The 68,264-nt window shown below is 32.6% G+C and overlaps 4 protein-coding genes across 4 annotated transcripts; all 4 read right to left on the reverse strand.

Moving 5' to 3' along the window:
* Positions 1-17,907: 17,907 nt before the first annotated feature.
* Positions 17,908-19,070, reverse strand: LOC131049432 (probable pectate lyase 20). The gene is made up of 2 exons (XM_059217677.1): positions 18,904-19,070; positions 17,908-18,472 (listed from the first exon to the last, which is right to left on the reverse strand). Exons 1-2 carry the CDS (start codon positions 19,068-19,070, stop codon positions 17,908-17,910), a joined length of 732 nt encoding a protein of 243 aa, XP_059073660.1.
* An 11,386-nt stretch (positions 19,071-30,456) lies between these two features.
* LOC131049433 (probable pectate lyase 18) lies at positions 30,457-32,527 on the reverse strand. The gene is made up of 5 exons (XM_057983487.2): positions 32,361-32,527; positions 31,299-31,929; positions 30,995-31,098; positions 30,746-30,884; positions 30,457-30,663 (listed from the first exon to the last, which is right to left on the reverse strand). Exons 1-5 carry the CDS (start codon positions 32,525-32,527, stop codon positions 30,457-30,459), a joined length of 1,248 nt encoding a protein of 415 aa, XP_057839470.2.
* An 11,099-nt stretch (positions 32,528-43,626) lies between these two features.
* LOC131049438 (probable pectate lyase 18) lies at positions 43,627-45,698 on the reverse strand. Its single transcript, XM_057983491.2, has 5 exons — positions 45,532-45,698; positions 44,470-45,100; positions 44,163-44,269; positions 43,916-44,054; positions 43,627-43,833 (listed from the first exon to the last, which is right to left on the reverse strand). Exons 1-5 carry the CDS (start codon positions 45,696-45,698, stop codon positions 43,627-43,629), a joined length of 1,251 nt encoding a protein of 416 aa, XP_057839474.1.
* An 11,085-nt stretch (positions 45,699-56,783) lies between these two features.
* Positions 56,784-58,855, reverse strand: LOC131049434 (probable pectate lyase 18). Its single transcript, XM_059217678.1, has 5 exons — positions 58,689-58,855; positions 57,627-58,257; positions 57,320-57,426; positions 57,073-57,211; positions 56,784-56,990 (listed from the first exon to the last, which is right to left on the reverse strand). Exons 1-5 carry the CDS (start codon positions 58,853-58,855, stop codon positions 56,784-56,786), a joined length of 1,251 nt encoding a protein of 416 aa, XP_059073661.1.
* Between the last annotated feature and the right edge of the window lie 9,409 nt (positions 58,856-68,264).

Genomic DNA, 68,264 nt, shown 5'->3' on the forward strand with positions numbered 1-68,264 from the left:
TCTACTAATTATTTTAGGAAGGACAATCCTAAACTTGATGGAACCAACTATGGGATATGGAAGATCAGAATGGAGACACATCTGAATTGCATTGGTAAAGACATCTCGGAAGTTACAAAGAAAGGTTATGCTGCTGGTGTAGCTAGTTAGCCTAGTCCAACTACCTTAGCTAAAGATGAGGAGAATGATTGCAAAGCAAGAGAAGCACTTTTGAGCGCATTATCAAATCAACAAATCATGGGATTATCAGATAGGTCTACTGCTAAAGCTATTTGGGATCATTTGGAAACACTAAATGAAGGATATTCCATAGTCAAGATTACAAAACTTGAAAGCTTCCAAGTCAGGTATGAACATCTAAAAATGGAAGAAGATGAAAGGATTTCTGCTTTTGTGGAAAGAGTAAATGAAATTACTTTGGGTATTAAATATTGTGGAGGAACCTTGAGTGAGGATGAAATTGTTTCAAAAATTTTAAGAGGATTGCCACCGGCATATAAAATGAAGGTTACTACTATAAATGAGTTGAGAACAATGCCTAATACATCAGTAACTAGGGATACATTGATTGGAAAACTTTCAGCTTTTGAAATTGAGGAATTTGATCCTGTTGCTACTATAAAGATAGATTCGGCCTTTAAAGCATCAACATCATCTGCTCCATCATTTGACAAATCAGATTGGAAAGCCTTTTATGCAAGAGAACTTGAAGAAACTAGGAAGGATAATTAAGAACTTGAAGAACTTGAAGCACTATTTGCAAGGAAAATGCCTAAAGGTCCAGTTGGAAGTAAGTATGAAGGCAAAGCACCCTTTAAATGTTTTAACTGCAATAAGATTGGTCATATGGCTTTGAGATGCCCTAATAGACATGCTAGACTAAGAGAAGAAGCTCGAAAAACATACAAGCCTAATCCTGAATATCTGATATACAAATTTAAGAAGAACAAAGACAAATCTTGTTACATTGCTGATGAAGGTGTGAATGATGATTCTAATGATGATCTAGTAGATAATGGATGGGTTTTTGTTGCTATAACAGAAGATCAACTGGCACCTACTGCTCAACAGGTAGAACAAGCCCTAGCAGCTAAAGTTGAAGTAAAGGATGAATGGATCATTGACTCAGGATGCTCACATCATATGACAGGAGATAAAGGTAAATTCTTGAACTTTCAAGAATACAATGGAGGTTTAGTAAGATTTGGAGATGACAAAGCCTGTTCAATCAAAGGTAAGGGTACAATATCTCTTGATGGTAAGCATAACACTGACAATGTCTACTATGTTGAAGGATTAAAGCATAATCTTCAGAGTGTTGGTCAATTGGTTGAGAAATGATTTCAGTTACAATTTAAGAATGGAAAATGCAAAATCATGAATAGAACTGGTTTAGAAATTGCAACGGTAATCAGACTAGAGGTAATATCTTTCATTTGAATAACAGTGAAAAGGCATGCTTGATTGCACATATAGATGAAAGTTGGTTATGGCATAAGAGACTCTGTCATGTAAACTTTGATTACATGGTAAAGATCAGTACTTCTAAGGCAGTTAGAGATCTACCTAAAATTATCAAACCTCAAAATACAATTTGTAAGGAATGTCTATTTGGAAAACAAGTTAGAGGTAGTTTCAAAAGTATTCCAGAAAAATCCAATAATGCTCTTGATTTGATTCACACTGATTTATGTGGTCCAGCTAGAACTAAAATCTTACAAGGTGATAGATATTTCATGCTAATTATTGATGATTATTCTAGAATGTGTTGGGTTACTTTTCTCAGAGAAAAATCAGAAGCACTTGGAAAGTTCAAACTGTTCAAAGCAATGGTTGAAAATGAAACCAGCAAGAAAATCAAATGTTTAAGATCAAATCAAGGAGGTGAATTCACATCTAAAGACTTTAATACATTTTGTGAAGTGAATGGAATTAGAAGACAACTATCAGTACCTCAAACACCACAACAGAATGGAGTTGTTGAAAGGAAAAATAGAACTATCTTGGATGCAGTAAGAAGTATGTTATCTGAAGCAAATTTACCACATGTATATTGGAGAGAAGCAGTTAGCACAACGGTCTATACATTCAACAAAGTTCACATCAAAGGTGGAACCGGTAAGACCCCTCATGAACTATGGTTTGGTAACACTCCTACTCTTAAGTATTTTAGAATTTTTGGAAGTAAATGTTATATTAGAAGAGATGAGTATATTGGCAAATTTGATCCTAGAAGTGATGAAGGAATATTTCTTGGTTATTCATCTAAAAAGCAAGGCATATAGATGTTTTAACAAGAGATTGCAGAAAATTGTTGAGAGTACAAATGTAAAAATTGATGAACAATTCAGACGAACTTCAAGGTATATATACTCTGAACTGGCAACAGAAATTGTGACAAATGAACCTACACTAAATCCACCAGTACAGAATGAAGATCTAGTTACCCCGGTACCATCTGAGGATTCCACAATAATTAAAGAACAACAACAAACTAAGACACCCCGGTATGTAAGATTGAATCATTCTGAAGATCAGATAATTGGAAACAAATTTAAAGGAGTTGTGAAAAGAGGAAGATTGGCAAATGAAGAGGTATGTCTTATTTCTCAAATTGAACCATCATTTGTTAATGAGGTATGTGAAGATAAATTTTGGATTAAAGCTATGGAAGAAGAATTAGAACAAATTGAGAAAAATAATACTTGGACATTAGTTCCCCGACCTAAAGATAAAAATGTAATTGGAACAAAATGGGTATTTAGAAACAAACTTAATGAAGATGGTAAGGTTGTCAGAAATAAAGCAAGACTAGTGTGTAAGGGATATTCTTAGAAAGAAGGAGTTGATTACAATGAAACCTTTGCACCGGTAGGTATAATTGAAGCAGTCAGATTACTCTTGGCTTTTGCAGCACACAAGAACTACAAAGCTTATCAAATGCATATTAAATGTGCATTTTTTAATGGAGATATTGAAGAGGAAGTATACATTGAACAACCTGATGGATTTTCTTTGACAGATGACAATGATATGGTTTGCAAGCTAAGAAAAGCTCTGTATGGACTGAAACAAGCCCCAAGAGCTTGGTATGCAAGATTGGATAAGTATCTTTTAAAGATTGGTTTTACTAAAGGAAATGTAGACAACAATTTATATTACAAAATAACTAATGATGACATCTTGATTATAGAAGTATTCATTGATGATATAATCTTTCGAGGAGAAGATGGATTATGTAAGGAATTTTCTATTAAAATGCAGCAAGAATTTGAAATGTCTATGATTGGAGAAATATAATTCTTTTTAGGATTACAAATTTTATAGATTGACAAAGGTATATTTTTCTGTTAATCCAAGTACTTAAAAGAGTTACAAAAGAAATTTGGGATGGAGAACTCTAAACCGGTAAGCACACCTATGACTACAAATGACAAATTATCTCAAAGGGATGAATCTACACCTGTTAATCCAACTAGATACAAATATATGATAGGAGGTTTATTGTATTTGACACAAACCAGACCTGATATTATGAATGCAGTATTTATTGTTTCTAGATTTCAAAGTAATCCTAGAGAAAATCATGAATCAGCAGTAAAAAGGATTTTCCGGTACTTACAAGGCACTGCAAATCTTGGATTATGGTATCCTAGAGATGAAAATTTTGATCTATGTGCATACACAGATGCAAATTGGACAGGAGATGTGGATGATAGAAAAAGCACCACCGGTGGAGCATTCTTCCTTGGAAAGAGATTAGTTTCTTGGCTGAGTAAGAAACATAGTTGTACATCTTTATCAACAACAGAATAAGAATATGTTGCAGCAACAACTAACTATACACAGGTACTATGGCTTAAGCAAATGTTGATAGACATAAAGGTAAAATGCAAGGAACCTATTACTATATATTGTGGTAACACTGCAGCAATTAATATATCTAAGAATCCGGTATTACATTCTAAAACAAAACATGTTTCTATCAAACTGAATTTTCTAAGGGAAAAAGTTGAAGAAAAAGAGATAAAACTAGTTTATGTGAATACTAAAGAACAGTTTGCAGATATTTTCACAAAAATTTTGCCTAAGGAGACCTTTGAATATCTCAAAGATCAGCTTGGAGTCATACCACCACCGGTAGAGACTTAGACAATTGATGATTGTCATCAACCGACAGAATTTACAGAGAAATCTTTTACTCCGGTCTTTGATGAGGAAGCTACTTCTCAGGGGGAGTAGTTGGTATATTGAATTGATTGGTATTTTGTTTATGAACTTGATTTTATTATTGTAACTTTGGCATTTGATGTCAAAGGGGGAGAGATATCTATGAAAAATACATTATCTTTTAAGAGAACTTTGGATAACACATGTTGCTTCCAGGGGGAGAGATTGTTGTTTGGGGGAGACTATTACTCTCTGTATTTTGGTTATGATCTTTTTGGAGATTGTTGGTTTTTGGCATTTCTATTTTGGCACTTTGATGGTTTTTCCATCTTGTGTTGCCATCAATGCCAAAGGGGGATATTGTTGGTATTTTGGTATGGTTTTGTCATTGATGTCAATGCCTAATAAAATTCTAGCACTTTGGAGATCCAGCAGCATTTACCGGCAAGCAAGTAACTACTGCATAGTTACTGGTATATGGTTCACCGACAGGATATAATGATCACTGGCACTTGGATTGATATGAAAAACACTTGGTAATGTCGAAGACATCATGTGGATAATTTATTTTGAAGAATTAATCATTGGTATATTCATATTTGCATATTTTCTTTTACTGGCAAATAGGTCCAGGGTTACCTAGGGTTACACCAGTAGGTTTATCATTTCCAAATCAGCATGGCATGCTATGGAGATGATTAATTATTGTTGTAAACGCTTTAAGATGACATGTTTAATCGGTTATTGCATAGGATATTATATTGTTTTGTAAAATGTTTTATTGTAATATCTTGTAGAGCCGACCTACTAAAAATGGTCTTAGGTTATGGTATAAATGTAAGATCTTATTTGTAAGATCGAGTGTGGAATGCGAAAAAGAATTGTGAGAAGGTATATGTGAGATTAAGCAGAGCTATACATGAAGATATCATTTGAAGGTGAAGCTAGGTTTTTGTGGAAGCATATCAGCATTACACCGGTACTGAATCCAACATATGAAGATGCTATTTTGTGCAGTACATTCTTATTGGATTTAACCATCCAACTGTAGTCAGTGTGACTCCCTTTTTGTGATTGAGCAATGAGCTCTAGGCTGTTGGCCTTTCTGCATGTGCAGACCCCATTTATGTACACTTAATATCTACAATAGTATCATATGATTGTGGGTAAGGTTTCCCACTGTGGTTTTTCCCCTTACAAGGTTTCCACGTATAAATATTGGTGTTATGTGTTGTGGATGACTTTGTGTTTATGTTTCATGCATTAATCTTTACCACTATAGCAATTAATTGTTAACACTGTCTACCAACATACTTAACTGGTTTACCGGTATTGAGCATTAAGCTGGGTAAGTTGTTTTTGGTTTGAATTTATATGACAACTGATTCACCGCCCCCCCCCTCTCAGTTGTCTCTGGGACCTAACACATCCATCTTTTCCCTTAACTCTTTAAATATTTGTGGATGTTGCTTTGGCCTAATTTCCTTAACACGCACCCTTGTTTGTCTTCCTTTATCTCTTGCTCTCTTCTTGATTGGTAATGGTTAGAATTTGAAAACTTTATTCCAAGAAGAAACCCCAACACAACCTAACCAATTTCCTAGCAATGAAACTAATAGTAGCAGGAAATCTAAAGGAGATAGGCTAGAGTTTTTTTCTCAAAGGGTTTAGACTATAATTCTAGTCTAATAACCCCAAACTTAGTTCTATAGAAGTAATTTTGAAATTTATTTTGGATCTATTTTAGCTACTTAAATAGAAAGAAAACATAATACACAATATTGGGCTTGATAGCCAAGTATCCTATATTTATATCTTAATGCATTAATTGCAATCCATTATAACTCCTTATACTTTGTATCTTCTATTTATCCTTCCCATAACTCTTCTCTCCTTATAGAATGTATTAGGTTATGAATATTTATCTTGTAGCTACTTTAGCTCTTCAAAATTATATAATCATTATTATAATCATATATAGCTATTTAGATTGTCCTATGGGTTATAAGTACATATCAAAGTTAGCTTGGATGTCATCCAGGACATAAGTAAGGTGCATATAGGAGGTCTAGGTTAGTTATTATCATCATGTGAAGTAGTATGTTCTTGTTAAACCCTGTTGGAGCTATCCAAATCCAAGTTGTTTTAGGTGGTTGTCCCCTTATAAAGGAATATTGTTATAAAATATTTTCACCATAATTAATATTTTAATTTCTTTAATCTCTTTATACTAGCATTCTCATAAATTACATCCAAACCTTTTGTTTCACCTTCAAGCGTAATTATCTTGGCCTTTGGTTATCATTGCATTGTAGAATTTACACTCCCATCTAGTTTCTCAACTATAGAAGAATACCCAATCTCTCTCAAGGTCATATTCTAGCTATATAATAAATTTCACATTATGTCAATCATAACTTGTATTATTTTATCTTTACCATAACTAAAAACAAATACACTTTACTACTTTATATTACAATTTTGACCTCTTCTTTATGAGCACACAAGTGCATATGCATCGCAACCAAATAATAAAGGATATTTAATTATTCTCTTTCTTCTTATCCAAACCTCAATGTTGGTTTCATCAATAATTACTAATGAATGGGACGCACTGATTGAGTAACATGTAGTAATAATCACCTCTCCCTATTCCAAACTAGCCCCCACTAAACATACTTATCATCCTTTCCCTTAGCAAATTATTCATATCCTCTGCAACTCTATTTTTTTAGAAGTCTATGGAGTTGTAATATTACATTTAATATCACATTTAATATCAATCCTTTTTATTGAATCTATCAAATTTTACTTATAAATAAATTATTTACCATTATTTATTTTCAACGGTTTGATCGTTTTACTTGCCTAATTTTCTAAAAGATCCTTACACTCTTCAAATTTAATGAAGACCTTGGATAGATTCTTTATATAATAGACCCACATCTTGATTGAGATATCATCAATTAAAGTAAAATAATACATGGTCTTTTCCAATGAAGCATGTCTACAAGACTTGACACATCACTATGAATAACATTAAAAATCACACTAGACTTATGTAACTTGAATAAAGTTGAACATTATTTTTTTTCAATAAATTTGATATTCACAATAGTTTGAATCAAGAAAATAATTAGTTAACTCTTATACAAGATTTGTGTTTTAATTCTTAAGACCCTTTACACCAATGTGACCCATGTGGCCATGCTACAACATAGTGCTCTTAGCTAGTAGCTTGGTTTCTAAGGTGAGAACATGTGAACCCATGCAACATTCAACATTACCACAGGTCTTTGACATGTGTGCCTTTACTACAATTCCTAAATTCCCTTTCTAAAATTATTGATCTTGTAAGCATATATTAAGAGGTATCACTAAACTAATATGGGTGCTAACATAAAGGTGGAAAAGAGTTCTAAACCAAAGTCCATTTGCCAACAACATCACTCAATGAACACTAATTACACACTCACATCATTTATATTACTACTACCTAATACGTCTTGTGCCAAACTTGGAATGTGCAAAGCTCCCAAAATAAATTGTATCCTCCTATCAAAAGATCTAATATTGACTCAACTATGCACAACAATACTTAGAAACGATTTGACATTGAGAAAGATCTTTCTACCATCAAATTTCTCATAGTTATAAAATCACTCATTGGGAGAAGTCATGTAGAAAGAAGCACACAAAAAAAATCTTCCATTCATCCTCACATGCATGTGTAAGAAAATCTATACCACATTTTTAATTCAGCCTAAAAGGATTTAAAATATAATTCCCCATTTAAATCATTCTTTCATTTCTAGTTCTACTTGCATTCCTTCTTGATTCCAGCTTTCTTACAACATCTCCAACATATTTCCTTTTATTTTCTAGGAGACTCGGATCTCCCTTGAGACTTAGATCTAGTCTTGTTTTCTTATCCTTCTTTTCTTTTCCTTAGACCATCCGATTTAGAATCCTTCCAACTTACATCATTTGGGACAAGAGAGTTGACTACCTTATCATGCAAACAAAAGAGAAAAAAATTGATTTAGTGCATCAAATGGCCATTGCTAGATTGTCTCATAAGTCTACCAATAAAAACCATAACAGGACCATGCTTATATCTTCTTCCTCCATCTTTACATGAAAAATTATACCTAGTATACAATAGTATTAAATGCATTGTTCAATAACATAATCCTTATCACCTACCCTAAAAAAATACTACTTCCATAGAAGATGCTTGTTCACCAACGATTTGGTCTGGTACAACTTTCCAATCATTTCTCGAAAGGCTGGTAGAAGATTAATCTACAACATTCAGGAGCACTAAATTTCCCAAGCAAAACCAAACAAGACTACTAAATTTCCTATCTAACACAACCCAATATTCGTCCTACATACATAATTTTTTACTTTTAAGGAATGCTTTCCATAAATCTCTAACCAACTATGCCAAACTGCATAGAGGTTCCATTCCCATAACCAATCCGGAAATAACTGAAAAGCCGGTTACGTTTGCAAAGCCAATTGAAAGACAATCTCCCTCTCCTAGGTACCCCAAGAACTGCATGGATATCATGCCTCTCAAATAGATAAGCAGTCCCATTACTACCACTGGGCTCGAGATTCTGCCAAGCATCACTAGCTCAACTACAACCTGCGTGAACTATAATGCATCAACTAAATTAATTTCAAGTCTAATCTATATTCTATTGAATTGGATAAACTACAAATAAATTCAATACCGAACTCCCGACGTTGTGGCTAACAATCCAATTCATCGTAATTAGGATGGGCATGAGACACCATTCATCTATGTCAATCTTAAACTAAAGTTGATTCTCGACTATATGTGAGCACCTAAAGATTATATGCACGATTTTCATAAATATGCAACAAATTTCTCTCTCGTGTAGAAAAAATGCACATGGATTTTCCAACGATCTCTCCTTATGCTAATTTTTCCTATATTATCTGACGATACAAGATCAGATCGAAATTCATATAGCACATGGGGTGGCCAGCAGATTTTGACAAGAACCCACCCGCGAGCTTTGATGTCTATGTAGTGTAGCTCTTGACTTATTTTAGAAATCATGGCTCTTTGTGGGATGTTGGATCCACTTTTCCTTATAGTTGGTGGCCTCCTGATCCATTCCTAATAAACTAAAATTATTTTTTGCATCTCAAATCTAAATATAGGTTTTAAATAAAAACCAACAAAAGGTTTTGCAGCCAAACAAATATACATAGGGCCATTACATCATTTGTAAGCTGAAAGGCTACTACGACATTATTTTCAAAACAAGATAAAATACTAACCAAAGTATGCGAGAAGAAAGGAGTAAAAATAATAGTCAAATGCACGCCGAGTATCGAAAAATCTAGCCCGTGATATCTCATGAGTAAATTCATGCACACCCTCCAATCTGCGTATAGTTGTTAGCTCTTTTGTGGGGATGGAAGGCGAGCGTGCACAATGAAATAATCAAGATGCCCAAGTTTGTCAAATTTTGATTGTTGCTACTCGCTTATTTGGTAAAAGTTTGAAATTAGGGACCAGTTTGAAGGCCATTGAAGTTAATATACCCTCTATGCAAAGCGATTGGCATAATTAGACATGTATAATATAAAATTAATCTAAAATCACATAATTAACTTAAGTTCAATTAATATTTTGTATACAATCTTTGACAATGAAAGTTTTCAAATCATCTATTTTTGATATAGAAGTGAGTGGACTATACACTGCATCAATATTATCTTCAACATTAGCGTAATAAGTAAATATCCATACCCTTAGGTTTCTTTAAAAAAAACAATTTACACCCTTTATTTTTGTCAACTTTCAATCTGTTTAATCTAAATTAATATATTAAAAATTAATTATATTTACTTTTTAATTAACCTAAATGGAAAGGGGACTCTACTCTAAAATATCTCACTTTCTATGAGTTAAGTATACTCTATTTTATATTAAATAAAATACTAATAGAGAAATGAAACTCGAAAGGTCAATACAAGTCCCGTTAGAGTGAATTTATTTAGTTGTGTCATGTGCAATTATACAAGGCATGTTAATAGTTAAAAAATAAACTCACACAAATTAGTTTTCTGAAATATTGGTATAGACATAAATTCAAATATTCTTGTCTATATACCGCAGTCCTTGTGAAGCATAGCTTAAATATTCTTTTTGGTGGCAATCAAAATAATAAAAACCATATTGACTTAACAGTCCACCACTATACTTCAAATTTGAGAATAAGATTACTAATATATTCCGCTTTAGTAATTAATGACCGGAGTGTAGGTGAGAACACCTGAATTTGTAGTTATAGAGCCCACAATAGAGGAAGGTCTTGCTTCCATACTCGAAGCTTTGGCATAGTTTGAGGATGCTCAAACCCCTAATGTTGTGAAGAATGCCCCATTCAAAATTAGATCTCCCACTGATCTCCAATTACCTTCTGTTGAATCTTTGGGCTTTGCCACCTGCACATTACCCATACCATAACTACTCTACATCCCTTGAATACCAAATATATAAGAGACATGAGTTGTAAGGATATTTTACCTCCTTTTGGAATAGATTACGAGGAGCAAGGAATCTATTGCCTTGGTTGTTAATGGTGGGGTTTGCACTTCCTCCGATTGCATAGATTTCCCCGTGGGTGTAATCATTGTTCACCAAATGGAAGTATCCATGTCGGCATTTGCATCTGCATCAAAACATTCATTTCTTAAACTTAAATAAATAAACGTCAGCAAGTTGTATCGTGTTCTTCGTAAAAGGAATACATAGTAGTTATAAAATTTTATTCAAACCTAGGCATTAGCTGAACAAGCCCTTCTCCAAAGTGGTTGAATGCAACTATTACTTGCATTTTGACATCTTGGGTATAGGAATCATTGTGTCCAAGAAGAATCACCTACAAAAATAATATATATAGCTAACTTGAGAAATAGCACTCTATCGACAAGTTTATTAATACTAATATTTGTTTATGTTTCTGTCTAATAATTGCCTTTTAGTACCCTACTCTAAGATCCATGTGATAAAAGTATAATAGTGAAACCTTTTATAAATAAAGTAAATTTATGGCAGACCAAACAAGCAGTTTAAAGCACCTTGTCATGGTGAGTGAAAAAATTGTTTGAAATGGTTATAACAGTGGGACCCATTATGGCGTCAATCAATCCATCTGCACAGCTTGACAACAAATAGTGATCTACCCAAATTGCACTTCCTCCAAAGATAGAAATTCCATCTCTGTCACTCCTGGTTTTGTACCCATAATGATTCAGGGAGCTCCTCACATTTGTATTTCCTGCAGGCTTACAGTCATGGATATGGATGCCATGTATGATGATATTGGTCACATATTGTATTATAATGCAAGGTCCATTCGCTATATGAACATTGGTGCCTCTACCATCAATTGTCTTGTAATTGTTAATGATAAGCTCCTCCTTGAGCTAAATAACCATATCTCTCTGGAAAATAATCCAGCGAGGCTCGGTTTGAATAACAGCGTGTCGCAGAGTGCTAGGTCGAGGATTGACCGAGTCATCGTCATTTGGATCTGTAACTATATAAAATCTCCCATTCTTACCTCTGATGGCATTTTTTGTCGAATCTGGTAGCACAGTTAGCTAGTCTCTTTCTGTTATTAACCCAATATGGATCACAATGCCAACAATCATCAATGGGGTTCCCCGTTCTGCACGAACTCAGTAGTTCTTGAAATTTGTAAATAATCTCAAGTGTCTGGAACATATGCTAGCTATAAAAAAATGCTAGAACTTTGAAGTTTTATTAATTGAACTGACTTAAATATATTTTCTTTCATGAATTTATCTTATATTGAATCTATCTCAACAACGTCAATTATTAACTATCCAATGACATGACGATATGGCGAAAATAAATTTTGTCTATAATAGCTACGTGCCAAGTACAGATAAATGAATAATAGTATAGAACATATAGTAAATAAAATTTCAAGCAACAACATAAGAATGAATAGAACATATTATAATAAACTTTTTTGATTTAGCATTTCATATTAATGTACTAAATGGAGTAAGACATCACATTTCATTTCCATACCACCTTTAATAAATTATCTAAAGCATCTGAAACGCAACATGCTTACCATTCTAAAATCTCAGCTACAAGCTCCGGTTTCTTTTAGTAGTCTTGTATCTTTCTTGAGGAATGAAGAGATCAATGTATCCTTTATCTGGTCATATCTTTTGAGCTCCTTACAGGCTTATCATGAAACTTTTTTGTTGTTGCATCGATTTGTCTATCTTCTTCATGCTACCAATAGTTACATTTGTAATCTTTTCATGCACCTCTTTATTGTTTCTTCCCTTTGGTTTGAACATTACATCTAAAATAGTCAAAGGTCCCATTTTTTACTTCGAGTTTTTTGTTAAGCACCTTAATTTTATTTCTTACCTCTTCTACTCATCAAAATCCTTCCTAGTCCCAACATATATTAGCCAAAATTTCTCAACATGTGCCAACATTTTTTTAAATCTTAATTTCACTAATTCTATGACCATGTTAGATTTAGATATCTTTTAACTCCATGCTTTGTTGTTTTTCTCTTTCTCTAAGCTTCACAGTCTCTTTTTTCAAATGAATTTTTTCTATAGAGACTTCTAAGAGTGTTCTCTAGAATAAATGGATGCATCAACTGATGGCAATGGGAGAGGCCTTGAAGAAGATCCCAACTTATCCTTTAGCTACATATTTTCTTCTCTCAAGTATTAATTATTTACCTTGCACCATGTGTTTTACTTTATTAATTTTTCCACATGAGCTTTAGTAAAATTTGTTGCATTAATTATCAAGTTATCCGCATCCACTAGATTTGTGTCCTTAATTATTTGGACAAGAAGTTGTCCATAAATATTACTTGGATCATATATTGTTAGTGGCCTTTTTCCTATTTGGTATAATGCCCAAACAAATAGAGATTAATCATCAATATTAAATCTTGATCTAGTCTAAATTTAATAAGCAACATATGCATTTAGTTTGACCTAGATATTCCAATTGGATCTCAAATTATCAAATACTATGGCTGCATTAGTTATCCATCCAGGTAAAATTGAAACCCCTTCCTCTTGCAGCAATCTTCTTCTCTTATCAAGGTTGATGTCTTTCATCTCTTAATCCATCTTTTCCCTTAACTATTTAAATATTTGTGGATGTTGCTTTGACGTAATTTTCTTAACATGCAGCCTTGTTTGTCTTCCTTTCTCTCTTGGTCTCTTCTTGATTGGTAATGGTTAGAATTTGAAAACTTTATTCCTAGAAGAAACCCCAACACAACCTAACAATTTTCCTAGAAATGAAACTAATAGTAGCAGAAAATCTAAAGAAGACAGGCTAGAGTTTTTTTCTCAAAGGGTTTAGACTACAATTCTAGTCTAATAACCCCAAACTTAGTTCTATAGAAGTAATTTTAAAATTTATTTTGGATCTATTTTAGGTACTTAAATAGAAAGAAAACATAATACACAATATTGGGCTTGATAACCAACGACCCTATATTTATATCTCAATGCATTAATTGCAGTCCATTATAACTCCTTATACTTTGTATCTTCTATTTATCCTTCCCATAACTCTTCTCTCCTTATAACATGTATTAGGTTATGAATATTTATCTTGTAGCTACTTTAGCTCTTCAAAATTATATAATCGTTATTATAATCATATATAGCTATTTAGATTGTCCTATGGGTTATAAGTACATATCAAAGTTAGCTTGGATGTCATCCAAGACGTAAGTAAGGTGCATATAGGGGGTCTAGGTTAGTTATTATCATCATGTGAAGTAGTATGTTCTTGTTAAAGCCTGTTGGAGCTATCCAAATCCAAGTTGTTTTAGGTGGTTTTACTCTTATAAAGGAATATTGTTATAAAATATTTTCACCATAATTAATATTTTATTTTTTATATTTTAATTTCTTTAATCTCTTTATACTAGCATCCTCATAAATTACATCCAAACCTTTTATTTCACCTTGAAGCATAATTATCTTGGCCTTTGGTTATCATTGCATTATAGAATTAACACTCCCATCTAGTTGCTCAACTATAGAAGAATACCCAATCTCTCTCAAGATCATATTCTAGCTATATAATAAATTTCACATTATGTCAATCACAACTTGTATTATTTTATCTTTACCATAACTAAAAAATATACACTTTACTATTTTATATTACAATTTTGACCTCTTCTTTACGAGAACAGAAGTACATATGCATCCCAACCAAATACTAAAGGATATTTAATTGTGCTCTTTCTTCTTATCCAAACCACAATATTGGTTTCATCAATAATTGCTAATGAATGGGACCCACTGATTAAGTAACATGTAGTACTACTCACCTCTCCCTATTCTAAACTAGCCCCCACTAAACATACTTATCATCCTTTCCCTTAGGAAATTACTCATGTCCTCTATAGCTCTATTTTTTTATAAATTATTTGCCATTATTTATTTTCAACGGTTTGATCATTTTACTTGCCTCATTTTCTAAAAGATCCTTACACTCTTCAAATTTAATGAAGACCTTGGATTGATTCTTTATAAAATAGACCCACATCTTGATTGAGATATCATCAATTAAAGTAAAATAATACATGGTCTTTTCCAATGAAGCATGTCTACAAGACTTGACACATCACTATGAATAACATCAAAAATCACACTAGACTTATGTAACTTGAATAAAGTTGAACATTATTTTTTTTTAATAAATTTTATATTCACAATAGTTTGAATCAAGAAAATAATTAGTTAACTCTTATACAAGATTTACTAGTATATATTTTTTCATACTTAAATATTCTAACATAAATTCACATTCTTAGCCTATCTGAACCACAGCTTTCTATTTGCTCTCCTTTTTCAATACCTAAGATGCACTTAGCAACCCAAAATTTTCTATGTGGAATTTTAGTGAACATTGATATATTATATTTCTAGTCATCCATTTATTGTCACCAAATATCAGCATATAATTTATACATAAATTGGTAACAAGAAATTGATTACCATATAGTTAAAATATATAAAATGATATGGTTTGTAGCAAGTATAGATTCTGACTTCAAAAAGAATCAAACTTTTGGCACCACATTTTTTGAGATTGTTCGAGACCATATAGATATTTCTTCAATTTATACACAAATGAATCCTTACAATTTACCACATAGCGCTTGTTATTGTGAGTTTTTCATTTCCTTATATTAGGGGGTATTTATTTTTCTTACACATATTATTTAAGTTTGTTTAGGTTTATTAGGAATGGTTAATATGAAGGCATATGGCAAAATATATAAGCTAGATGTGTCACTCTCTCCCACAAATGGGTAACTGTGTCACACACCCTCTTTTTCCTTGTTGTGCCACCTCTTATAACCATGAATTTGTCCTTACCTGAGTAGGTTATGAGGTACTTGGGTTTCTCACCCTCTTTTAGCTTAATGTGCCACCTCTCATAACTTCTTCTCTATCTACACTTAAGGAATCTATGCCACATGTTTAAATGGCATTTATCAAGTAGGTAAAAGTTTCTGTCTTTTATGGTTCTTAGAAGTTAATGTAGCTATTGGTTATATACATCGTTATTTTTCTATGTATACAACACTCTTTTCTCACCTTCACTAATTGGTGATAGCTCAATGAGAGTATCAAGAGTATTCTCAAATTATATTGCATTATCTCTATTGTTCATTATATTTTATCTCTACTCTGAAATTTTGATCTTTGATCATCTGTTGAATGGATTTCCATGTGATATATAATTGACATAAAATCCTAATCTAATTCACATTTTTGGAAGAATTTAACATGGTATCAAAGCTGCAGGGGAGGAGGACGAAGGTGACCCAGATGGTGGGTAGGAAGTCGTGGGTTCCTTCACGAGCCCACTGCCGTCCCTTTTCCCCTTTCTCTGCTCTGTGCTTTGGTAGAGTGGTTGGTGGTTTCAAACCAGAAAGGGTGCTACGAGGGTTTCGGGGCAATGGTGTTTGCCTGCCATTCTTTGCCTGTCATCGGCCATAAATCATTTTTTCATTTGGTGGATTGTGGTGATGATGGCTCCCTACGGTGTTTCTAGGGTTCCCTAGAATGATGTGTCCCGAGACGAGCTCGAGGCTAGGGAAGCCCCTTTCTCTACTTGTTCTCTCCTCCTTGTTGAAGTTTTGGCTTCTAATGTTTTGGGACTTAGGGTTTTATGCTCCCTCAACCTTTGTTGAAGATTTGTTGAGGGGTTGTTCTCTCCAGCCCAGTCATGCTTTTGTTTGCAAATTCTGTTGGTACACCCTCTCTGTGTAGCCTGGGTTTTTCCCCAGCTTGCCTTATTTAGGTGGCCCTTCCTTATTTAGAGGCGAAGAAGGACGGTGTTGGAGACAACTTCTCTCCTATAGAGGTGGAGTTGAGTGCTGCCATGGAGGTTGGGTGGTGCTAGCGGATGGCTGGTGTTGTCCTCTTTCTAGACTACTGAGGTTCTAAAGGAGATCTTTCTCTTGGATCTTTCGGTTATGGGGGCCTGCAAAAACCCTTTGTTCCAGCTAAGCGAAATGGATTTTTTCTTAAGTTTTGGACTTTGTTCTCCAATTGGAAGTTGTTCTTGTTGCTGGGTTTGCCCTGGTGGTTACGAGTGCTACTGCTAAACCCATCTCTTCAAGTTGTAGGACCCTGCTTTTTCTTGAGGCAGACAATTTTCTGGTTGATGGATCCATGCTTTCAAACTCTCTTTTGTCTTCTCCTATAGATGTGGAGTTTTCGGTGTTGCTTGTTTGATTTGATGTTTTTATTTTAAGGCCTCTATTTTGATCCAAGGTGGTTGAGGGAGCCACTTCAAAACACCTTTTTATGTTTTTGGGAACCATTTCAAAACCTAAGTCTAAGGTTAAGGAAGCCTTTAAAAATCTCCTTGTTTCTTTTTAGCATGTTTTGTCTTTTATGTTTAATCTTGTTTGGCTGGAAGCTGATAGTTTTCAAGGGCCTAGTTTAGGAAGTGGTTGTTTTTGGTTATGGCCTAGGCTAGTTTTTTTGTGTCTGGAGTCTTTATCTCAGGTTAAGGGAGTCGTGAATATCCTTGTTGTTTAGCTAAGGGTGCTTGTTAACCCTCATCACTATTTCTTAAGGTTAAGGTTGTAGCCTTTTCGGTGTGGTAATTTTTTTTTGTCTTGATCATATCTTAAGTGTCTGGCTGGCTCTTTTTGCCTATGGCAGTGCTGGTGTTCGACTGGCTTTTGTCAGCTTAGCTGTGTTAGGGCTACTAGTTTTCATGGTTTGATTTATGGGGAAGCGTTGTTTTGTGGGTTCCAGATCTTGGTAAAATCTGAGGGTTTTGGGTCCCTTCAAACATTGTTGTAAGGGGTTTCGGGTCCCCTGAAAACCTGTTTTCGCACAATAAAAAACATGGTATCAAAGCTTGGTGTCTAGTATAGTTCATTTTATTATATGATTTTTTTGAGAGACTTTAGACTAATAGGTAGCTATATTTTTTACAAAATCTAGTAATAGGCTTTTAATACCCTACCCTAAAATCCTCGGATAAACAAAACAATTGTGAAACCTAATTTCAAAGAAAAGTATATTTATGGTAGACCAAAAAAGCAGTTTTGAGCACCTTGTCATGGTGAGTGAAAAAGCTGTTTGAAATGGTTATAGCAGTGGAACCCATGATGGCGTCGATCAATCCATCTGCGAAACTTGACAATGAACAGTGGTCAACCCAAATTGCGCTTGATCCAAAGATGGAAATCCCATCTCCATCACTCTTGGTTCTAAACCCATAATGTATCGGGGAGCTCCTAACATTTGTATTCCCGCAGGTTTACAGTCGTGGATATGAACTCCATGAATGATAATATTGGTCACATACTGAATTGTAATGCAAGCTCCATTTGCTATATGAACATTGGCACCTCTACCATCAATAGTCTTATAACTGTTCATGATAAGCTCCTCCTTGAGCTGAATAACCATATCTTTTTGGAAAATAATCCAGAGAGGTTCGGTTTGAATAACAGCGTGCCGCAGAGTGCCAGGTCGAGGATTGACCGGGTCATCGTCATTTGGATCTGTAACTATATAAAATCTGCCATTCTTACCTCCAATGGCGTTTTTGCCAAATCCGATGGCACAATCAGCCAGTCTCTTTCGGTTGTTAACCCAGTTAGGATCACAACGCCAACAGTCATCGATGGGGTTCCCCGTTTCGCACGAGCTCAGCTTTCTTTTCGAATTATTTAAACTCCTGCACAATAGTTCTTGAAGTAAATAATCTCAACTGTCTGTAATATATGCTAGCTATAAAAAAATGCTAGGACTTTGAAATTCTCTTAATTGAACTGACTTAAATATCTTTTCTGTAGTGAATTTTCTTTCATTGAATCTGTCTCAACGACGACAATTGTTAATTATCCAATGGCATGATGATATGGGTGATAGAAATTTGTTCTATAACTGCTGCATACCAACTACAGTTACAAGAATAGTATTATAGAAATTACAGTGAAGAAAACGTCGAGGAACAGCATAAGAATAAATAGAACATTTATAATAAACCTTGTCATTTAAGATTTCATACTAATGTACTAAATTCAATAAGATATTGGATTTCATTTCTATACTACCATAAATAAATTCTCTAAAATTTCTAAATCATCTGAAAGGCGAAATGGTTACCTTTCTACCATTTGAACTACAAGCTCCGGCTTCTCAACATGATATTTATCACTATTCTCAGCCTTAGTCATATTGAAGGGGGTTCTTATTGATTCCACCATTACTAACTTGATGAAAAAGACAGCAAGAAGAAGAAACAATGGCTGTAAGGCTTGTCTGCTCGCCATTTTGGATAGGAGAAAACCTGCAATGGTTGTATTACATGCTATGCCTTTGGGCTATCTTATATACAAAATCATCATGTGCAAAATCTGTAGAGAAGGGGAAATCTTGACCCCGACGTTTGAAAAATTGTTGTGTGCACGTTATCTCAGTGCGATTATTACGGTGGTAATACACATGACTATAGCGCTTGACTCATAAACAATAGTGAGTAATGATGTGATAGAGCATTCCTCCAACGTTTCTTAGAATGTTTACTCCGACGTTTTTCTGAATTGAGAGTTTTCTCCAAATCTATTTGAAAAACATAGATATAGAAACTTTCATGGATGTGGTGGACGCGGCATTTTATCCGTGTCTGCTTTCCATGGTGACTCCATTGAGTTATTCAGTAGTAACACTTCTTTGGGTTTCACATTAAAACATGAGAAACATTGGCAAAGGTGATATGGCCCACAAGTATATTTGTCTTCGGTTATAAATGACTTTCCTCTTCCGTAATTTGCACGGGGATGGGTGACCAAGTTTGGTATAAAATCCTCGCATGTTGTTCCCGCGCTCACATGGTTCCCGTGCTCTTCATTTTTTTTATCGTGGAAAAAATTAGAATTCCAAAGAATCTAACATATCGAAACTTAATAGATTGTAAATGTATATTTGTAGGATAAACTTCTTTATGTTAACGCAATAAAACATAATGAATGGATGATTACGTTAGAGAAAGATAGATCGAAGTGAAAATAATTGGAGTTTTAGTTGCTATGTGTGATGTCACGAGGATAATTAGGTATAATTGACATATTTATATATTAATTTAAGGTTATAAGTTTATAAAGATTGATTATTTCTAATTCTACATCATATCAATTTAATAATATGAACTTTTAAATAATATGTTGAATCCTTCTATGTTTTTAGTTTGGATGGCTAGCTCAACCTGAAATATATATTTAATCAAACCAAATATTCAACTTTTAAAAATAATAAAGACATATGATACTATTGGAACATTTTTGTGCATTAATTCAGCTTTTAATTCTATTGAATTGTATGACACACACAGCTTAATAGTGAGAAGGCTTTTGTAAGAAGTATGAATGGTGGACTAATTGTTATTTATTTTGATCTAATAAGATCATTCATTTCTAGAACTTCTAATTGTGTAGATCTTACTTATAAAAAGGAGCTGTGAATAATAGAAGGCTTTTTAATACTTATAGTTTTTTACTATTAGATGGAGTAATTAATTATGTGAGATTTATTTTTTTATCAAATAAAAATCATTTAAATAGCATCAACAAAAGTCCAAATAGTTCTATGTGATTGGATTTGTAAACCATTTTTAGAAGTGGACATCTCACTTTCCATGCCACATAAAATAATATTAAAGTTGAACATGAGTCCTTGTATCATAAATTCTATCGAAATTTTCTACCACCTCTTATTATTACAACATTTTTACACTAGATGACTTGTTATTAAATTATAAATACAAAAATAATAAACTATAAAAATGCCTCTTATATGTACTGACATGGAAAATATATATTAAATATTTGGTAAATTTGTTTATCTTACATGAAGCAAACCCAAATACAAGTGAAATTGCTTTGAATATATCAATGTCCATTCACATGATTTAGTAATGTGTCAATTTTGATATTTTTTAATGTTTTGAGACAATAATAATTTGAAACTATAAGGACCTCCATATTATTAAAATAATGATATAGCATAAAATAAGCATTATTCTAAAACATTTAAAATAACATGTTCAAATATATTAGAATGGAAACATGATGTCTAAGTAGAAAAGACATTGACAAGCCCTATCATAAGGAAACAATTTCCTTTACATAGCTTCCAAAGGTCAATTACAAAGAGTACAAAAATTAAGGTAACCCTAACAGGAACTCATGAGATACTATCTCCAACAAGCCTACATTGGGTGAGAGCATCATCGAAGAACTTATCTACCCAACCACAAATCTTTACACTCCCCTCAAACTCTTCTTGGCATGAAGAATACCTGGCCCAACGCAAAGATGCCGAGAAATCTTAAACATGATTTCTCTCTCTCTCTCTCTCTCTCTCTCTCTCTCTCTCTCTCTCTCTCTCTCTCTCTCTCTCTCTCTCTCTCTCTCTCTCTCTCTCTCTCTCTCTCTCTCTCTCTCTCTCTCTGTGCGCACACACACACACGCTAATATAACAATATTATGATACGGCAAAGAGTATGAGTTCTAAATGATCAAAAGTAGTAGCATGGTATAATATTAAAATTTGATAAAACATCTTTTTCCCAATGCATCTTTTTAAGTCATTTGTTGATAGATATATAGAGGGTGATACTCAATCCTTATATGGTTCTCCATGTTTAGCACCATCCATTTACACAAACAATAATTGAATTTACAAGTATACAAAGTAGTCATAGGAAAATAGGAGCATCTAACAAGTATTATCTTCTTGATAATTAAATTTAGCATAAAAATTGATTTCAAACACATTAGTACATAAGAATACCAATAACAAGATTTGTCTAAACATGATCTTGAGAGTATAAAACTCATACAGACAGATGTATAAGAGTACAAAAGAAAAGGTAACTATCAATCTATCTAATTAACCTGATATCATGCAAGACATATTAAATGCTAATTCATTATTAAATCTTCTAAATGATATACTTAAAAACTAATTCATGAGTTATTATATGATGCATAAATTCACTAACATTATATCATTAACATGTTATAAATTGATAAGAAATGATTATCATAAATAACCTAGTTTCATTCATTAAATCTAATTGGTTCAAATATTTTGACAACAGAATATATTTTCCATCTTAGAATAAACTTTCTACCTTAGATTTGATTATAATATTCAATATCATATTCATCTAATCACTCCTTTGATTAAAAAGTGTTATCATGATCAAACAATCAAAATATAAGATCAAATCCATTTAATATTTATATATATAGTCATAAACTTTAGAGATGGTTAACCATTTAATGATAAGGAACTATCATCTAGTCAAGAAACTATATGAACATGTCAACATGAGATTAATATGAAATTCCATCCTTATCCTTTACATTTAAAAAAACAAACTATGATATTATCATTAGAGTTTTCACTAAGTCAGAGTTCAATATTCAACAATCACAAAATAAAAAACAAAATTTATTATTTCTATATGGTAAGGGATAAGGGCTTACATCTTACCCTTGACCCAAGAGTCCATTTCTTTCATTACTATCCTTATTATCCTAGTTTATATATTAGTCTTGTGATTTTAAAAAGTCTTTCTATTTTTAATCTAAACAAAGTATTGTAGAGGCATTCAAATAATAACTTATTCATCTTAAGATATACAGAAAGAATATATTCAAGTTTAATATTGTTGACTAATGAATTTATTTCTATACGTTTAAAGCTATAACTTAATAAATTTTAAGCTTTAATAACATCTCTACAACTCTTACTTAAATTCTCTTAAGAACTACTTGCATTCTTATATTGATATATGCTACTCTATGCATTTATTAATATATAAATAAATATCTATTTTATTGATCTACTACTAATCTAATTATAAATAAATGGTAATAATCAATGGATGGATTTAGTCAAGCTAAGGATTACTGGCTATACTCTTGGGTTGACCTGAACAAATCCATGAGTAATAATATGCTAATGATTATAATTAAAGTGTGAGTTAGTGTATTCAATTACAATTCATTAATAGCTAAATTTTAATACAAAAATATCATTCAAAATTACTTCAAAGAATTATTACAAAGGAAAAGTATTTATGAAATTCAAAACTTATAAATCCAAATTTTTAAACTATCCAAAATAACCAATAAACTTTTACATTGTTAGACAATATAGGATAACTTGTTACTGCTACACGGGTTTGATTTTTGTCTTGAACAAAGATACATTATGAATAAAGGAAGATTGCACAAAGTGACATAAATAGAAGATCATTTCCAAGGAAATCTAGATAGTTCTTTTCAATGAAAATAAAAGAAATAGTGGTTATTGTTCTTAATAGAATGCATATATTATGTGCATTAATCACACATAGACACTAAGAGAATGGTAATCAGTAGACACCAATTCCAAATTAATTACCCTTGATAACTTCTCCAAACATCATAGAAACTGATAAGATAAGATAAGAGGACATCAACACAATATAATACTAGATTTATGTAGAAACTTAAGGGGAAAACCATGGTGAGAAAAGCTTCTTGGATCTAATATGCAAATCTAGCCTCATAAACTAAATAATAAACTTATAATATTTTGTATGCATCAACCCACAGGAGACACCAATCCCTGAGTCTAAGAAGTGAACACCAACTATAATCATGAGGCGCCAACCTTAAATACAATAATAGTACATGAAAGATATGATATGCAGATCTTCAAGAATGAAGCTTTAGGATCACCTTGATCTAATCAACTTTTGACAACCCTCTCAAAGTGCATGAGACCTTCAATTGATCTTGCCCACTTAACCTAAAATTTAGTTGACAACTTACACAACTTTTGCCATGGTTATTAGTTCTACTAGTAAGAATTACTCTTTAAATGAATCCAATTACACTTATACATCCCTACATTATATATAATCACAACTCATCTTATAACTTATTTACAACATTCACACATTTTCCACATGCATACTTTAGACCAAACATATAAAAGGCTTAAACCAAGATCCAACATGCTACTTCAAGAGTTGGATGATGCTATTCTTTACGAAAAAAAATTAGTTGGTCCTAGTACACTTTCACATGCTTCCTATAGTTGGTTCATAGTGCAATAATTTGACCCATTCATAAAAAAATTCATAATATATTGTGAAGTGATCTCTATGAGCATAATGTTGACCCTAACTTTTCATGTTATTGAATTCCACCTTTGCAACTTGAATAGACTTGTCTTTGTGTGTAGCCTTATTTATCTTCCAGCATACAAGCCTCAAAATATAACTATGGTAGAATGTGGTATAAAATAATGTGCTAGTGGATATAGTTTTTGAGGAGTGAACTTCATATACACATCACAAATACTTCCAAATCCTTCAACAATAAAAAATTGATTAAGATGATACTAGTGACATACTATATTGAATGATGTATTTAACATAACTTGACTCTATTTATCTAGATCAATAATTATTTGATATGACATAATATTAATTAAAATTATTGTAATTTTTGAAAACTGGATATTGAGGGTAACATAATGATAATTTATACAAAAACCTTAACTACCTCCTTTGACATTAATGAAAATATAAATTTCAACAATCTCCTCCTTTGTCATTGGTTCCAAACATGAAAAATGCTACTAATAAAATACTCCTTGTAATGGAAATTAGGGGCTCCCCTTGTGTAGAAAATTTGCTTCCATTGTAATTGGACTTTCATTCTTCTCAAGTTTGGCTTTGTGCTCTTGTAATTGGACTTTCATTCTCTCTCTCTCTCTCTCTCTCTCTCTCTCTCTCTCTCTCTCTCTCTCTCTCTCTCAATCCTTTCTTCCCCAAATGGTGTAGAATTTCGGCTTCCTTTCCTTCCACTTTGACATCAATGACAAATATCCACTTTGATTCTTGGTCTTCAAGGAAAAATTAATCCACTAATACCTTTTGTAATTTTTTTCACAATACCACCAAGACTACTTGCAGTGAGGAGTCAACACTCCTCCTCAACATATACTAACTTCCTCTTCATTTAAGAGGGGGGCGATACCACTACCAAATTCTAGCCAAGATATTAAATTGTCTCCTTTCGAAAAGGTTTTGTAATGATCTCTCCTTTGTTTCAACATATTCTATCTTCACTTGTTTCCTTGCAACCTTCTCTCTTAGATAGTGATACTTAATTGAGATATGGGTTTTTCCGTGAATGTGTTACCCAATCATTTGAAATGTTTATAGTACTTGTATTGTAACAAAGGATTGGCATGGGTTCTTCAAATTCAATCTCCATCTGCTACAATGTCTTTTTTTATCTATAAAACCTAAATGCAACAAGAAACTATTGCAATATATTTTGCTTCTACCATAGACTAAGATACAAAATCCTTATTTTAGCTCAACCATGATATAAGGCTATCACCAATAAAGAAAGCTATGCCACTTGTACTATTCTTTCTATGAAAGACCATTTGGGAGAAGAGAAGACATTACCTCATCAAGCACAAAATTTAAAGTAGTGCTTCAAATGTTCATCAACAGATTGCTCCATATGTGTAGAAAAGAACGTCATAAGACCATTCCTATAACTTCTTCCTCCATCTTTTGTTTACAATAGTGCTAAATGAATTAAAGTGCTCAACAACTTAATCCATATCAACCACCCTCAAATAATACTACTTACATAGAAGATGCTTGTTCACCAACGATATGGTTTGGTACAACTTTCCTAACTTTATAAAAAGGGGTTGCAGAGGATTCATGTACAACATTCAGGAGCAATAAATTTCCCAGACATAGCCAAATAAGATTACTATATTAACTATCTAAGACAACCCAGTTTTCATCCTTCATGCCTGTTGTTTTGCTTCTAATGAAATCTTTCCATAGATCTCAAACCGACTGACCCTGATAGCACAGAGGTTCCATTCCCATACCCAGTCCATAAATAAATGAATAGCCTGTTACATTTTGAAGGCCAATTCATCGAGAACCTGTTGCCACGTCCAAATCTCAAAGGCAGCCCAAGAACTACAAGGATATCATGCGTCTCACGTAGAAAAAGAAGTCCCATTACTACCACTGGCCTGATATTCTACCAAGCATCACCAGCTCCTCTGCAACCTCCATAAAATATAACGCGCCAACTATACTAAATCCAACTCTAGTTTATATTCTTTAAATTTGGTAAATACAAAGAAGCTTAATACCGACCTCACAACATGCTTTGCAACAATTCAACAAGTCATAGTCAAGATTGGTATGAGACACTGACCATCTACGTCAAACATTAATTAAGGCCGACTCTCGATGTTATGTGTGCACACTTGAAGAGTATCTCCATGCTTTTTCACAAATAACAAATTTCTTGTGTGTTGAAAAAAAGGCACATGGATTTTACAACAATCTATTCCGCATGGTTTTTTTTGCTATGTTGTTCGATGATAAAAGATCAGAATGAACTCCATATAGCACATGTAGCTTTTGACTTCGTCGTGGGACATGGAATCCACATTTCCTTATAGTTGGTGGTCTCCTCCATCCCTCATCAACTAAAATTATTTTCGTATCACAAATCTAAATGTAGTTTTTAAATAAAAAGAAAATTTTTTGCAGCCACACTAATTTGCATGGGGCCATTACATTATTTGTACGCTGGAAGGCTAGTACAACCTCGTTTCCAAAACCAAATAAAATCTTGATGAAAGTATGCTTAGAAGAATTAAAGGAATAAAAATAATAGTCCAATGCACTCCGTGCGTGACGGTAATGTAGACCATGAAATCTCATGAGTAAATTCATGCACATCCTCCAATCTGCGTATAGTTATTAGTTGGGGATGGAAGGCAAGCATGCACAATGAAATAATCACGATGCTCAAGTAGTCAAATTTTGATTGTTGGTACTCCCTTATTTGGTAAAAGTTCAAAATTAAGGACCTTTAGGAAGGCCATTCAAGTTAATATACCCCTCTTTTCCAAGCGACTTGCATAATTTAGCTGATTTTAACTTTGCTATATAACTATAAGGTGAGATCTTGTCCAATTCTAAGTGGCTGGTACAAGTCTAACACGAATATGATAGTGGAAACATACCACACACTAACAGTGATAACAAAAATACATGTAAAATTTAACTATTAAATAATTAGATATGAACAAAATATGGTTGAGACAATGGTTTTCTAGAATTCTCCCACTTATTTCAAATACCTTGCAAAAGCATAAAGGGAATATTAGCATCTAAGTATTAAGGACTATGAGGCCATTATATTTATTACACCATCTAATGTTATTTGTGCTTACATGCTTCATCAAATCATCTAAAACAATCACCAAAGAGTCATCATTTTCAATCATCATCCACTATCCTCCACCATGTGATGAGAAAAATGGTATTGTGCATCTATATGCTTCATTTATACACAAAAAATTGGGTTTTGGCCAAGCTAATGACACCTTGACTCTCACATTGAGTTTAAACTATTGCTTGAATAAGGCCAACAATTCAACAAAAACTCTAAAACCAACTCACCTCCTTACAGGCATTACTAATTGTCATGTACTATACCTCTACAATGGATAAATGACTACAACCCATCACTTGCTCATTCAAGTAATAGAAACACTAAATAGGCTAAAGAAACAGCCACTAGTAGATATTTTATGATCTACATCTCCTGTCAAATCTAAGTCAACAATCCCTTGTGAGTAATCACCATAGTAGAAGATATAATAATTTATAGTGTTCTGCATTCACCTTAAGTCTCTCTTAATTGTTGTTCAATGCTCTATGCCAATATTAGCCATATAATAATCCCAAGGCTCCCATTACATCACCAATGTCTAGCTTTATGTAAAATATAACATAAATTAGAATATGAAGTAGACTAGTGTAAGGAACATGCAATATATACTCTACATTTAAAAGTGAAGACGTATATATTACTTAACTAATAACTTAGTACCCAAGAAAATAGAAACATTTACTAGCATATAATTCTGCATACTAAAATATTACAACACAAATTCAACATACTTAGTCTATCCCAATCAAACATTTCTTATTTCTCTCTCTTTTCAATGCCTAGGATGCATATAGGAACCCCTAATTGTTAATGTTGAAATGTATTGAAATTTTGTATACCATATCTCTAATCATCCATTCATTGTTACCAAATATCAACAAATGATCTATGCATAAATTGATAAAAAGAGATTGATTACCATCATAAAGTTTAATTTTTAATAATTAAATAGTTGCTAAGGGGCCCAACGCCCAATACAGTAGAAAGTAAAGTCTATAAACAACATAACACAAAAAATAGGGGAAAAAAGAAACAATTATCGCCACCCCCGATGACTACCATCTAGTACATAAAACCAACCCCACCAAAACCAAAGTCCAATATCTGACCAACTATATAGGCAACCAACATAATTAGGAAATACACTAGATTATAATACATAGCATATGAATTAAACTTTTGAAACCATAATTTTGGAGATCATTGGACACCATATAAGTATTGCTTCAATTTATATGCTAATGAAACCTTACCTTTTACCACATAGTAGTTGTTAGGCGTTATTCTTTTTCCTACAAATATTATTTAATCTTTCTTTGGTTTATTAGGAGTGGTTAATGTGAATAAACATGGAAAAATACATAATCTACATGTACCACTTTCTAACACATGAGTAATTGAGTCACACACTCCCTTTTGGCTTGTTGTGCCTCCTTCCATAACCACGAGTTTGTTCTTACCTTTAGTAGGTTATAGGGTAATTAATTTTCTCACCCTCTTTTGGCTTTTATGCCACTAATTATAACTTCTTTTCTATCTTCACTTAAGGAGGTTATGCTACATATTTTGACATTTATCAAGTAGGTAAAACTTCCCATATTTTATGGGTAGTAGGAGTTAATGCACCTATTGGTAGCTTGGTGAGCGTATGAAGAGTATTCTCAAGTTCTCTTGCATTGTCTATATTGTTCTTTCATTTCAGATTTTGGCTATACTATTTGATATTCGATTATCTATTAACTGTAGTTGCACATGATCTAGGTCAGACACGAGATTCTAGCCCGATTGTCACTTCCCAAAGAATCTAACATGGTACTGGAACTTGTTGTCTAGTACAGTTAATTTTAATATCTGGTTTTTATAGATTTGAGACTAACTGATAGCTATAATATTAAAAAACCAAGTATTCTCTTCTCCTACATACTTGCATAGCCCTAATAATAAGTACAACTTAACAAAAGAATAAGCATCCCTATAATCTACTTTGCATAGTTATATTCTTGGGAGGTTTGCGTGATTGTAGCATTTAGGTAATTTTGGCAGAATTTTCAACATTTCCAAAGCATCCAAAAGGTTGGATAAAGTCACAATTGACTTTTTTTTCAAAAACATCAAAGCTTGGAGGACAAAATTAGAAATCAAATGTTAAAATTTAAAAACTTTTACAGGAGCCATTTTAAATTTTGCATTAGAAACTCAGTTTTCAGTCACTAGAAAGAAAAAATATTTTTGGCATGCAAAAACCATTTTTAATAAGTTTGGCACCTTCCCTAATTTCAATCTATGTTCTCCTACTCCTATTTCCATACATCAATATATATCCATCCTTATCTATATCCTACCTATATTTATATTCATGCATTCCCATTATTTTTTGTCCTATATTTGCATACATTTACCCATGATCATTGTATTATATATCTTTTTACAACGGACCATTTTTGTAGCATTGAGGATTGATCTTGCTTGGCTTGAATTTTAAGGAAAAATAAATTTGTTTCAAATTTTAAAATTCTCCTCTTTCCTCATAGTCATTGGGAGTTGAGTTTGTAAAACATGGAATTATCTAGCAGGGCTTCAAATTTAAAGACATTAATTGACCATTAAGCAATCATTGACTTATTCGTATATAGAATGAACTTATGAACATTTTCATTTGGAACTTTAAATAGAATAAAAATATTGTATCAAAATCAACATCTAAGTATCTTTATCACAATCAAAAAACTATTCTAATTAAGGGAGTAGGAGAACATGACCATTGATTATTTCACTATCTTTATGATGTAGTTATAAATATACCAAGTCCTTAATAATCAATGAGGAGTATAGAATCTAGCAAATCAAAGAGAAAAAGTATATATTGTGATAGATAAGGTCTAGAGTTACAAATTAGACATGTATAATATAAAATTAATCTACAATCACATAATTAACTTAAAAGGTTAATAATTCCCCATGCAAGTGAATATATTTAGTTGCGTCGTATACAATTACACCGGGTGTGTTCATAGTTTCAAGAAACATTTGCATAAATTAGTTTTTTGAATTACTGGTATGAACATAAATTCAACTATTTCCTATCTATATATTGCAGTTCTTGTGAGATTTACCTAAGAAATGTTTTTAAGTGACAATCGAGATAATATAAACAAACACTGGGTTGACGTTCTACCACTACACTTCAAATTTGAGAAAAATATTATTCGATATTTTCCATATATTCGTCTTTAGTGAAAGATGACAAGAGAGTCTCGGCAAACAAAACTAAAATAACTAAGAAGCCTCATTCCGTGTGCTCATGCTTGCAAAGTAACATAATTGAGGGATTCCTAAGAATTTGTCTATAATGCACGCATTTGGTCTAATAGCTGGAACCTTTTCTGCAGGTGAGAACACCCGAACTTGCAGTGATAGAGCCCACAATAGAGGAAGGTCTTGCCGCCATACTCGAAGCTTTGGCATAGCTTGAGGATTCTTTAGCCCCTGATGCTGTGAAGAATGCCCCATTTAACATAAGATCTCCCACTGATCTCCAGTTGCCTTCTGTTGAATCTTGGTGCTTTGTAACCTGCACATTACCCATACTATAACTAGACTACAACCGTTGAATACCAAAGATATAAGAGACATGAGTTGTACAGGTCTTTTACCTCCTTGTGGAATCGATAATCAGAAGCAAGGAATCCGTTGCCTTGGCTGTTAATGGTGGGGTTTGCACTTCCCCCGATTGCATACATTTCCCAGTGGGTGTAATCATTGTTCACCACATGAAAGTATCCATGTCGACATCTGCATCATAACGTTAATATCTTAAAGACTTGAGCAAATAAACTTCAGCAAGCTGTATATTCGTGGTCTTTGTGCAAGGAATACAGTTTGTTACAAAATTCTATTCACACCTGGGCATACGTTGAACAAGCCCTTCTCCAAAGTGGTTGAAAGCAACTGTTACTTGCATTTTGACGTCCTCGGTGTAGGCGTCGCTGTGTCCTAGGAGCATCACCTGGAAAAAGCCAATAAATATTGGACTTGAGAAATAGCGTTCTATCGACAATTTAATAAATACTCACATTTTTTTCGTTCAAGTCAAGTAATAGGCTTTTAATACCCTACCCTAAAATCCTCGGATAAAAAATACAATTGTGAAACCTAATTTCAAAGAAAAGTATATTTATGGAAGACCAAAAAAGCAGTTTTGAGCACCTTGTCATGGTGAGTGAAAAAGCTGTTTGAAATGGTTATAGCAGTGGAACCCATGATGGCGTCGATCAATCCATCTGCGCAACTTGACAATGAACAGTGGTCAACCCAAATTGCGCTTGATCCAAAGATGGAAATCCCATCTCCATCACTCTTGGTTCTAAACCCATAATGTGTCGGGGAGCTCCTAACATTTGTGTTTCCCGCAGGTTTACAGTCGTGGATATGAACTCCATGAATGATAATATTGGTCACATACTGAATTGTAATGCAAGCTCCATTTGCTATATGAACATTGGCACCTCTACCATCAATAGTCTTATAACTGTTCATGATAAGCTCCTCCTTGAGCTGAATAACCATATCTTTTTGGAAAATAATCCAGAGAGGTTCGGTTTGAATAACAGCGTGCCGCAGAGTGCCAGGTCGAGGATTGACCGGGTCATCGTCATTTGGATCTGTAACTAAATAAAATCTGCCATTCTTACCTCCAATGGCGTTTTTGCCAAATCCGATGGCACAATCAGCCAGTCTCTTTCGGTTGTTAACCCAGTTAGGATCACAACGCCAACAGTCATCGATGGGGTTCCCCGTTTCGCACGAGCTCAGCTTTCTTTTCGAATTATTTAAACTCCTGCACAATAGTTCTTGAAGTAAATAATCTCAACTGTCTGTAATATATGCTAGCTATAAAAAAATGCTAGGACTTTGAAATTCTCTTAATTGAACTGACTTAAATATCTTTTCTGTAGTGAATTTTCTTTCATTGAATCTGTCTCAACGACGACAATTGTTAATTATCCAATGGCATGATGATATGGGTGATAGAAATTTGTTCTATAACTGCTGCATACCAACTACAGTTACAAGAATAGTATTATAGAAATTACAGTGAAGAAAACGTCGAGGAACAGCATAAGAATAAATAGAACATTTATAATAAACCTTGTCATTTAAGATTTCATACTAATGTACTAAATTCAATAAGATATTGGATTTCATTTCTATACTACCATAAATAAATTCTCTAAAATTTCTCAATCATCTGAAAGGCGAAATGGTTACCTTTCAACCATTTGAACTACAAGCTCCGGCTTCTCAACATGATATTTATCACTATTCTCAGCCTTAGTCATATTGAAGGGGGTTCTTATTGATTCCACCATTACTAACTTGATGAAAAAGACAGCAAGAAGAAGAAACAATGGCTGTAAGGCTTGTCTGCTCGCCATTTTGGATAGGAGAAAACCTGCAATGGTTGTATTACATGCTATGGCTTTGGGCTATCTTATATACAAAATCATCATGTGCAAAATCTGTAGAGAAGGGGGAATCTTGACCCCGACGTTTGAAAAATTGTTGTGTGCACGTTATCTCAGTGCGATTATTACGGTGGTAATGCACATGACTATAGCGCTTGACTCATAAACAATAGTGAGTAATGATGTGATAGAGCATTCCTCCAACGTTTCTTAGAATGTTTACTCCGACGTTTTTCTGAATTGAGAGTTTTCTCCAAATCTATTTGAAAAACATAGATATAGAAACTTTCATGGATGTGGTGGACGCCGTATTTTATCCGTGTCTGCTTTCCATGGTGACTCCATTGAGTTATTCGGTAGTAACACTTCTTTGGGTTTCACATTAAAACATGAGAAACATTGGCAAAGGTGATATGGCCCACAAGTATGTTTGTCTTTGGTTATAAATGACTTTCCTCTTCCGTAATTTGCACGGGGATGGGCGACCAAGTTTGGTATAAAATTCTCGCATGTTGTTCCCCGCGCTCACATGGTTCCCGCGCTCTTCATTTTTTTTATCGTGGAAAAAATTAGAATTCCAAAGAATCTAACATATCGAAACTTAATAGATTGTAAATGTATATTTGTAGGATAAACTTCTTTATGTTAACGCAATAAAACATAATGAATGGATGATTATGTTAGAGAAAGATAGGTCGAAGTGAAAATAATTGGAGTTTTATTTGCTATGTGTGACGTCACGAGGATAATTAGGTATAATAGACATATTTATTTTGATCTAATAAGATCATTCATTTCTAGAACTTCTAATTGTGTAGATCTTACTTATAAAAAGGAGCTGTGAATAATAGAAGGCTTTTTAATACTTATAGTTTTTTACTATTAGATGGAGTAATTAATTATGTGAGATTTATATTTTTATCAAATAAAAATCATTTAAATAGCATCAACAAAAGTCCAAATAGTTCTATGTGATTGGATTTGTAAACCATTTTTAGAAGTAGACATCTCACTTTCCATGCCACATAAAATAATATTAAAGTTGAACATGAGTCCTTATATCATAAATTCTATCGAAATTTTCTACCACCTCTTATTATTACAACAATTTTACACTAGATGACTTGTTATTAAATTATAAATACAAAAATAATAAATTATTAAAATGCCTCTTATATGTACTGACATGGAAAATATATTAAATATTTGGTAAATTTGTTTATCTTACATGAAGCAAACCCAAATACAAGTGAAATTGCTTTGAATATATCAATGTCCATTCACATGATTTAGTAATGTGTCAATTTTGATATTTTTTAATGTTTTGAGACAATAATAATTTCAAACTATAAGGACCTCCATATTATTAAAATAATGATATAGCATAAAATGAGCATTATTCTAAAACATTTAAAATAACATGTTCAAATATATTAGAATGGAAACATGATGTTTAAGTACAAAAGCCATTGACAAGCCCTATCATAAGGAAACAATTTCCTTTACATAGCTTCAAAAGGTCAATTACAAAGAGTACAAAAAGTAAGGTAACCCTAACAGGAACTCACGAGACACTATCTCCAACAAGCACACATTGGGTGAGAGCATCATCGAAGAACATATCTGCCCAACCACAAATCTTTACACTCCCCTGAAACTCTTCTTGGCATGAAGAATACCTGGCCCAACGCAAAGATGTCAAGAAATCTTAAACAAGTAGGAGTGATGGAATCTATGTAGCATGATATACACTCTCTCTCTCTCTCTCTCTCTCTCTCTCTCTCTCTCTCTCTCTCTCTCTCTCTCTCTCTCTCTCTCTCTCTCTCTCTCTCTCTCTCTCTCTCTCTCTCTCTCTCTCTCTCTCTCTCTCTATGTTTGTGTGTGTGCGTGTGTGCACGTGCACACACATGCTAATATAACAATATTATGATATGGCAAAGAGTATGAGTTTTAAATGATCAAAAGTAGTAGCATGGTATAATATTAAAATTTGATAAAACATGTTTTTCCCAATGCATCTTTTTAAGTCATTTGTTGATAGATATATAGAGGGTGATACTCAATCCTTATATGGTTCTCCATGTTTAGCACCATCCATTTACACAAACAAGAATTGAATGCACAAGTATACAAAGTAGTCATAGGAAAATAGAAGCATCTAACAAGTATTATCTTCTTGATAATTAAATTTAGCATAAAAATTGATTTCAAACACATTAGTACATAAGAATACCAATAACAAGATTTGTCTAAACATGATCTTGAGAGTATAAAACTCATACAGACACATGTATAAGAGTACAAAAGAAAAGGTAACTATCAATCTATCTAATTAACCTGATATCATGAAAGACATATTAAATGCTAATTCATTATTAAATCTTCTAAATGATATACTTAAAAACTAATTCATGAGTTATTATATGATGCATAAATTCACTAACATTATATCATTAAAATGTTATAAATTGATAATAAATGATTATCATAAATAACTTAGTTTCATTCATTAAATCTAATTGGTTCAAATATTTTGACAATAGAATATATTTTCCATCTTAGAATAAACTTTCTAACTTAGATTTGATTATAATATTCAATATCATATTCATCTAATCACTCCTTTGATTAAAAAGTGTTATCATGATCAAACAATCAAAATATAAGATCAAATCCATTTAATATTTATATATATAGTCATAAAATTTAGAGATGGTTAACCATTTAATGATAAGGAACTATCATCTAGTCAAGAAACTATATGAACATGTCAACATGAGATTAATATGAAATTCCATCCTTATCCTTTACATTTAAAAAAACAAACTATGATATTATCATTAGAGTTTTCACTAAGTCAGAGTTCAATATTCAACAATCACAAAATAAAAAACAAAATTTATTATTTCTATATGGTAACGGATAAGGGCTTACATCTTACCCTTGACCCAAGAGTCCATTTCTTTCATTACTATCCTTATTATCCTATTTTATATATTAGTCTTGTGATTTTAAAAAGTCTTTCTATTTTTAATCTAAACAAAGTATTGTAGAGGCATTCAAATAATAACTTATTCATCTTAAGATATACAGAAAGAATATATTCAAGTTTAATATTGTTGACTAATGAATTTATTTCTATACGTTTAAAGTTATAACTTAATAAATTTTAAGCTTTAATAACATCTCTACACCTCTTACTTAAATTCTCTTAATAACTACTTGCATTCTTATATTGATATATGCTACTCTATGCATTTATTAATATATAAATAAATATCTATTTTATTGATCTACTACTAATCTAATTATAAATAAATGGTAATAATCAATGGATGGATTTAGTCAAGCTAAGGATTACTGGCTATACTCTTGGGTTGACCTAAACAAATCCATGAGTAATAATATGCTAATGATTATAATTAAAGTGTGAGTTAATGTATTCAATTACAATTCATTAATAGCTAAATTTTATTACAAAAATATCATTCTAAATTACTTCAAAGAATTATTACAAAGGAAAAGTATTTATGAAATTCAAAACTTATAAATCCAAATTTTTAAACTATCCAAAATAACCAATAAACTTTTACATTGTTAGACAATATAGGATAACTTGTTACTGCTACACGGATTTGATTTTTGTCTTGAACAAAGATACATTATGAATAAAGGAAGATTGCACAAAGTGACATAAATAGAAGGTCATTTCCAAGGAAATCTAGATAGTTCTTTTCAATGAAAATAAAAGAAATAGTGGTTGTTGTTCTTAATAGAATGCATATATTATGTGCGTTAATCACACATAGACACTAAGAGAATGGTAATCAGTAGACACCAATTCCAAATTAATTACCCTTGATAACTTCTCCAAACATCATAGAAACTGATAAGATAAGATAAGAGGACATCAACACAAAATAATACTAGATTTATGTAGAAACTTAAGGGGAAAACCATGGTGAGAAAAGCTTCTTGGATCTAATATGTAAATCTAGCCTCATAAACTAAATAATAAACTTATAATATTTTGTATGCATCAACCCATAGGAGACACCAATCCTTGAGTCTAAGAAGTGAACACCAACTATAATCATGAGGCGCCAACCTTAAATACAATAATAGTACATGAAAGATATGATATGCAGATCTTCAAGGATGAAGCTTTAGGGTCACCTTGATCTAATCAACTTTTGACAACCCTCTCAAAGTGCATGAGACCTTCAATTGATTTTGCCCACTTAACCTAAAATTTAGTTGACAACTTACACAACTTTTGCGATGGTTATTAGTTCTACTAGCAAGAATTACTCTTTAAATGAATCCAATTACACTTATACATCCCTACATTATATATAATCACAACTCATCTTATAACTTATTTACAACATTCACACATTTGACACATGCATACTTTAGACCAAACATATAAAAGGCTTAAACCAAGATCCAACATGCTACTTCAAGAGTTGGATGATGCTATTCTTTACGAAAAATAATTAGTTGGTCCTAGTACACTTTCACATGCTTCCTATAGTTGGTTCATAGTGCAATAATTTGACCCATTCATAAAAAAATTCATAATATATTGTGAAGTGATCTCTATGAGCATAATGTTGACCCTAACTTTTCATGTTATTGAATTCCACCTTTGCAACTTGAATAGACTTGTCTTTGTGTGTAGCCATATTTATCTTCCAACATACGAGCCTCAAAATATAACTATGGTAGAATGTGGTATAAAATAATGTGCTAGTGGATATAGTTTTTGAGGAATGAACTTCATATACACATCACAAATACTTCCAAATCCTTCAACAATAAAAAATTGATTAAGATGATACTAGTGACATACTATATTGAATGATGTATTTAACATAACTTGACTCTATTTATCTAGATCAATAATTATTTGATATGACATAATATTAATTAAAATTATTGTAATTTTTGAAAACTGGATATTGAGGGTAACATAATGATAATTTATACAAAAACCTTAACTACCTCCTTTGACATTAATGAAAATATAAATTTCAACAATCTCCTCCTTTGTCATTGGTTCCAAACATGAAAAATGCTACTAATAAAATACTCCTTGTAATGGAAATTAGGGGCTCCCCTTGTGTAGAAAATTTGCTTCCATTGTAATTGGACTTTCATTCTTCTCAAGTTTGGCTTTGTGCTCTTGTAATTGGACTTTCATTCTCTCTCTCTCTCTCTCTCTCTCTCAATCCTTTCTTCCCCAAATGGTGTAGAATTTTGGCTTCCTTTCTCCCACTTTGACATCAATGACAAATATCCACTTTGATTCTTGGTCTTCAAGGAAAAATTAATCTACTAATACCTTTTGTAATTTTTTTCACAATACCACCAAGACTACTTGCAGTGAGGAGTCAACACTCCTCCTCAACATATACTAACTTCCTCTTCATTTAAGAGGGGGGCGATACCACTACCAAATTCTAGCCAAGATATTAAATTGTCTCCTTTCGAAAAGGTTTTGTAATGATCTCTCCTTTGTTTCAACATATTCTATCTTCACTTGTTTCCTTGCAACCTTCTCTCTTAGATAGTGATACTTAATTGAGATATGGGTTTTTCCATGAATGTGTTACCCAATCATTTGAAATGTTTATAGTACTTGTATTGTAACAAAGGATTGGCATGGGTTCTTCAAATTCAATCTCCATCTGCTACAATGTCTTTTTTTATCTATAAAACCTAAATGCAACAAGAAACTATTGCAATATATTTTGCTTCTACCATAGACTAAGATACAAAATCCTTATTTTAGCTCAACCATGATATAAGGCTATCACCGATAAAGAAAGCTATGCCACTTGTACTATTCTTTCTATGAAAGACCATTTGGGAGAAGAGAAGACATTACCTCATCAAGCACAAAATTTAAAGTAGTGCTTCAAATGTTCATCAATAGATTGCTCCATATGTGTAGAAAAGAATGTCATAAGACCATTCCTATAACTTCTTCCTCCATCTTTTGTTTACAATAGTGTTAAATGAATTAAAGTGCTCAACAACTTAATCCATATCAACCACCCTCAAATAATACTACTTACATAGAAGATGCTTGTTCACCAACGATATGGTGTGGTACAACTTTCCTAACTTTATAAAAAGGGGTTGTAGAGGATTCATGTAAAACATTGAGGAGCAATAAATTTCCCAGACATAGCCAAATAAGATTACTATATTAACTATCTAAGACAACCCAGTTTTCATCCTTCATGCCTGTTGTTTTACTTCTAATGAAATCTTTCCATAGATCTCAAACCAACTGACCCTGATAGCACAGAGGTTCCATTCCCATACCCAGTCCATAAATAACTGAATAGCCTGTTACATTTTGAAGGCCAATTCAACAAGAACCTGTTGCCACGTCCAGATCTCTAAGCCAGCCCAAGAACTACAAGGATATCATGCGTCTCACATAGAAAAAGAAGTCCCATTACTACCACTGGCCTGATATTCTACCAAGCATCACCAGCTCCTCTGCAACCTCCATAAAATATAACGCGCCAACTATACTAAATCCAAGTCTAGTTTATATTCTTTAAATTTGGTAAATACAAAGAAGCTTAATACCGACCTCACAACATGCTTTGCAACAATTCAACTGGTCATAGTCAAGATGGGTATGAGACATTGACCATCTACGTCAAACTTTAATTAAGGCCGACTCTCGATGTTATGTGTGCACACTTGAAGAGTATCTCCATGCTTTTTCACAAATAACAAATTTCTTGTGTGTTGAAAAAAAGGCACATGGATTTTACAACAATCTGTTCCGCATGGTTGTTTTTGCTATGTTGTTCGATGATAAAAGATCAGAACGAACTCCATATAGCACATGTAGCTTTTGACTTCATCGTGGGACATGGGATCCACATTTCCTTATAGTTGGTGGTCTCCTCCATCGCTCATCAACTAAAATTATTTTCGTATCACAAATCTAAATGTAGTTTTTAAATAAAAAGAAAAGTTTTTGCAGCCACAAGAATTTGCATGGGGCCATTACATTATTTGTACGCTGGAAGGCTAGTACAACCTCGTTTCCAAAAGCAAATAAAATCTTGATGAAAGTATGCTTAGAAGAATTAAAGGAATAAAAATAATAGTCCAATGCACTCCGTGCGTGACGGTAATGTAGACCATGAAATCTCATGAGTAAATTCATGCCCGTCCTCCAATCTGCATATATTTATTAGTTGGGGATGGAAGGCAACCATGCATAATGAAATAATCACGATGCTCAAGTAGTCAAATTTCGATTGCTGGTACTCCCTTATTTGGTAAAAGTTCAAAATTAAGGACCTTTAGGAAGGCCATTCAAGTTAATATACCCCTCTTTTCCAAGCGACTTGCATAATTTAGCTGATTTTAACTTTGCTATATAACTATAAGGTGAGATCTTGTCCAATTCTAAGTGGCTGGTACAAGTCTAACACGAATATGATAGTGGAAACATACCACACACTAACAGTGATAACAAAAATACATGTAAAATTTAACTATTAAATAATTAGATATGAACAAAATATGGTTGAGACAATGGTTTTCTAGAATTCTCCCACTTATTTCAAATACCTTGCAAAAGCATAAAGGGAATATTAGCATCTAAGTATTAAGGACTATGAGGCCATTATATTTATTACACCATCTAATGTTATTTGTGCTTACATGCTTCATCAAATCATCTAAAACAATCACCAAAGAGTCATCATTTTCAATCATCATCCACTATCCTCCACCATGTGATGAGAAAAATGGTATTGTGCATCTATATGCTTCATTTATACACAAAAAATTGGGTTTTGGCCAAGCTAATGACACCTTGACTCTCACATTGAGTTTAAACTATTGCTTGAATATGGCCAACAATTCAACAAAAACTCTAAAACCAACTCACCTCCTTACAGGCATTACTAATTGTCATGTACTATACCTCTACAATGGATAAATGACTACAACCCATCACTTGCTCATTCAAGTAATAGAAACACTAAATAGGCTAAAGAAATAGCCACTAGTAGATATTTTATGATCTACATCTCCTGTCAAATCTAAGTCAACAATCCCTTGTGAGTAATCACCATAGTAGAAGATATAATAATTTATAGTGTTCTGCATTCACCTTAAGTCTCTCTTAATTGTTGTTCAATGCTCTATGCCAATATTAGCCATATAATAATCCCAAGGCTCCCATTACATCACCAATGTCTAGCTTTATGTAAAATATAACATAAATTAGAATATGAAGTAGACTAGTGTAAGGAACATGCAATATATACTCTACATTTAACGGTGAAGACGTATATATTACTTAACTAATAACTTAGTACCCAAGAAAATAGAAACATTTACTAGCATATAATTCTGCATACTAAAATATTACAACACAAATTCAACATACTTAGTCTATCCCAATCAAACATTTCTTATTTCTCTCTCTTTTCAATGCCTAGGATGCATATAGGAACCCCTAATTGTTTATGTTGAAATGTATTGAAATTTTATATACCATATCTCTAATCATCCATTCATTGTTACCAAATATCAACAAATGATCTATGCATAAATTGATAAAAAGAGATTGATTACCATCATAAAGTTTAATTTTTAATAATTAAATAGTTGCTAAGGGGCCCAACGCCCAATACAGTAGAAAGTAAAGTCTATAAACAACATAACACAAAAAATAGGGGAAAAAAGAAACAATTATCGCCACCCCGATGACTACCATCTAGTACATAAAACCAACTCCACCAAAACCAAAGTCCAATATCTGACCAACTATATAGGCAACCAACATAATTAGGAAATACACTAGATTATAATACATAGCATATGAATTAAACTTTTGAAACCATAATTTTGGAGATCATTGGACACCATATAAGTATTGCTTCAATTTATATGCTAATGAAACCTTGCCTTTTACCACATAGTAGTTGTTAGGCGTTATTCTTTTTCCTACAAATATTATTTAATCTTTCTTTGGTTTATTAGGAGTGGTTAATGTGAATAAACATGGAAAAATACATAATCTACATGTACCACTTTCTAACACATGAGTAATTGAGTCACACACTCCCTTTTGGCTTGTTGTGCCTCCTTCCATAACCACGAGTTTGTTCTTACCTTTAGTAGGTTATAGGATAATTAATTTTCTCACCCTCTTTTGGCTTTTATGCCACTAATTATAACTTCTTTTCTATCTTCACTTAAGGAGGTTATGCTACATATTTTGACATTTATCAAGTAGGTAAAACTTCCCATATTTTATGGGTAGTAGGAGTTAATGCACCTATTGGTAGCTTGGTGAGCGTATGAAGAGTATTCTCAAGTTCTCTTGCATTGTCTATATTGTTCTTTCATTTCAGATTTTGGCTCTACTATTTGATATTCGATTATCTATTAACTGTAGTTGCACATGATCTAGGTCAGACACGAGATTCTAGCCCAATTGTCACTTCCCAAAGAATCTAACATGGTACTGGAACTTGTTGTCTAGTACAGTTAATTTTAATATCTGGTTTTTATAGATTTGAGACTAACTGATAGCTATAATATTAAAAAACCAAGTATTCTCTTCTCCTACATCCTTGCATAGCCCTAATAATAAGTACAACTTAACAAAAGAATAAGCATCCCTATAATCTACTTTGCATAGTTATATTCTTGGGAGGTTTGCGTGATTGTAGCATTTAGGTAATTTTGGCAGAATTTTCAACATTTCCAAAGCATCCAAAAGGTTGGATAAAGTCACAATTGACTTTTTTTTCAAAAACATCAAAGCTTGGAGGACAAAATTAGAAATCAAGTGTTAAAATTTAAAAACTTTTACAGGAGCCATTTTAAATTTTGCATTAGAAACTCATTTTTCAGTCACTAGAAAGAAAAAATATTTTTGGCATGCAAAAACCATTTTTAATAAGTTTGGCACCTTCCCTAATTTCAATCTATGTTCTCCTACTCCTATTTCCATACATCAATATATATCCATCCTTATCTATATCCTACCTATATTTATATTCATGCATTCCCATTATTTTTTGTCCTATATTTGCATACATTTACCCATGATCATTGTATTATATATCTTTTTACAACGGACCATTTTTGTAGCATTGAGGATTGATCTTGCTTGGCTTGAATTTTAAGGAAAAATAAATTTGTTTCAAATTTTAAAATTCTCCTCTTTCCTCATAGTCATTGGGAGTTGAGTTTGTAAAACATGGAATTATCTAGCAGGGCTTCAAATTTAAAGACATTAATTGACCATTAAGCAATCATTGACTTATTCGTATATAGAATGAACTTATGAACATTTTCATTTGGAACTTTAAATAGAATAAAAATATTGTATCAAAATCAACATCTAAGTATCTTTATCACAATCAAAAAACTATTCTAATTAAGGGAGTAGGAGAACATGACCATTGATTATTTCACTATCTTTATGATGTAGTTATAAATATACCAAGTCCTTAATAATCAATGAGGAGTATAGAATCTAGCAAATCAAAGAGAAAAAGTATATATTGTGATAGATAAGGTCTAGAGTTACAAATTAGACATGTATAATATAAAATTAATCTACAATCACATAATTAACTTAAAAGGTTAATAATTCCCCATGCAAGTGAATATATTTAGTTGCGTCGTATACAATTACACCGGGTGTGTTCATAGTTTCAAGAAACATTTGCATAAATTAGTGTTTTGAATTACTGGTATGAACATAAATTCAACTATTTCCTATCTATATATTGCAGTTCTTGTGAGATTTACCTAAGAAATGTTTTTAAGTGACAATCGAGATAATATAAACAAACACTGGGTTGACGTTCTACCACTACACTTCAAATTTGAGAAAAATATTATTCGATATTTTCCATATATTCGTCTTTAGTGAAAGATGACAAGAGAGTCTCGGCAAACAAAACTAAAATAACTAAGAAGCCTCATTCCGTGTGCTCATGCTTGCAAAGTAACAGAATTGAGGGATTCCTAAGAATTTGTCTATAATGCACGCATTTGGTCTAACAGCTGGAACCTTTTCTGCAGGTGAGAACACCCGAACTTGCAGTGATAGAGCCCACAATAGAGGAAGGTCTTGCCGCCATACTCGAAGCTTTGGCATAGCTTGAGGATTCTTTAGCCCCTGATGCTGTGAAGAATGCCCCATTTAACATAAGATCTCCCACTGATCTCCAGTTGCCTTCTGTTGAATCTTGGTGCTTTGTAACCTGCACATTACCCATACTATAACTAGACTACAACCGTTGAATACCAAAGATATAAGAGACATGAGTTGTACAGGTCTTTTACCTCCTTGTGGAATCGATAATCAGGAGCAAGGAATCTGTTGCCTTGGCTGTTAATGGTGGGGTTTGCACTACCCCCGATTGCATACATTTCCCAGTGGGTGTAATCATTGTTCACCACATGAAAGTATCCATGTCGACATCTGCATCATAACGTTAATATCTTAAAGACTTGAGCAAATAAACTTCAGCAAGCTGTATATTCGTGGTCTTTGTGCAAGGAATACAGTTTGTTACAAAATTCTATTCACACCTTCGGCATACGTTGAACAAGCCCTTCTCCAAAGTGGTTGAAAGCAACTGTTACTTGCATTTTGACGTCCTCGGTGTAGGCGTCGCTGTGTCCTAGGAGCATCACCTGGAAAAAGCCAATAAATATTGGACTTGAGAAATAGCGTTCTATCGACAATTTAATAAATACTCACATTTTTTTCGTTCAAGTCAAGTAATAGGCTTTTAATACCCTACCCTAAAATCCTCGGATAAAAAATACAATTGTGAAACCTAATTTCAAAGAAAAGTATATTTATGGAAGACCAAAAAAGCAGTTTTGAGCACCTTGTCATGGTGAGTGAAAAAGCTGTTTGAAATGGTTATAGCAGTGGAACCCATGATGGCGTCGATCAATCCATCTGCGCAACTTGACAATGAACAGTGGTCAACCCAAATTGCGCTTGATCCAAAGATGGAAATCCCATCTCCATCACTCTTGGTTCTAAACCCATAATGTGTCGGGGAGCTCCTAACATTTGTGTTTCCCGCAGGTTTACAGTCGTGGATATGAACTCCATGAATGATAATATTGGTCACATACTGAATTGTAATGCAAGCTCCATTTGCTATATGAACATTGGCACCTCTACCATCAATAGTCTTATAACTGTTCATGATAAGCTCCTCCTTGAGCTGAATAACCATATCTTTTTGGAAAATAATCCAGAGAGGTTCGGTTTGAATAACAGCGTGCCGCAGAGTGCCAGGTCGAGGATTGACCGGGTCATCGTCATTTGGATCTGTAACTATATAAAATCTGCCATTCTTACCTCCAATGGCGTTTTTGCCAAATCCGATGGCACAATCAGCCAGTCTCTTTCGGTTGTTAACCCAGTTAGGATCACAACGCCAACAGTCATCGATGGGGTTCCCCGTTTCGCACGAGCTCAGCTTTCTTTTCGAATTATTTAAACTCCTGCACAATAGTTCTTGAAGTAAATAATCTCAACTGTCTGTAATATATGCTAGCTATAAAAAAATGCGAGGACTTTGAAATTCTCTTAATTGAACTGACTTAAATATCTTTTCTGTAGTGAATTTTCTTTCATTGAATCTGTCTCAACGACGACAATTGTTAATTATCCAATGGCATGATGATATGGGTGATAGAAATTTGTTCTATAACTGCTGCATACCAACTACAGTTACAAGAATAGTATTATAGAAATTACAGTGAAGAAAACGTCGAGGAACAGCATAAGAATAAATAGAACATTTATAATAAACCTTGTCATTTAAGATTTCATACTAATGTACTAAATTCAATAAGATATTGGATTTCATTTCTATACTACCATAAATAAATTCTCTAAAATTTCTAAATCATCTGAAAGGCGAAATGGTTACCTTTCTACCATTTGAACTACAAGCTCCGGCTTCTCAACATGATATTTATCACTATTCTCAGCCTTAGTCATATTGAAGGGGGTTCTTATTGATTCCACCATTACTAACTTGATGAAAAAGACAGCAAGAAGAAGAAACAATGGCTGTAAGGCTTGTCTGCTCGCCATTTTGGATAGGAGAAAACCTGCAATGGTTGTATTACATGCTATGGCTTTGGGCTATCTTATATACAAAATCATCATGTGCAAAATCTGTAGAGAAGGGGGAATCTTGACCCCGACGTTTGAAAAATTGTTGTGTGCACGTTATCTCAGTGCGATTATTACGGTGGTAATGCACATGACTATAGCGCTTGACTCATAAACAATAGTGAGTAATGATGTGATAGAGCATTCCTCCAACGTTTCTTAGAATGTTTACTCCGACGTTTTTCTGAATTGAGAGTTTTCTCCAAATCTATTTGAAAAACATAGATATAGAAACTTTCATGGATGTGGTGGACGCGGCATTTTATCCGTGTCTGCTTTCCATGGTGACTCCATTGAGTTATTCAGTAGTAACACTTCTTTGGGTTTCACATTAAAACATGAGAAACATTGGCAAAGGTGATATGGCCCACAAGTATGTTTGTCTTTGGTTATAAATGACATTCCTCTTCCGTAATTTGCACGGGGATGGGCGACCAAGTTTGGTATAAAATTCTCGCATGTTGTTCCCGCGCTCACATGGTTCCCGCGCTCTTCATTTTTTTTATCGTGGAAAAAATTAGAATTCCAAAGAATCTAACATATCGAAACTTAATAGATTGTAAATGTATATTTGTAGGATAAACTTCTTTAACGCAATAAAACATAATGAATGGATGATTATGTTAGAGAAAAATAGGTCGAAGTGAAAATAATTGGAGTTTTATTTGCTATGTGTGACGTCACGAGGATAATTACGTATAATAGACATATTTATTTTGATCTAATAAGATCATTCATTTCTAGAACTTCTAATTGTGTAGATCTTACTTATAAAAAGGAGCTGTGAATAATAGAAGGCTTTTTAATACTTATAGTTTTTTACTATTAGATGGAGTAATTAATTATGTGAGATTTATATTTTTATCAAATAAAAATCATTTAAATAGCATCAACAAAAGTCCAAATAGTTCTATGTGATTGGATTTGTAAACCATTTTTAGAAGTAGACATCTCACTTTCCATGCCACATAAAATAATATTAAAGTTGAACATGAGTCCTTATATCATAAATTCTATCGAAATTTTCTACCACCTCTTATTATTACAACAATTTTACACTAGATGACTTGTTATTAAATTATAAATACAAAAATAATAAATTATTAAAATGCCTCTTATATGTACTGACATGGAAAATATATTAAATATTTGGTAAATTTGTTTATCTTACATGAAGCAAACCCAAATACAAGTGAAATTGCTTTGAATATATCAATGTCCATTCACATGATTTAGTAATGTGTCAATTTTGATATTTTTTAATGTTTTGAGACAATAATAATTTCAAACTATAAGGACCTCCATATTATTAAAATAATGATATAGCATAAAATAAGCATTATTCTAAAACATTTAAAATAACATGTTCAAATATATTAGAATGGAAACATGATGTTTAAGTACAAAAGCCATTGACAAGCCCTATCATAAGGAAACAATTTCCTTTACATAGCTTCAAAAGGTCAATTACAAAGAGTACAAAAATTAAGGTAACCCTAACAGGAACTCACGAGACACTATCTCCAACAAGCACACATTGGGTGAGAGCATCATCGAAGAACATATCTACCCAACCACAAATCTTTACACTCCCCTGAAACTCTTCTTGGCATGAAGAATACCTGGCCCAACGCAAAGATGTCGAGAAATCTTAAACAAGTAGGAGTGATGGAATCTATGTAGCATGATATACTCTCTCTCTCTCTCTCTCTCTCTCTCTCTCTCTCTCTCTCTCTCTCTCTCTCTCTCTCTCTCTCTCTCTCTCTCTCTCTCTCTCTCTCTCTCTCTCTCTCTCTCTCTATGTTTGTGTGTGTGCATGTGTGCGCGTGCACACACATGCTAATATAACAATATTATGATATGGCAAAGAGTATGAGTTTTAAATGATCAAAAGTAGTAGCATGGTATAATATTAAAATTTGATAAAACATGTTTTTCCCAATGCATCTTTTTAAGTCATTTGTTGATAGATATATAGAGGGTGATACTCAATCCTTATATGGTTCTCCATGTTTAGCACCATCCATTTACACAAACAAGAATTGAATGCACAAGTATACAAAGTAGTCATAGGAAAATAGAAGCATCTAACAAGTATTATCTTCTTGATAATTAAATTTAGCATAAAAATTGATTTCAAACACATTAGTACATAAGAATACCAATAACAAGATTTGTCTAAACATGATCTTGAGAGTATAAAACTCATACAGACACATGTATAAGAGTACAAAAGAAAAGGTGACTATCAATCTATCTAATTAACTTGATATCATGAAAGACATATTAAATGCTAATTCATTATTAAATCTTCTAAATGATATACTTAAAAACTAATTCATGAGTTATTATATGATGCATAAATTCACTAACATTATATCATTAAAATGTTATAAATTGATAATAAATGATTATCATAAATAACTTAGTTTCATTCATTAAATCTAATTGGTTCAAATATTTTGACAATAGAATATATTTTCCATCTTAGAATAAACTTTCTACCTTAGATTTGATTATAATATTCAATATCATATTCATCTAATCACTCCTTTGATTAAAAAGTGTTATCATGATCAAACAATCAAAATATAAGATCAAATCCATTTAATATTTATATATATAGTCATAAACTTTAGAGATGGTTAACCATTTAATGATAAGGAACTATCATCTAGTCAAGAAACTATATGAACATGTCAACATGAGATTAATATGAAATTCCATCCTTATCCTTTACATTTAAAAAAACAAACTATGATATTATCATTAGAGTTTTCACTAAGTCAGAGTTCAATATTCAACAATCACAAAATAAAAAACAAAATTTATTATTTCTATATGGTAAGGGATAAGGGCTTACATCTTACCCTTGACCCAAGAGTCCATTTCTTTCATTACTATCCTTATTATCCTATTTTATATATTAGTCTTGTGATTTTAAAAAGTCTTTCTATTTTTAATCTAAACAAAGTATTGTAGAGGCATTCAAATAATAACTTATTCATCTTAAGATATACAGAAAGAATATATTCAAGTTTAATATTGTTGACTAATGAATTTATTTCTATACGTTTAAAGCTATAACTTAATAAATTTTAAGCTTTAATAACATCTCTACACCTCTTACTTAAATTCTCTTAATAACTACTTGCATTCTTATATTGATATATGCTACTCTATGCATTTATTAATATATAAATAAATATCTATTTTATTGATCTACTACTAATCTAATTATAAATAAATGGTAATATTCAATGGATGGATTTAGTCAAGCTAAGGATTACTGGCTATACTCTTGGGTTGACCTAAACAAATCCATGAGTAATAATATGCTAATGATTATAATTAAAGTGTGAGTTAATGTATTCAATTACAATTCATTAATAGCTAAATTTTATTACAAAAATATCATTCTAAATTACTTCAAAGAATTATTACAAAGGAAAAGTATTTATGAAATTCAAAACTTATAAATCCAAATTTTTAAACTATCCAAAATAACCAATAAACTTTTACATTGTTAGACAATATAGGATAACTTGTTACTGCTACACGGATTTGATTTTTGTCTTGAACAAAGATACATTATGAATAAAGGAAGATTGCACAAAGTGACATAAATAGAAGGTCATTTCCAAGGAAATCTAGATAGTTCTTTTCAATGAAAATAAAAGAAATAGTGGTTGTTGTTCTTAATAGAATGCATATATTATGTGCGTTAATCACACATAGACACTAAGAGAATGGTAATCAGTAGACACCAATTCCAAATTAATTACCCTTGATAACTTCTCCAAACATCATAGAAACTGATAAGATAAGATAAGAGGACATCAACACAAAATAATACTAGATTTATGTAGAAACTTAAGGGGAAAACCATGGTGAGAAAAGCTTCTTGGATCTAATATGCAAATCTAGCCTCATAAACTAAATAATAAACTTATAATATTTTGTATGCATCAACCCATAGGAGACACCAATGCTTGAGTCTAAGAAGTGAACACCAACTATAATCATGAGGCGCCAACCTTAAATACAATAATAGTACATGAAAGATATGATATGCAGATCTTCAAGGATGAAGCTTTAGGGTCACCTTGATCTAATCAACTTTTGACAACCCTCTCAAAGTGCATGAGACCTTCAATTGATTTTGCCCACTTAACCTAAAATTTAGTTGACAACTTACACAACTTTTGCGATGGTTATTAGTTCTACTAGCAAGAATTACTCTTTAAATGAATCCAATTACACTTATACATCCCTACATTATATATAATCACAACTCATCTTATAACTTATTTACAACATTCACACATTTGACACATGCATACTTTAGACCAAACATATAAAAGGCTTAAACCAAGATCCAACATGCTACTTCAAGAGTTGGATGATGCTATTCTTTACGAAAAATAATTAGTTGGTCCTAGTACACTTTCACATGCTTCCTATAGTTGGTTCATAGTGCAATAATTTGACCCATTCATAAAAAAATTCATAATATATTGTGAAGTGATCTCTATGAGCATAATGGTGACCCTAACTTTTCATGTTATTGAATTCCACCTTTGCAACTTGAATAGACTTGTCTTTGTGTGTAGCCATATTTATCTTCCAACATACAAGCCTCAAAATATAACTATGGTAGAATGTGGTATAAAATAATGTGCTAGTGGATATAGTTTTTGAGGAATGAACTTCATATACACATCACAAATACTTCCAAATCCTTCAACAATAAAAAATTGATTAAGATGATACTAGTGACATACTATATTGAATGATGTATTTAACATAACTTGACTCTATTTATCTAGATCAATAATTATTTGATATGACATAATATTAATTAAAATTATTGTAATTTTTGAAAACTGGATATTGAGGGTAACATAATGATAATTTATACAAAAACCTTAACTACCTCCTTTGACATTAATGAAAATATAAATTTCAACAATCTCCTCCTTTGTCATTGGTTCCAAACATGAAAAATGCTACTAATAAAATACTCCTTGTAATGGAAATTAGGGGCTCCCCTTGTGTAGAAAATTTGCTTCCATTGTAATTGGACTTTCATTCTTCTCAAGTTTGGCTTTGTGCTCTTGTAATTGGACTTTCATTCTCTCTTTCTCTCTCTCTCTCTCTCTCTCTCAATCCTTTCTTCCCCAAATGGTGTAGAATTTTGGCTTCCTTTATCCCACTTTGACATCAATGACAAATATCCACTTTGATTCTTGGTCTTCAAGGAAAAATTAATCTACTAATACCTTTTGTAATTTTTTTCACAATACCACCAAGACTACTTGCAGTGAGGAGTCAACACTCCTCCTCAACATATACTAACTTCCTCTTCATTTAAGAGGGGGGCGATACCACTACCAAATTCTAGCCAAGATATTAAATTGTCTCCTTTCGAAAAGGTTTTGTAATGATCTCTCCTTTGTTTCAACATATTCTATCTTCACTTGTTTCCTTGCAACCTTCTCTCTTAGATAGTGATACTTAATTGAGATATGGGTTTTTCCGTGAATGTGTTACCCAATCATTTGAAATGTTTATAGTACTTGTATTGTAACAAAGGATTGGCATGGGTTCTTCAAATTCAATCTCCATCTGCTACAATGTCTTTTTTAATCTATAAAACCTAAATGCAACAAGAAACTATTGCAATATATTTTGCTTCTACCATAGACTAAGATACAAAATCCTTATTTTAGCTCAACCATGATATAAGGCTATCACCGATAAAGAAAGCTATGCCACTTGTACTATTCTTTCTATGAAAGACCATTTGGGAGAAGAGAAGACATTGCCTCATCAAGCACAAAATTTAAAGTAGTGCTTCAAATGTTCATCAATAGATTGCTCCATATGTGTAGAAAAGAATGTCATAAGACCATTCCTATAACTTCTTCGTCCATCTTTTGTTTACAATAGTGTTAAATGAATTAAAGTGCTCAACAACTTAATCCATATCAACCACCCTCAAATAATACTACTTACATAGAAGATGCTTGTTCACCAACGATATGGTGTGGTACAACTTTCCTAACTTTATAAAAAGGGGTTGTAGAGGATTCATGTACAACATTGAGGAGCAATAAATTTCCCAGACATAGCCAAATAAGATTACTATATTAACTATCTAAGACAACCCAGTTTTCATCCTTCATGCCTGTTGTTTTACTTCTAATGAAATCTTTCCATAGATCTCAAACCGACTGACCCTGATAGCACAGAGGTTCCATTCCCGTACCCAGTCCATAAATAACTGAATAGCCTGTTACATTTTGAATGCCAATTCAACAAGAACCTGTTGCCACGTCCAGATCTCTAAGGCAGCCCAAGAACTACAAGGATATCAGTCCTCTCACATAGAAAAAGAAGTCCCATTACTACCACTGTCCTAATATTCTACCAAGCATCACCACCTCCTCTGTAACCTCCATAAAATATAACGCGCCAACTATACTAAATCCAACTCTAGTTTATATTCTTTAAATTTGGTAAATACAAAGAAGCTTAATACCGACCTCACAACATGCTTTGCAACAATTCAACTGGTCATAGTCAAGATGGGTATGAGACATTGACCATCTACGTCAAACTTTAATTAAGGCCGACTCTCGATGTTATGTGTGCACACTTGCAGAGTATCTCCATGCTTTTTCAAAAATAACAAATTTCTTGTGTGTTGAAACAAAGGCACATGGATTTTACAACAATCTGTTCCGCATGGTTGTTTTTGCTATGTTGTTCGATGATAAAAGATCATAACGAACTCCATATAGCACATGTAGCTTTTGACTTCGTCGTGGGACATGGGATCCACATTTCCTTATAGTTGGTGGTCTCCTCCATCCCTCATCAACTAAAATTATTTTCGTATCACAAATCTAAATGTAGTTTTTAAATAAAAGGAAAAGTTTTTGCAGCCAGACGAATTTGCATGGGGCCATTACATTATTTGTACGCTGGAAGGCTAGTACAACCTCGTTTCCAAAAGCAAATAAAATCTTGATGAAAGTATGCTTAGAAGAATTAAAGGAATAAAAATAATAGTCCAATGCACTCCGTGCGTGACGGTAATGTAGACCATGAAATCTCATGAGTAAATTCATGCACATCCTCCAATCTGCGTATATTTATTAGTTGGGGATGGAAGGCAAGCATGCATAATGAAATAATCACGATGCTCAAGTAGTCAAATTTCGATTGCTGGTACTCCCTTATTTGGTAAAAGTTCAAAATTAAGGACCTTTAGGAAGGCCATTCAAGTTAATATACCCCTCTTTTCCAAGCGACTTGCATAATTTAGCTGATTTTACCTTTGATATAGAACTATAAGGTTAGATCTTGTCCAATTCTAAGTGGCTGGTACAAGTCTAACACGAATATGATAGTAGAAACATACCACACACTAACAGTAATTACAAAAATACATGTAAAATTTAACTATTAAATAATTAGATATGAACAAAATATGGTTGAGACAATGGTTTTCTAGAATTCTCCCACTTATTTCAAATACCTTGCAAAAGCATAAAGGGAATATTAGCATCTAAGTATTAAGGACTATGAGGCCATTATATTTATTACACCATCTAATGTTATTTGTGCTTACATGCTTCATCAAATCATCTAAAACAATCACCAAAGAGTCATCATTTTCAATCATCATCCACTATCCTCCACCATGTGATGAGAAAAATGGTATTGTGCATCTATATGCTTCATTTATACACAAAAAATTGGGTTTTGGCCAAGCTAATGACACCTTGACTCTCACATTGAGTTTAAACTATTGCTTGAATAAGGCCAACAATTCAACAAAAACTCTAAAACCAACTCACCTCCTTACAGGCATTACTAATTGTCATGTACTATACCTCTACAATGGATAAATGACTACAACCCATCACTTGCTCATTCAAGTAATAGAAACACTAAATAGGCTAAAGAAATAGCCACTAGTAGATATTTTATGATCTACATCTCCTGTCAAATCTAAGTCAACAATCCCTTGTGAGTAATCACCATAGTAGAAGATATAATAATTTATAGTGTTCTGCATTCACCTTAAGTCTCTCTTAATTGTTGTTCAATGCTCTATACCAATATTAGCCATATAATAATCCCAAGGCTCCCATTACATCACCAATGTCTAGCTTTATGTAAAATATAACATAAATTAGAATATGAAGTAGACTAGTGTAAGGAACATGCAATATATACTCTACATTTAACGGTGAAGACGTATATATTACTTAACTAATAACTTAGTACCCAAGAAAATAGAAACATTTACTAGCATATAATTCTGCATACTAAAATATTACAACACAAATTCAACATACTTAGTCTATCCCAATCAAACATTTCTTATTTCTCTCTCTTTTCAATGCCTAGGATGCATATAGGAACCCCTAATTGTTTATGTTGAAATGTATTGAAATTTTATATACCATATCTCTAATCATCCATTCATTGTTACCAAATATCAACAAATGATCTATGCATAAATTGATAAAAAGAGATTGATTACCATCATAAAGTTTAATTTTTAATAATTAAATAGTTGCTAAGGGGCCCAACGCCCAATACAGTAGAAAGTAAAGTCTATAAACAACATAACACAAAAAATAGGGGAAAAAGGAAACAATTATCGGCACCCCGATGACTACCATCTAGTACATAAAACCAACCCCACCAAAACCAAAGTCCAATATCTGACCAACTATATAGGCAACCAACATAATTAGGAAATACACTAGATTATAATACATAGCATATGAATTAAACTTTTGAAACCATAATTTTGGAGATCATTGGACACCATATAAGTATTGCTTCAATTTATATGCTAATGAAACCTTGCCTTTTACCACATAGTAGTTGTTAGGCGTTATTCTTTTTCCTACAAATATTATTTAATCTTTCTTTGGTTTATTAGGAGTGGTTAATGTGAATAAACATGGAAAAATACATAATCTACATGTACCACTTTCTAACACATGAGTAATTGAGTCACACACTCCCTTTTGGCTTGTTGTGCCTCCTTCCATAACCACGAGTTTGTTCTTACCTTTAGTAGGTTATAGGGTAATTAATTTTCTCACCCTCTTTTGGCTTTTATGCCACTAATTATAACTTCTTTTCTATCTTCACTTAAGGAGGTTATGCTACATATTTTGACATTTATCAAGTAGGTAAAACTTCCCATATTTTATGGGTAGTAGGAGTTAATGCACCTATTGGTAGCTTGGTGAGCGTATGAAGAGTATTCTCAAGTTCTCTTGCATTGTCTATATTGTTCTTTCATTTAAGATTTTGGCTCTACTATTTGATATTCGATTATCTATTAACTGTAGTTGCACATGATCTAGGTCAGACACGAGATTCTAGCCCAATTGTCACTTCCCAAAGAATCTAACATGGTACTAGAACTTGTTGTCTAGTACAGTTAATTTTAATATCTGGTTTTTATAGATTTGAGACTAACTGATAGCTATAATATTAAAAAACCAAGTATTCTCTTCTCCTACATCCTTGCATAGCCCTAATAATAAGTACAACTTAACAAAAGAATAAGCATCCCTATAATCTACTTTGCATAGTTATATTCTTGGGAGGTTTGCGTGATTGTAGCATTTAGGTAATTTTGGCAGAATTTTCAACATTTCCAAAGCATCCAAAAGGTTGGATAAAGTCACAATTGACTTTTTTTTCAAAAACATCAAAGCTTGGAGGACAAAATTAGAAATCAAATGTTAAAATTTAAAAACTTTTACAGGAGCCATTTTAAATTTTGCATTAGAAACTCATTTTTCAGTCACTAGAAAGAAAAAATATTTTTGGCATGCAAAAACCATTTTTAATAAGTTTGGCACCTTCCCTAATTTCAATCTATGTTCTCCTACTCCTATTTCCATACATCAATATATATCCATCCTTATCTATATCCTACCTATATTTATATTCATGCATTCCCATTATTTTTTGTCCTATATTTGCATACATTTACCCATGACCATTGTATTATATATCTTTTTACAACGGACCATTTTTGTAGCATTGAGGATTGATCTTGCTTGGCTTGAATTTTAAGGAAAAATAAATTTGTTTCAAATTTTAAAATTCTCCTCTTTCCTCATAGTCATTGGGAGTTGAGTTTGTAAAACATGGAATTATCTAGCAGGGCTTCAAATTTAAAGACATTAATTGACCATTAAGCAATCATTGACTTATTCGTATATAGAATGAACTTATGAACATTTTCATTTGGAACTTTAAATAGAATAAAAATATTGTATCAAAATCAACATCTAAGTATCTTTATCACAATCAAAAAACTATTCTAATTAAGGGAGTAGGAGAACATGACCATTGATTATTTCACTATCTTTATGATGTAGTTATAAATATACCAAGTCCTTAATAATCAATGAGGAGTATAGAATCTAGCAAATCAAAGAGAAAAAGTATATATTGTGATAGATAAGGTCTAGAGTTACAAATTAGACATGTATAATATAAAATTAATCTACAATCACATAATTAACTTAAAAGGTTAATAATTCCCCATGCAAGTGAATATATTTAGTTGCGTCGTATACAATTACACCGGGTGTGTTCATAGTTTCAAGAAACATTTGCATAAATTAGTTTTTTGAATTACTGGTATGAACATAAATTCAACTATTTCCTATCTATATATTGCAGTTCTTGTGAGATTTACCTAAGAAATGTTTTTAAGTGACAATCGAGATAATATAAACAAACACTGGGTTGACGTTCTACCACTACACTTCAAATTTGAGAAAAATATTATTCGATATTTTCCATATATTCGTCTTTAGTGAAAGATGACAAGAGAGTCTCGGCAAACAAAACTAAAATAACTAAGAAGCCTCATTCCGTGTGCTCATGCTTGCAAAGTAACAGAATTGAGGGATTCCTAAGAATTTGTCTATAATGCACGCATTTGGTCTAACAGCTGGAACCTTTTCTGCAGGTGAGAACACCCGAACTTGCAGTGATAGAGCCCACAATAGAGGAAGGTCTTGCCGCCATACTCGAAGCTTTGGCATAGCTTGAGGATTCTTTAGCCCCTGATGCTGTGAAGAATGCCCCATTTAACATAAGATCTCCCACTGATCTCCAGTTGCCTTCTGTTGAATCTTGGTGCTTTGTAACCTGCACATTACCCATACTATAACTAGACTACAACCGTTGAATACCAAAGATATAAGAGACATGAGTTGTACAGGTCTTTTACCTCCTTGTGGAATCGATAATCAGGAGCAAGGAATCTGTTGCCTTGGCTGTTAATGGTGGGGTTTGCACTACCCCCGATTGCATACATTTCCCAGTGGGTGTAATCATTGTTCACCACATGAAAGTATCCATGTCGACATCTGCATCATAACGTTAATATCTTAAAGACTTGAGCAAATAAACTTCAGCAAGCTGTATATTCGTGGTCTTTGTGCAAGGAATACAGTTTGTTACAAAATTCTATTCACACCTTCGGCATACGTTGAACAAGCCCTTCTCCAAAGTGGTTGAAAGCAACTGTTACTTGCATTTTGACGTCCTCGGTGTAGGCGTCGCTGTGTCCTAGGAGCATCACCTGGAAAAAGCCAATAAATATTGGACTTGAGAAATAGCGTTCTATCGACAATTTAATAAATACTCACATTTTTTTCGTTCAAGTCAAGTAATAGGCTTTTAATACCCTACCCTAAAATCCTCGGATAAAAAATACAATTGTGAAACCTAATTTCAAAGAAAAGTATATTTATGGAAGACCAAAAAAGCAGTTTTGAGCACCTTGTCATGGTGAGTGAAAAAGCTGTTTGAAATGGTTATAGCAGTGGAACCCATGATGGCGTCGATCAATCCATCTGCGCAACTTGACAATGAACAGTGGTCAACCCAAATTGCGCTTGATCCAAAGATGGAAATCCCATCTCCATCACTCTTGGTTCTAAACCCATAATGTGTCGGGGAGCTCCTAACATTTGTGTTTCCCGCAGGTTTACAGTCGTGGATATGAACTCCATGAATGATAATATTGGTCACATACTGAATTGTAATGCAAGCTCCATTTGCTATATGAACATTGGCACCTCTACCATCAATAGTCTTATAACTGTTCATGATAAGCTCCTCCTTGAGCTGAATAACCATATCTTTTTGGAAAATAATCCAGAGAGGTTCGGTTTGAATAACAGCGTGCCGCAGAGTGCCAGGTCGAGGATTGACCGGGTCATCGTCATTTGGATCTGTAACTATATAAAATCTGCCATTCTTACCTCCAATGGCGTTTTTGCCAAATCCGATGGCACAATCAGCCAGTCTCTTTCGGTTGTTAACCCAGTTAGGATCACAACGCCAACAGTCATCGATGGGGTTCCCCGTTTCGCACGAGCTCAGCTTTCTTTTCGAATTATTTAAACTCCTGCACAATAGTTCTTGAAGTAAATAATCTCAACTGTCTGTAATATATGCTAGCTATAAAAAAATGCGAGGACTTTGAAATTCTCTTAATTGAACTGACTTAAATATCTTTTCTGTAGTGAATTTTCTTTCATTGAATCTGTCTCAACGACGACAATTGTTAATTATCCAATGGCATGATGATATGGGTGATAGAAATTTGTTCTATAACTGCTGCATACCAACTACAGTTACAAGAATAGTATTATAGAAATTACAGTGAAGAAAACGTCGAGGAACAGCATAAGAATAAATAGAACATTTATAATAAACCTTGTCATTTAAGATTTCATACTAATGTACTAAATTCAATAAGATATTGGATTTCATTTCTATACTACCATAAATAAATTCTCTAAAATTTCTAAATCATCTGAAAGGCGAAATGGTTACCTTTCTACCATTTGAACTACAAGCTCCGGCTTCTCAACATGATATTTATCACTATTCTCAGCCTTAGTCATATTGAAGGGGGTTCTTATTGATTCCACCATTACTAACTTGATGAAAAAGACAGCAAGAAGAAGAAACAATGGCTGTAAGGCTTGTCTGCTCGCCATTTTGGATAGGAGAAAACCTGCAATGGTTGTATTACATGCTATGGCTTTGGGCTATCTTATATACAAAATCATCATGTGCAAAATCTGTAGAGAAGGGGGAATCTTGACCCCGACGTTTGAAAAATTGTTGTGTGCACGTTATCTCAGTGCGATTATTACGGTGGTAATGCACATGACTATAGCGCTTGACTCATAAACAATAGTGAGTAATGATGTGATAGAGCATTCCTCCAACGTTTCTTAGAATGTTTACTCCGACGTTTTTCTGAATTGAGAGTTTTCTCCAAATCTATTTGAAAAACATAGATATAGAAACTTTCATGGATGTGGTGGACGCCGCATTTTATCCGTGTCTGCTTTCCATGGTGACTCCATTGAGTTATTCGGTAGTAACACTTCTTTGGGTTTCACATTAAAACATGAGAAACATTGGCAAAGGTGATATGGCCCACAAGTATGTTTGTCTTTGGTTATAAATGACTTTCCTCTTCCGTAATTTGCACGGGGATGGGCGACCAAGTTTGGTATAAAATTCTCGCATGTTGTTCCCGCGCTCACATGGTTCCCGCGCTCTTCATTTTTTTTATCGTGGAAAAAATTAGAATTCCAAAGAATCTAACATATCGAAACTTAATAGATTGTAAATGTATATTTGTAGGATAAACTTCTTTATGTTAACGCAATAAAACATAATGAATGGATGATTACGTTAGAGAAAGATAGGTCGAAGTGAAAATAATTGGAGTTTTATTTGCTATGTGTGACGTCACGAGGATACTTAGGTATAATAGACATATTTATATATTAATTTAAGGTTATAAGTTTATAAAGATTGATTATTTCTAATTCTACATCATATCAATTTAATAATATGAACTTTTAAATAATATGTTGAATCATTATATGTTTTTAGTTTGGATGGCTAGCTCAACCTGAAATATATATTTAATCAAACCAAATATTCAACTTTTAAAAATAATAAAGACATATGATACTATTGGAACATTTTTGTGCATTAATTCAGCTTTTAATTCTATTGAATTGTATGACACACACAACTTAATAGTGAGAAGGCTTTTGTAAGAAGTATGAATGGTGAACTAATTGTTATTTATTTTGATCTAATAAGATCATTCATTTCTAGAACTTCTAATTGTGTAGATCTTACTTATAAAAAGGAGCTGTGAATAATAGAAGGCTTTTTAATACTTATAGTTTTTTACTATTAGATGGAGTAATTAATTATGTGAGATTTATTTTTTTATCAAATAAAAATCATTTAAATAGCATCAACAAAAGTCCAAATAGTTCTATGTGATTGGATTTGTAAACCATTTTTAGAAGTAGACATCTCACTTTCCATGCCACATAAAATAATATTAAAGTTGAACATGAGTCCTTATATCATAAATTCTATCGAAATTTTCTACCACCTCTTATTATTACAACATTTTTACACTAGATGACTTGTTATTAAATTATAAATACAAAAATAATAAATTATAAAAATGCCTCTTATATGTACTGACCTGGAAAATATATTAAATATTTGGTAAATTTGTTTATCTTACATGAAGCAAACCCAAATACAAGTGAAATTGCTTTGAATATATCAATGTCCATTCACATGATTTAGTAATGTGTCAATTTTGATATTTTTTAATGTTTTGAGACAATAATAATTTCAAACTATAAGGACCTCCATATTATTAAAATAATGATATAGCATAAAATAAGCATTATTCTAAAACATTTAAAATAACACGTTCAAATATATTAGAATGGAAACATGATGTTTAAGTACAAAAGCCATTGACAAGCCCTATCATAAGGAAACAATTTCCTTTACATAGCTTCAAAAGGTCAATTACAAAGAGTACAAAAATTAAGGTAACCCTAACAGGAACTCACGAGACACTATCTCCAACAACCACACATTGGGTGAGAGCATCATCGAAGAACATATCTACCCAACCACAAATCTTTACACTCCCCTGAAACTCTTCTTGGCATGAAGAATACCTGGCCCAACGCAAAGATGTCGAGAAATCTTAAACAAGTAGGAGTGATGGAATCTATGTAGCATGATATACTCTCTCTCTCTCTCTCTCTCTCTCTCTCTCTCTCTCTCTCTCTCTCTCTCTCTCTCTCTCTCTCTCTCTCTCTCTCTCTCTCTCTCTCTCTCTCTCTCTCTCTCTCTATATTTGTGTGTGTGCGTGTGTGCGCGTGCACACACATGCTAATATAACAATATTATGATATGGCAAAGAGTATGAGTTTTAAATGATCAAAAGTAGTAGCATGGTATAATATTAAAATTTGATAAAACATGTTTTTCCCAATGCATCTTTTTAAGTCATTTGTTGATAGATATATAGAGGGTGATACTCAATCCTTATATGGTTCTCCATGTTTAGCACCATCCATTTACACAAACAAGAATTGAATGCACAAGTATACAAAGTAGTCATAGGAAAATAGAAGCATCTAACAAGTATTATCTTCTTGATAATTAAATTTAGCATAAAAATTGATTTCAAACACATTAGTACATAAGAATACCAATAACAAGATTTGTCTAAACATGATCTTGAGAGTATAAAACTCATACAGACACATGTATAAGAGTACAAAAGAAAAGGTAACTATCAATCTATCTAATTAACCTGATATCATGAAAGACATATTAAATGCTAATTCATTATTAAATCTTCTAAATGATATACTTAAAAACTAATTCATGAGTTATTATATGATGCATAAATTCACTAACATTATATCATTAAAATGTTATAAATTGATAATAAATGATTATCATAAATAACTTAGTTTCATTCATTAAATCTAATTGGTTCAAATATTTTGAGAATAGAATATATTTTCCATCTTAGAATAAACTTTCTACCTTAGATTTGATTATAATATTCAATATCATATTCATCTAATCACTCCTTTGATTAAAAAGTGTTATCATGATCAAACAATCAAAATATAAGATCAAATCCATTTAATATTTATATATATAGTCATAAACTTTAGAGATGGTTAACCATTTAATGATAAGGAACTATCATCTAGTCAAGAAACTATATGAACATGTCAACATGAGATTAATATGAAATTCCATCCTTATCCTTTACATTTAAAAAAACAAACTATGATATTATCATTAGAGTTTTCACTAAGTCAGAGTTCAATATTCAACAATCACAAAATAAAAAACAAAATTTATTATTTCTATATGGTAAGGGATAAGGGCTTACATCTTACCCTTGACCCAAGAGTCCATTTCTTTCATTACTATCCTTATTATCCTATTTTATATATTAGTCTTGTGATTTTAAAAAGTCTTTCTATTTTTAATCTAAACAAAGTATTGTAGAGGCATTCAAATAATAACTTATTCATCTTAAGATATACAGAAAGAATATATTCAAGTTTAATATTGTTGACTAATGAATTTATTTCTATACGTTTAAAGCTATAACTTAATAAATTTTAAGCTTTATTAACATCTCTACACCTCTTCCTTAAATTCTCTTAATAACTACTTGCATTCTTATATTGATATATGCTACTCTATGCATTTATTAATATATAAATAAATATCTATTTTATTGATCTACTACTAATCTAATTATAAATAAATGGTAATAATCAATGGATGGATTTAGTCAAGCTAAGGATTACTGGCTATACTCTTGGGTTGACCTAAACAAATCCATGAGTAATAATATGCTAATGATTATAATTAAAGTGTGAGTTAATGTATTCAATTACAATTCATTAATAGCTAAATTTTATTACAAAAATATCATTCTAAATTACTTCAAAGAATTATTACAAAGGAAAAGTATTTATGAAATTCAAAACTTATAAATCCAAATTTTTAAACTATCCAAAATAACCAATAAACTTTTACATTGTTAGACAATATAGGATAACTTGTTACTGCTACACGGATTTGATTTTTGTCTTGAACAAAGATACATTATGAATAAAGGAAGATTGCACAAAGTGACATAAATAGAAGGTCATTTCCAAGGAAATCTAGATAGTTCTTTTCAATGAAAATAAAAGAAATAGTGGTTGTTGTTCTTAATAGAATGCATATATTATGTACGTTAATCACACATAGACACTAAGAGAATGGTAATCAGTAGACACCAATTCCAAATTAATTACCCTTGATAACTTCTCCAAACATCATAGAAACTGATAAGATAAGATAAGAGGACATCAACACAAAATAATACTAGATTTATGTAGAAACTTAAGGGGAAAACCATGGTGAGAAAAGCTTCTTGGATCTAATATGCAAATCTAGCCTCATAAACTAAATAATAAACTTATAATATTTTGTATGCATCAACCCATAGGAGACACCAATCCTTGAGTCTAAGAAGTGAACACCAACTATAATCATGAGGCGCCAACCTTAAATACAATAATAGTACATGAAAGATATGATATGCAGATCTTCAAGGATGAAGCTTTAGGGTCACCTTGATCTAATCAACTTTTGACAACCCTCTCAAAGTGCATGAGACCTTCAATTGATTTTGCCCACTTAACCTAAAATTTAGTTGACAACTTACACAACTTTTGCGATGGTTATTAGTTCTACTAGCAAGAATTACTCTTTAAATGAATCCAATTACACTTATACATCCCTACATTATATATAATCACAACTCATCTTATAACTTATTTACAACATTCACACATTTGACACATGCATACTTTAGACCAAACATATAAAAGGCTTAAACCAAGATCCAACATGCTACTTCAAGAGTTGGATGATGCTATTCTTTACGAAAAATAATTAGTTGGTCCTAGTACACTTTCACATGCTTCCTATAGTTGGTTCATAGTGCAATAATTTGACCCATTCATAAAAAAATTCATAATATATTGTGAAGTGATCTCTATGAGCATAATGTTGACCCTAACTTTTCATGTTATTGAATTCCACCTTTGCAACTTGAATAGACTTGTCTTTGTGTGTAGCCATATTTATCTTCCAACATACAAGCCTCAAAATATAACTATGGTAGAATGTGGTATAAAATAATGTGCTAGTGGATATAGTTTTTGAGGAATGAACTTCATATACACATCACAAATACTTCCAAATCCTTCAACAATAAAAAATTGATTAAGATGATACTAGTGACATACTATATTGAATGATGTATTTAACATAACTTGACTCTATTTATCTAGATCAATAATTATTTGATATGACATAATATTAATTAAAATTATTGTAATTTTTGAAAACTGGATATTGAGGGTAACATAATGATAATTTATACAAAAACCTTAACTACCTCCTTTGACATTAATGAAAATATAAATTTCAACAATCTCCTCCTTTGTCATTGGTTCCAAACATGAAAAATGCTACTAATAAAATACTCCTTGTAATGGAAATTAGGGGCTCCCCTTGTGTAGAAAATTTGCTTCCATTGTAATTGGACTTTCATTCTTCTCAAGTTTGGCTTTGTGCTCTTGTAATTGGACTTTCATTCTCTCTCTCTCTCTCTCTCTCTCTCTCTCTCTCTCTCTCTCTCAATCCTTTCTTCCCCAAATGGTGTAGAATTTTGGCTTCCTTTCTCCCACTTTGACATCAATGACAAATATCCACTTTGATTCTTGGTCTTCAAGGAAAAATTAATCTACTAATACCTTTTGTAATTTTTTTCACAATACCACCAAGACTACTTGCAGTGAGGAGTCAACACTCCTCCTCAACATATACTAACTTCCTCTTCATTTAAGAGGGGGGCGATACCACTACCAAATTCTAGCCAAGATATTAAATTGTCTCCTTTCGAAAAGGTTTTGTAATGATCTCTCCTTTGTTTCAACATATTCTATCTTCACTTGTTTCCTTGCAACCTTCTCTCTTAGATAGTGATACTTAATTGAGATATGGGTTTTTCCGTGAATGTGTTACCCAATCATTTGAAATGTTTATAGTACTTGTATTGTAACAAAGGATTGGCATGGGTTCTTCAAATTCAATCTCCATCTGCTACAATGTCTTTTTTTATCTATAAAACCTAAATGCAACAAGAAACTATTGCAATATATTTTGCTTCTACCATAGACTAAGATACAAAATCCTTATTTTAGCTCAACCATGATATAAGGCTATCACCGATAAAGAAAGCTATGCCACTTGTACTATTCTTTCTATGAAAGACCATTTGGGAGAAGAGAAGACATTACCTCATCAAGCACAAAATTTAAAGAAGTGCTTCAAATGTTCATCAATAGATTGCTCCATATGTATAGAAAAGAATGTCATAAGACCATTCCTATAACTTCTTCCTCCATCTTTTGTTTACAATAGTGTTAAATGAATTAAAGTGCTCAACAACTTAATCCATATCAACCACCCTCAAATAATACTACTTACATAGAAGATGCTTGTTCACCAACGATATGGTGTGGTACAACTTTCCTAACTTTATAAAAAGGGGTTGTAGAGGATTCATGTACAACATTGAGGAGCAATAAATTTCCCAGACATAGCCAAATAAGATTACTATATTAACTCTCTAAGACAACCCAGTTTTCATCCTTCATGCCTGTTGTTTTACTTCTAATGAAATCTTTCCATAGATCTCAAACCGACTGACCCTGATAGCACAGAGGTTCCATTCCCGTACCCAGTCCATAAATAACTGAATAGCCTGTTACATTTTGAAGGCCAATTCAACAAGAACCTGTTGCCACGTCCAGATCTCTAAGGCAGCCCAAGAACTACAAGGATATCATGCATCTCACATAGAAAAAGAAGTCCCATTACTACCACTGGCCTGATATTCTACCAAGCATCACCAGCTCCTCTGCAACCTCCATAAAATATAACGCGCCAACTATACTAAATCCAACTCTAGTTTATATTCTTTAAATTTGGTAAATACAAAGAAGCTTAATACCGACCTCACAACATGCTTTGCAACAATTCAACTGGTCATAGTCAAGATGGGTATGAGACATTGACCATCTACGTCAAACTTTAATTAAGGCCGACTCTCGATGTTATGTGTGCACACTTGAAGAGTATCTCCATGCTTTTTCACAAATAACAAATTTCTTGTGTGTTGAAAAAAAGGCACATGGATTTTACAACAATCTGTTCCGCATGGTTGTTTTTGCTATGTTGTTCGATGATAAAAGATCAGAACGAACTCCATATAGCACATGTAGCTTTTGACTTCGTCGTGGGACATGGGATCCACATTTCCTTATAGTTGGTGGTCTCCTCCATCCCTCATCAACTAAAATTATTTTCGTATCACAAATCTAAATGTAGTTTTTAAATAAAAAGAAAAGTTTTTGCAGCCACACGAATTTGCATGGGGCCATTACATTATTTGTACGCTGGAAGGCTAGTACAACCTCGTTTCCAAAAGCAAATAAAATCTTGATGAAAGTATGATTAGAAGAATTAAAGGAATAAAAATAATAGTCCAATGCACTCCGTGCGTGACGGTAATGTAGACCATGAAATCTCATGAGTAAATTCATACACGTCCTCCAATCTGCGTATATTTATTAGTTGGGGATGGAAGGCAAGCATGCATAATGAAATAATCACGATGCTCAAGTAGTCAAATTTCGATTGCTGGTACTCCCTTATTTAGTAAAAGTTCAAAATTAAGGACCTTTAGGAAGGCCATTCAAGTTAATATACCCCTCTTTTCCAAGCGACTTGCATAATTTAGCTGATTTTACCTTTGATATAGAACTATAAGGTTAGATCTTGTCCAATTCTAAGTGGCTGGTACAAGTCTAACACGAATATGATAGTAGAAACATACCACACACTAACAGTGATAACAAAAATACATGTAAAATTTAACTATTAAATAATTAGATATGAACAAAATATGGTTGAGACAATGGTTTTCTAGAATTCTCCCACTTATTTCAAATACCTTGCAAAAGCATAAAGGGAATATTAGCATCTAAGTATTAAGGACTATGAGGCCATTATATTTATTACACCATCTAATGTTATTTGTGCTTACATGCTTCATCAAATCATCTAAAACAATCACCAAAGAGTCATCATTTTCAATCATCATCCACTATCCTCCACCATGTGATGAGAAAAATGGTATTGTGCATCTATATGCTTCATTTATACACAAAAAATTGGGTTTTGGCCAAGCTAATGACACCTTGACTCTCACATTGAGTTTAAACTATTGCTTGAATAAGGCCAACAATTCAACAAAAACTCTAAAACCAACTCACCTCCTTACAGGCATTACTAATTGTCATGTACTATACCTCTACAATGGATAAATGACTACAACCCATCACTTGCTCATTCAAGTAATAGAAACACTAAATAGGCTAAAGAAATAGCCACTAGTAGATATTTTATGATCTACATCTCCTGTCAAATCTAAGTCAACAATCCCTTGTGAGTAATCACCATAGTAGAAGATATAATAATTTATAGTGTTCTGCATTCACCTTAAGTCTCTCTTAATTGTTGTTCAATGCTCTATGCCAATATTAGCCATATAATAATCCCAAGGCTCCCATTACATCACCAATGTCTAGCTTTATGTAAAATATAACATAAATTAGAATATGAAGTAGACTAGTGTAAGGAACATGCAATATATACTCTACATTTAACGGTGAAGACGTATATATTACTTAACTAATAACTTAGTACCCAAGAAAATAGAAACATTTACTAGCATATAATTCTGCATACTAAAATATTACAACACAAATTCAACATACTTAGTCTATCCCAATCAAACATTTCTTATTTCTCTCTCTTTTCAATGCCTAGGATGCATATAGGAACCCCTAATTGTTTATGTTGAAATGTATTGAAATTTTATATACCATATCTCTAATCATCCATTCATTGTTACCAAATATCAACAAATGATCTATGCATAAATTGATAAAAAGAGATTGATTACCATCATAAAGTTTAATTTTTAATAATTAAATAGTTGCTAAGGGGCCCAACGCCCAATACAGTAGAAAGTAAAGTCTATAAACAACATAACACAAAAAATAGGGGAAAAAAGAAACAATTATCGGCACCCCGATGACTACCATCTAGTACATAAAACCAACCCCACCAAAACCAAAGTCCAATATCTGACCAACTATATAGGCAACCAACATAATTAGGAAATACACTAGATTATAATACATAGCATATGAATTAAACTTTTGAAACCATAATTTTGGAGATCATTGGACACCATATAAGTATTGCTTCAATTTATATGCTAATGAAACCTTGCCTTTTACCACATAGTAGTTGTTAGGCGTTATTCTTTTTCCTACAAATATTATTTAATCTTTCTTTGGTTTATTAGGAGTGGTTAATGTGAATAAACATGGAAAA

This window comes from Cryptomeria japonica, chromosome 3 (assembly GCF_030272615.1).
Source record: "Cryptomeria japonica chromosome 3, Sugi_1.0, whole genome shotgun sequence".
Taxonomy (NCBI): domain Eukaryota; kingdom Viridiplantae; phylum Streptophyta; class Pinopsida; order Cupressales; family Cupressaceae; genus Cryptomeria; species Cryptomeria japonica.

Coding starts and splice junctions, on each gene's coding strand:
- LOC131049432 (XM_059217677.1), bottom strand. CDS start 19,070: ATGGCGAGCAGACAAGCCTTACAGCCATTGTTTCTTCTTCTTGCTGTC. Junction 18,473..18,903: donor GTAGTTCAAATGGTAGAAAG/GTAACCATTTCG, acceptor ACTATTGTGCAG/GAGTTTAAATAATTCGAAAA.
- LOC131049433 (XM_057983487.2), bottom strand. CDS start 32,527: ATGGCGAGCAGACAAGCCTTACAGCCATTGTTTCTTCTTCTTGCTGTC. Junction 30,885..30,994: donor CTTGTTCAACGTATGCCCAG/GTGTGAATAGAA, acceptor GTTATGATGCAG/ATGTCGACATGGATACTTTC. Junction 30,664..30,745: donor ATTATCGATTCCACAAGGAG/GTAAAAGACCTG, acceptor GGTAATGTGCAG/GTTACAAAGCACCAAGATTC.
- LOC131049438 (XM_057983491.2), bottom strand. CDS start 45,698: ATGGCGAGCAGACAAGCCTTACAGCCATTGTTTCTTCTTCTTGCTGTC. Junction 45,101..45,531: donor GTAGTTCAAATGGTAGAAAG/GTAACCATTTCG, acceptor ACTATTGTGCAG/GAGTTTAAATAATTCGAAAA. Junction 43,834..43,915: donor ATTATCGATTCCACAAGGAG/GTAAAAGACCTG, acceptor GGTAATGTGCAG/GTTACAAAGCACCAAGATTC.
- LOC131049434 (XM_059217678.1), bottom strand. CDS start 58,855: ATGGCGAGCAGACAAGCCTTACAGCCATTGTTTCTTCTTCTTGCTGTC. Junction 57,427..57,626: donor TTTTCACTCACCATGACAAG/GTGCTCAAAACT, acceptor GGCTTTTTCCAG/GTGATGCTCCTAGGACACAG. Junction 57,212..57,319: donor GTTCAACGTATGCCGAAGGT/GTGAATAGAATT, acceptor GTTATGATGCAG/ATGTCGACATGGATACTTTC.